Here is a 72,089-nt window from a genome sequence, read left to right on the forward strand (position 1 = left end):
AATATGAAACCGTTAGTCCCCGGCAACGGCGCCAAAATTTGATAGGCTTATCGCGTACCTAACAAAAATAACCTAACTATTCCTTCTAACTGTGTAGTAGGGCAAGTAAGGATCGAATCCCAAGAGACTATGGTTCATTCAATTAATCAGACTCAATTAATCACTAAGCACGTCACCAATCAATAATGGATGATAGTAATCAACTAATATATTAAATAACACAATTAACTAGAGGAAATATTAATCAATAAACTAAAGCATCCAAGATCAAGCATTACCACGATTATGATTGATAAACTAATAAATCTACCCCCAATATATAAATCAATTGACAAGAAGAAAAGCAATCCCTAATAATAATACCAAAGGTCTCTTCCAAGTTATCAATGGCTTCCCAAATTAACTATCAAGCCTACTTCCGTGGAATCAAGCGAATAAGGGACATTAAACACCATGCCTAGATTCCTAATTATTCAATCATCTACTTCCGTGATGATCTTCAAACCCTTAATTGGAATAACCTAATCCCGTTAATACCCAACTTCCGTTGCAATAAGAACAAAGGGATGATAACAATACTAATTATTCCTAATCTAGTATTGGCATAAACACAATCAATTAAGCATGTCAATTGGGATTATTATTGGGGAATTTAAAGTTTTAATTCATGCATCAATCATAATCGGGCTTAGCAAGATCCCGGATTAAGGAAACTACTCACACATCATAATAAAATCAAAATCAAGTTCAAAAACAAGAAACAGTAAAGAAAACATATTTAGAGAACAGTGAATATCAGAAAAGAGTGAAGTAAGATAAATACCAATTACTCCAATTGAAAGAACTCAAATTGTTGATGAACAATTGATTAATCTGGGATTAAAAGATTGAAATTGCTTAAAGGAAATAAAACTAGGGTTCTTGAGAGTTTTCTAGGGCTTAAGGAGAAAAACTAATGAAAAACTCACTTTAAAAGTTAATTACAAAAGGGTATTTATACCCTCAAAAGATAGAAATTCGGAAATAGCTGAAATCGCGCAATCTTGAACATCGCCCGGTCAGACCGGGCAAACCTCGCCCGATCGGGCGGAGGAAGGCTGCGTAAAATACGACAGTTTTCCTTCTTTGCCCGGTCAGACCGGGCGAACCTCGCCCGGTCGGGCGCGCGTAACACGTTTCCAGAATTGCATCTTCATAACTTGACTTCTTCATCGCCCGGTCTGACCGGGCGAAGCCTGCCCGATCGGGCGCGCGTTGCACCGTTCAGAATTGGGCTTCTTCCTGTGAACTCTTCATTGCCCGGTCTGCCCGGGCAAGCCATGCCCGGTCGGGCACTCCACATAAATTGCAGTTCTTGGCTATCAACTCTTCCGAATCTACTAAAAACACGTCCAATTGCCTAGAAACGCTTCATATTCCTGAAAAGCTTACTAAAACAATCGAATACACTAAAGAAGAGATTGTTAGCAAGAAATGGCTCCGTAGAGCTCAAAACCATATAAAATTACTAAGTAAAACCGGGGAAAACCATTGTATAAAACACGTATATCATCAACTAACATAGATTAAACAGGTTTAGGGTTAAATCTATTGATTGTATGTTAATCAGAAAGCGCACATGAATACGAGCAGAATAAAGTAGAGGCTTATTATTAGGGCAGGTTCAATCTCTTTTAGGTTGGATTTGTACCATTATCCCCGAACCCTTATTTGGTTCATGACCTTATGGAGTTGACGATCTCTTGGATCGTTAAGGGGTGTAACCTTCATCCTGTGAACGGTTTACAAGTTCCTTAAAAACTTGTTGGCGACTCTTTTGCTCTATTTTCTTCCCTTTTGGACGCCACTGTACTTTAGTGTATGATCACAGTGGGGTTCAAGCTAGTGGGATTTTAAAGGCTTGAAACTATTCCCTACACTATGTCATTTAAAAATCGTTTAACAAAATCAAACAAACCATACGATTCTAAAGTAGGGCGGTGTAATCACCGTGAAGGAATTACCTCGCGCCCGACTAGGTGTTCTAGCCGCTCCTTTTACTCCTGGCTAGCAATACGGATTGTTGGCCAGTACGGGAGTTGTAAATCTGGGTCATACTCCTCCCTCCAGCTAGAACTCCTACCGAAAATAGATCGAGCCCTCTTTGAAGCCATGGTAAAAATGGGTATTAAAATTTATTTGAATGGAATTCGACAATTTTGATATAGAAATGTAGAGGATGAAGAGAGGATTAATAATATGTAAAAAAATTTGGATTTGGGTGAGAAATGAAGAGAGAATCTTAGAGAGAAGGTAGAGAAAATTTGAGTTTTAGAGAGAGAAATTTATGGAGGAAGGAGATAGAAATGAGAAAAATGAAGAAAGAAGAAGAAGAAGTAGGTCGGGTGTGTCGCGCCCGGTCGGGTGGGTGCTCGCCCGATTGGGCGATCTGAATTTTTAATTTTGTTATGCTCTCGCGCCCGGTCGGGCGAGCTTCGCCCGATCGGGCGATCTAAATGCCCGATTTTCTTCAACTCTTGCGCCCGGTCGGGCGCCCTTCGCCCGATCGGGCGATCTGATGCTGAAAATTTTCGTCTCTTCTCGCGCGAAAACACTCGATTTTTAAACCCAGCTCTCGCGCCCGGTCGTGCGAGATTCGCCCGGTCGGGCCCGAGGCTAATTGACGAATTTGTTGCTTTCTTTTTTCTTTAATTTTTGGCTAACTATTTTCCTTCAAAACTGTACAAAAACTCATAAAACTCATTAAATTCCCACATCTCTCCTCTCATAAGGAAAAGAAAGAAAAACTAGTCTAAAAAGCATTAAAAATACGGGTTGCCTCCCGCAAAGCGCTGGTAGGACCCTTGGCCTAATGCTTGATCGGGCGGTTTCTCACCCTGTCGAGCGGTGTTTTGGCTATGACGCGGCTTCCTGACATGCCCTGTGGGACCCCGATTCACCTTATCTGGTGGATCCTCCTTGACTTGGATTGGGGGTCCTTCAATGCTATGCACTAAAGACCCTTCTTTGATTGAAGGTTGCTTCAAATTGTTATTGCATTTAACACTTGCAACTCGATATGGCAGAACACTTACCGTAGGCTCAATTTACACAACTTGCTTGATTGATTCCACCTTTTCGTCCTCAAAGCCAAGACCGACAATGTAGAGGGCTCTTTCTATTGCATCAACTTCCTTCTTCCATTTGTCTATCTCATCTGAAAAGGATGCAACACAAGATACCGCCTCCAAGGGATCTTTTTCAAGAGCTTGGGGCTTGTTAGAATAATTCTGAACCACATTAACGCTAAAGCATTTATCCTCTATCATGGGGCTTTTAGGGGTATTATTAAGATTAAAAACAATTTTATCGTCCACTTCTCACATCTGTAATTGCTCCTGCAGTGTTAAGGAATGGTCTACCCAAAATAATCGGGGTTTGCATATCCTCAGCCATATCAAGAACAACAAAATCAACAGGTATATAAAATTTACCTACTCTAACGGGAACATCCTCTAGAACACCTAAGGGGTATTTGAAAGAACGGTCGGTCATTTGTAGAGTAATATTAGTAGCTTTTAATTTACCCATATTCAACTTGGAACACACAGATAATGTCATAACACTAACGCTAGCACCCAAGTCACACAATGCATTATCAATCATTAGATTGCCTATATGACAAGGGATAGAAAAGCTACCCCGATCTTTTAATTTAGGTGGAGATTTATTTTGAAGTACGGCACTACACTCTGTAGTGAAAGCTAATGTATCTACCTCACTAATAGACCTTATTCTTGTCAATATTTCTTTCATAAATTTTGCATATGCAGGAATTTGTGTGATTAATTCAGTGAAGGGAACTGTTACCTTCAAATCTTTTACCATCTTCAGGAACTTACCAAACTGCTTATCCACATTTGTTTTCAGTTGACGATTGGGGAATGGAAGTTTAAAAATCGGCTTTGGAGCATTATTGATCCTATCTGGAGTGGCCACCTTCTATGGAGTCGTACCCTGCAATGTAGAATTAGATATATTAGTACTATGCTTTAGCCCTGCAGGGCTATTAGCTATATTGTCTGGTTTAATGGAATCAAGATTAGCATTATTTAATAAAACAGGTTCATCAACTCTGGGCATAGGGGGCCCTTCATAGTTTGAACCACTCTTTAGAGTAATTGCATAGGCTTGATCCGTAGGACTGATTGGCTGTGCCGGCAGAGCTCCCTGTTGGCGAGCTTGTAGAGTAGCGGAAAGTTGCGCAATTTGATTATCTACAATTTTATTATGTGCTAGAATTGAATCAATTTGCGCATCTCTACTCTCCATGTGCTTATGTATATTAACCAACATCGCTCTAATTTCCACCAAAGAAGGGTCGAAAGATGAGGAGGATTGTTGTGGTTGGTTTTTCTGGCCAGCATTGGGGTGGTAATATTTCTGCTATTGTTGTTGTGGCGCCTGTGGTTCTTGTGGTGGTGGATTTTGAACATTATTACTCCGGTAGGAAAGGTACGGATGATTTCGATACCCATGATTGTAGGTGTTGGAGTATGGGTTATTCTGCCTATAAGCTTGAAAGGCATTAACTTGCTCCACGGAAGTCCTACAGTCTTGTTCCCAATAAGCTATAATTCCACAATTTTCACAGAAAGCCTCATTAGCATTATTATTAATTGCAGAAACATTAGCTATATTAGCAGTGCTAAGATTATCTAATTTTTGGCAGATAGAGGTCAATTGAGCCTGCAAAAAGGATATAGAGTTAACACTATGCTTCCCCTTGTTAGCAAAGCCTCTAGGATTCCCATATTGGGAATTATGTATCGCCATATCTTCAATAACTTGACCTGCATCATCAACATTAAGATTCATAAACCTCCCACTAGCTGCAGAATCTAAAATTATTCTAGATGAATTTCCAATGCCATTGTAAAAGGCTTGGATTAACTGCCATTGTGCCAAATTATGATGGGGACATTCTCTTTGTAGGTCCTTGAACCTCTCCCAAGCCTCATATAAAGTTTCATCGGCTTCTTGGGAAAAGTTCTGAATTGCACTCCGTAGTACAGATGTTCTCTTTGCAGGATAGTACTTGTTATAAAAATTCAAAACAAGAGTTTCCCAGTCAGTTATACCAAGTGCAGTTCTATTTAATCCATTAAACCATAATTTGGCTTTTCCATTTAAAGAGAAAGGAAAGAGAATCTCCCTGATTTGATCTTGTGTGACCCCGACTTGCCTGATGGTATTACAATATTGACAATAGTCTGCAATGTGAAGATTTGGGTCTTCACCCTTAGCTCCACTAAATTGCTTCCTCTCTATCGTAGTTATAAATTGGGGTTCAATCTCAAATTGTACCCCATCAAGAGCCGGAGTGGGAGTGAGATGTGGAAAATCTGTAAGCTTTGGTTGTGAGTAATCACTAAGCTTCTTTGGAGTCGTCATCTTTGATTCTGGATCTGATGATACCTCTAAATCGCTAGAACCAGTTGGAGGATCTCGGTGATTATTATTATCACCAAAATCCGCCAGAATTTGCTTGTTGAAATTCTTCTGTCTATGAAAGGATCGTTCTATCTCAGGACCGAATGGGATGTACCCTAATCTGGAACACCTGGGCATAAACAAAAAAAACTAAAAGAAAATATGAGATTTGCCTCAAAGAACTAACGTTCTCTGAGACAAAAAGAAATAACTTAGACTACAAAAATAATTAGAAACAACAATAAAACCGTTTCCCCGGCAACGGCGCCAAATTTTGACAGGGTAAAGTCGTATCCCCTAATCAAAAGTAATTCCTAAATCCTCTAACTAATGTAGATAGGGAAGTAGGGTCGAATCCACAGAGAAACGAGACTTTCTATTCCTAATTAACTAATATAATCTAGATTTTGAAGTAACCAATATATTATAATTAAAAGGAACTAAACTACGAAGATTAAGAATAAGGAGAAAACAATGAATAAAAGGATCTAGGGCATAGGTTCACCAATAAATAATATTCCAGGGTAAAACATAATAATCAATCATCAATGCATACATTAATCAGATCATAAAGGGCTTTCGCTACGTATTACAATCACACAATTAATTTACCGGTATTAAATCTCATCTTTCGAATCTCGACTTAACCATTTATAAATTAACCTGCCTATTGAAACTAGACCTAAACATCAATTCTCATTTGTCGAATCTCGAATCAATATTGTTAAACTCATGCATAAAAGATCTGCGCAAATCTAGTCACAGAGCATTAAATCAATCAATAGGAAATTAATCTAGCATTGATAATTAACAACAATAAATTACCCCTTCATATTATTTATGGATCCCCACAAACCGTAGAAATAAAACTACTCACACATAATAAAAACTAAACTAATCAAAGCAATAAAACAAGACATGATCAAAGGAATAAAATAAAATAACTAAGATTAAGAAAAGAGAAATCGTTACCAAATAACTCTGGAATTTAGAATAGAGTTAAGAACAAAAGTATAAGAGAGAGAGAGAGAATTAATCTAAAAGCTAAGTAGAGAGAGAAAATCTAAGAAATAATTAAGAAAGAGTAAAAAGAAGGTAAAGAAAGGTACTAAACTCGTTTTACATAGAAGTATTTATACTCCGTAAGAATCCTAAACTAAAACAAACTTAAACGACGCTAATCGTCTCCTAACAATAACACGCGCCCGGTCGGGCGAGGCACCGCCCGATCGGGCGTGCCTTTTTCCTCTCAAGTACATTTCTCGCACCCGGCTGGGCGCGTCTTCGGGCGCCGACCTTTGCTTCCCTCACTCGGCCGGGCGCGCCTCCGGGCGCCAGCCTTTTTGGCCGGGCGGCTCTCTTGGGCCACTATTTGGACTACGATTGGGCTTCAATTCTTCGGGCCAATCTGGGTTTCCTCTTCGGGTCTTGAATACTCGGTCCAAATGCCCTAGTATCACATATACCGAGCCCTTAATCACCGGTTTGATGGCTCTAACCGGCCTTGGGCTATAAAAACTGGTTGTGCTTCTCCAATGCTTGTAGTTGCTCCATAATATCTCGGGAATATGCTCCAAAAGTGCAATTTCCTACAAAACTCAACCAAAACTACGAAAACACTAGAAAACACCAATTAGTAATAAAAGTGGCTCTAAAGAGCCAAAAAAACTACTAATTATGACCAAGGGACGGGGGTAAAATATTATATAAAATAGACACATCAGTATCTTCCCATTATTCCAAGGTTTAAGTCCTGTTCTCAATACCAAAAGACGCTAAAAACTTGAGGTGGCATGCAGAGGGAAGAAAGAAAAACAGAATGCTGAAGCATCCAGCTGACTCTCCATAGTGGAAGAACATTGATTTGAAGTTTGAGGAATTTGGTGATGAAGTCAGAAATTTAAGGCTTGGGTTGTGCACGGACGAGATGAATCCATTTGGCACTCTTAGTACCCAACACAGCACATGGCCGGTACTTTTAGTGATTTATAATTTGCCTCCTTGGCTGTGCATGAAACGTAAGTATGTAATGCTTTCATTGCTAATAACTGGTCCTAAGCAACCTGGAAACGACATAGATGTTTACCTTCACCGGTTATTGATGACTTGAGAAAGATGTGGGACGAAGGGGTTTCCGTTTTCGATGCTCATCAAAACGAGATGTTCACATTACGTGCAGCCCTTATGTGGACCATGATTGACTTCCCTGCATATGGCAACTTGTGTGGGTACAAGTTCAAAGGGAAAAAATCATGCCCCATATGTATTGATGACACATCAAGCGTATACCTTACTCATTCTCACAAAGATGTCTACCCACGGACTCGAAGGTTCCTTAGGCGTGATCACCCGTACCGTAGGCACAAAAAGGCTTTCGATGGAACCGTGGAAGAGGATATTGCGCCTAGACCATTAACTAGTGCTAAGATTTGTGCTCGGGTGAAAGGGATACGAACGGTGTTTGGAAAATCAGAAAAAACTGCGGTCTCATCTGCTCTGTTTAAGAAAGAATCAATCTTTTGGAAGCTTCCGTTTCACAAAACATGATGTTAGGCATTGTCTTGATGTGATGCATATAGAGAAGAATGTGTGTGATGCTCTTTTGGGAACGCTTATGAATATCCAAGGCAAAACAAAGGACGGAAAGGGTGCACGGTTAGATTTGAAAGAGATGGGGATTCGTCCATAATTGTGGCCTCAAGAAAAGGTTAGAAAGGGGAAGGAACCGAGAAAAGAAGATGAAAATGTTTCGAAAAAAGGGAAGGAGAAGAGAAATGGAAAGGGAAAGGCTAAAGATGCGTCAAAGAAGAAAGTTGAGGGTAAAGGGAAGGATGAAAAAAATTATTTACCCCCGGCTTGTTATACATTGTCAAGGGTAGAGAAACGTATGTTTTGTTCATGTCTGTACGGCATTAAGGTTCCATCAGGTTACTCATCTAACATGAAAAGATTTGTAACCTTAAATGGAGAATTGAAGCTGACAAGTATGAAATCCCATGATTGTCACATTATGATGCAAGTATTCCTACCGATTGCAATCTGTGGTATTCTACCAAAACACGTGAGGGAAGCGATTACAAGCCTTTGTTCGTTTTTCAATACAATTTGTAGCAAAGTTCTTAATCCTTGTACACTAGATGATTTGCAAGCAGATGTGGTTGTGACTTTGTGCAAATTTGAGATGTTTTTCCCACCCTCATTTTTTGACATAATAGTTCATCTGGTTCTTCATTTGGTGCGTGACATTAATTTGTGCGGTCCAGTGTTCATGAGGTGGTGCTACCCTTTTGAAAGACACATGGGTACATTACAAGATAAAGTACGGAACCGGGCCACCCTGAAGGAAGTATGATGCAAGGGAACGTGGGTGAGGAGATAGGTAACTTTGTGGCGGACTACATAGCCCTTGCTCAACCTATTGGTCTTCCTACTTCTCGACATGAAGGTAGACTTAATGGTCATGGCACAATTGGGTCGAAACGAATGTCACCATACCGAGATCAGTTCTTACAAGCACACCTTTATGTGTTGCATTATGTTTCAGATGTGCACCCATATTTAGACGAGCACATGGCTAGTTTGCGTGATAAATTTCCATCGAAAGGTGAAAGGGCACTTATGCAGTTCCATAATAAGAGGTTTGTTAATTGGTTTCGTGATCGATTAATGGGTGGATTGGATGATACTAATGTGACCGATACAGTGCGGTGGCTTGCGTACGGTCCTAGGGATGATGTCCGTTCATTTGAGGGATATGACATCAATGGGTACACTTTTTGGACCGAGGGTTGTGATTTGAAATCTTCCTCCACCCAAAACAGTGGTGTAACGCTTGTGGCATCGTCAAGGGAGTTTGCAAGTTCTAAGGATAAATCACCTGTCGATGCAGAGTTGTCATACTATGGTCGAATTCAAGAAATATGGGAGCTTGATTATTGTGACTTCACGGTTTCTCTTTTCAAGTGTAAGTGGGTTGATAATATCAGGCATAACGTCAAATATGAGGACTTTACTCTTGTTGATCTTGGCCACTTGAATGATAGTGCGGAACCATTTATCCTTGCATCTCAAGCTAAGCAAGTGTTCTACGTAACTGACCCAATGGATTCAAAATGGTCTATAGTTCTAGCTAGAAAAAAAAAGAATCCTATGCATTGGAGATGTTAAGGATGAGGAAGAATATGATGTGTTTGATGATTCAGCACCTTTCACTATTCCTAGACCTGTTTTACTAAATGACATAGACAACGAAGCAGGTTATATGCGATCATACCACAGCGAAGGAATTTCAGATTGAGGTAGTTTGCTTAAAAGTTAGTAATGGTTTCATTGCAAATATAGTTTAGTTATCATGTATATAGGAGCATAATTAGGCAAAAATGACCATAAAATAACATGTTTATAGTTTGAAATTGCCTAAGTGTACTCATTATCATGCATATATAAGGTTATAGGACCATAAGTAGGTGAAAATGGCTTAAATAGCTCCTACTTAAACCAACTCCTTTGTTTTGTGTATGAACTATCATGCATATACTTTAATATACACTAATATTGTTTTATGATTGATTTAACAAGTGCTTATATCTCATGGCGGACGATCATGACCCTCATTGTGTAGAGGACATTGACGATGATGAGTATGAGGACGAGGACGATGACGATGATGAGCCTTATGATGTGAATAAGGAGGATGACTTGGGTTAGCCAGAGGATCAGGCTCAAGATGAGTTCGAGCGTAGGCTTGAAGAATTTGAAATTTCAGCTGAACGTGCACCGGCTATTGAAAATACAGCACATGAGATTGTTGGTGAGGACCCGACTCCTGAAACTCATGGCCAAGGACAAGATCAAAACAACACAGGTGGTGGAGGGGGGGTAAAGGCACCGGCTCAAAGAAAAAGAAGGGGTCCAACGAGAAGTTTTAAGAAACCGGACGGTCCCATGGTCTTGGAGTATGACAACAACAGCCAACCTGGGCCCAAATGGCATCGACAATATGCTAATCAGGTTGGCAAGTGTGCGCGGAAAATCCCCATTACACTTGTAATGCGGCAAGTACCTTAGGGTTTGATTCAAACATTTTAGGATGATACAAGGGTAAGTGTGTTTTTGGCACATTTAGACAATTTAAGAAACCTTAACCTTATGGTTGTTACTAAATACAAACTAATAATCGATTTTAATTTGTGCTTGCAGAGGCTGTTTTCTATTCCTAATGATCCCGAGAAGAGAAGGGTGTTTGAATCTTTATTAGCGGAAAGATTCAGAGGCTGTAAGACCAACTTGACTAATGGGTGGATCTACAAGAAGAAGAAGAAATCAAATAAGAAGAAAGCTAAGGAGGATGACCTTCTCCCGTGGCAAATATGGCCGACCGTGTCAAAAGATGACTGGGAAGAGTTCGTTAGAATGAAGAATCAAAAGAAAGCCATTGTAAGTTTGTGTAAATCTGGTCTCAATTGAATAATAGCTTGACTCTTTTTGTAGCAATGATACTAACATTTTTAGTTTTGTAGGAACTTCAAGAGCAAAATAAAAAGAATGCAGAGATGAAGGAATACGTCCATCGTATGGGGCCTAAGACATTTGGTGAAAAGAGACCTGAGTGGGTCGATAAGGGTTTATACCCTAAATTGCTTCTAGTGGCATCGAAGGAACCCTCTAGTTCCACGATCACTACTTTGGTGAGTCGTGCTGGTGATTTCTTTTGTTCTCTCCATACGTTTGATAAGCAAACCGGAAAGTGGGTCATCAAGGGTCTGAAAACCAAAAAAATGGCAGATAAGCTTGTAAGTTACCTATATATGAACTATTGAATTTTAAGTCACTTTTGCATCTAAATCACTATACAAACAATTAACTATCTTACTGACCTCATTTTTTCTTTTGCTATAGCTTGAGCACACTCAACAGCTGGTGGAGGGCAAATTTGAACCAAGTGTGTAGAATGACCCTTTCACCATGGCTTTGGGAAGGCCATACCATCCAGGACGAGTAGTAGGTTTGGGAGGGTCATTGCTTGGATGGCAAAAGGTGATGGGTCCAGAATACACGAAATCGGGTAGATCTCGAGCCAGTGTTAACTCACCGGGGGAGTTGGATGCCAAGGTGGTATCAATTAAGGAACAAGTACGCAACGAGTTAGTAGGTGAATTCAATGCTTGGGCGAAGCAGATGAACTTACCGACTTTGCCGTTCCTCGCGAGTACCCCAGACGACTCATGTTCTCAACCAAAAGGACAAGGAGAAGGTGATAGACATGGAGGATATGAGATACGTGGTGAAGATGTGCCACCTAAGGTAAAATCAATTGGGTTATTAAAAGTTTTAAAATACTGAGTTAATTGAGATCTGAGGTGGCATGATTGATGTACTGTTGCAGGTTCCTACTCCTACACATGCGGACTCGAGGGAGCTTGATAATCCAACACCGCATGAATATCCAGAGTTACAGGTGATTTGTAACCCTCTACCTTAATAAATTTTGTTATATTATCTATGCTGTAGTAAAAGTCCTATTTAACTATCTTCTTTTTATATATACTTGTGTAGGAAGACACCTAGTGTGAACTTCTAGCCCCGAGGCATGCAAATAGTATGGCGTTGAGTTGGGTGGCGTATGATAGTGCCCAAGCGACGACCGGTGCTACAGAGGGGCCACATCATTTGGGATCGATTCGATGGTTGAGGGGTTCGAAGAAATCCCACTACCCGTACCGATAGAGGAGGTTGAGATAACAAAGCTTTGGCAAGCTATAGGTAGCTTCGTTGATTGGCCACGTGCATGGGTCAAGTTGATTAATAAGGAGGTAAATTATTTATTTCTCAATTTTTTTAGTGTTAAATAACCGTTAGGCACTCTGAAAATAAAACCGTCGAAATAGCACGACTCCCCGGCCCCCATCTCCGATGTCGAGGCAGCGGCAGCCTCGGCTGGTGCTCCCTGTGCTACTTCGGCCTCCGGAGGGGCTGCCCGGGCAGCTCAGACCTCGGGAGCCGCTGCCCGGGCAGCTCTGGACTCGGCAGCCGCTGTCGGGGCTGCACTGGCATGGGAATCACGCAGCCCCGGGAGCGACTGCAGTGGCTGAAGCAGCCCCGGGAGCGGCTGCAGTGGCTGAAGCAGCCCCGGCAGCCGGCTGCCTTGGCTGCTGCAGCCCAGGCAGTAGGCTCCGCGGCTGCTGCAGGCTCGGCAGCCTCTACAGGCGGCTGTCGGGGCTGCTGTGGCCTCGGTGCGAGCTGCCTTCGCTGTTCCGGCAGCGGGGGCGGCTCCCTCGGGTGTTCCAGTTTGGCGGAAGTTGCGTATTTTTTTCAAAAAAATTTTGAGCAATTTTTTTTTAAAAAAAAAAAAAAAAAACTCGGCGGAATGGCTTTTCGCATGCCTATATACTTCATTTCTCAACTTATGAACTTATTCTTTCTCAAACCATATCATAATTACATATTTATAAGTGATTGTGAGTTGAAATTACATAAAAGAAGCAAAGTTCTAAGTTTTTGGACCCATTTCATCAAAATAAAGCCATTTTGAGCCGAAATGGCTACTCATTTGCCTATTCTCTTCATTTCTCAACTTATAAACTTATTAATTCTCAAACCATCTCATAATTACATATTTATAAGTGGTTGTCAATTGTAATTACATAAAAGAAGCTAAGTTCTAAGGTTTTGGGTCCAATTCATCAAAATAAAGCCATTTTGAGCCAAAAAGGCTTCTCACTTGCCTATTTTCTTCATTTCTCAACTTATAAACTTATTCATTCTCAAACCATATCATAATTACATATGTATAAGTGATTGTGAGTTGAAATTGCATAAAAGAAGCAAAGTTCTAAGTTTTTTGGCCCATTTCATCAAAATAAAGCCATTTTGAGCCGAAATGGCTACTCACTTGCCTAATTTCTTCATTTCTCAACTTATAAACTTATTCATTTTCAAACAATCTCATAATTACATACTTATAAGTAGTTGTAAGTTGAAATTACATAAAAGAAGCTAAGTTCTAAGGTTTTGGGTCCAATTTCATCAAAATAAAGCCATTTCGAGCCAAAAAGGCTTCTCACTTGCCTATTTTCTTCATTTCTCAACTTATAAACTTATTCATTCTCAAACCATATAATAATGGAAAATTTGTAATTATTAATCCCAACTTTCGCCCATTTACTTTCATTAATCCCAACTATCGATTATTATTGAATTATCCCAACTTTGGGAGGCATTTTCTTTTATCAGGTCATGACCGGTCAATAAAAGTCAATGACCTATTATAACAGGTAACTTGACACGTTTCAATCCCTGATTGGTAAAAAAAAAAATTAAAATTACAAAAATTAAAAAAAAAAAAAAAAAAAAAAAAAAACAAAAACCCCAACCTCTCCCTTCCGTTCACCGGACCACCCTACCCTAACCCCCACCCTGACATCCCAGCCACCCTTTTACCACCGTGAAACATAAACCCGCACCCCTAACTCGTCAGCCACCGCCTTTGGGCCACCAAAACCAACCGATCAGCGAACCCTGACCCCCAAAACCACCAACCGCACCACCACGACCCCTAAAACAACTAGTTCACGCGAACTCGACCCCCATTACCACCAAGAGTGCGAATCCCAACCCCCATTACCACTATCAGGACGAATCCTAACCCCATTACCACCACCAGCGCAAACCTCGACCCCATAAACTAACAGTCGCGTGAATCTTGACCCCCAACATCACCAGCGGCGCAACCGTGGCCCTTGAAACCACCGTCCGCGGCAAACCTCAACCTCTAAACTTCCCTCCCCCACTCGCGAAAACCACCCAATGCCCCTTCCCCACCATGTTGTTAGGGTTTTCGTGAGTGGGGGAGGGAGATTGGTGGTTTTCGTGAGTGGATGAGGGAGATCGGGGTGAAGGGTGGAGATGCGTCTAGGAGGAGTTGCGGTGCTTCGGGGTCGTTTTCGGCGACGAGGGGTGAAAATGGTGGCTTAATTGGGGTTGTTGTCGGCGACGGGGGGTGAGGTTGCGGTGGTTTTCAGTGGGGTTAGGGAAGGAGATGGTGGTTTCCGGTGGTGGGGCTATGGTGCTGGTGGGTTTGTTTTTTTTAATTATTTTTTGTTTTTTTAAAAAAAAATTAACTAATGAAATTGTGACATGTGGCATGTAAGAAAAAAAAAATCACCTTTTAACTAAGTCACCGGTCATTTGACCTGATGAAAGAAAATGCCCCCCAAAGTTGGGATTATTCAATAATAATCGACAGTTGGGAATAATGAAAGTAAATGGGCGAAAGTTGGGATTAATAATTACAAATTTTCCTATAATAATTACATATTTATAAGTGATTGTCAGTTGAAATTACATAAAAGAAGCTAAGTTCTAAGGTTTTGGGTCCAATTCATCAAAATAAAGCCATTTTGCGCCAAAATGGCTTCTCATTTGCCTATTTTCTTCAATTCTCAATTTATAAACTTATTCATTATCAAACCATATCATAATTACATATTTATAAGTGATTGTGAGTTTAAATTACATAAAAGAAGCAAAGTTCTAAAGTTTTTGGGCCCATTTCATCAAAATAAAGCCATTTTGAGCCGAAGTAACTTATAATATGCGTATTTTCTTCATTTCTCAACTTATAAACTTATTTTTTCTCAAACTATTTCAGATTTCGCATGGAAGAAAAACTTTTCAGAGAAAGAGGGTGGACAAGCCTAAAAGCATTGATCAACCTAAGAAGAAGCTAAGTGAACAAAGGTCCAAGAGTGAACAAGCGTCAAAGTTGCACTCTTCGAAAGGTTCACCCATGCAACCTACACCACTAGTTGAAGACATTGTTCTTCAATCGCTCTCTGCAGACATGACCTTTCTTCACAACCGTGCTTGTCATTTGGTCGATCCCATGGAAGTTGCACTTCCTAAGGCAATGTTCCATTATGATGAGGATGCAGTTGCATGGATCAGCAAAGAATATGCGAGGGAATTTCTACGTGGTGCAAAGCTTAACATTTCCCTAATCCAAACATTCATGAGGTACTTCATTGCCCACATAATCTACACTTTTTTCAAGTTATTCAAATTTATGGTGATTATCCTACATGTGATTAATTATTCAATGTTCATGAACGCAGAGCACTACAGGAGCACTTAACTGATACTGATTCTCCTTGTAAAATTGGGTGGTTATGCCCCGAGCAGTTATCCACTACTAGAATCATAGGCAACCCCCATGAAGTGTTGTACTATGTTGTGCAAAGTATCAGGGAATCAGCGCGTGCGGGAGACAAGTTCATATTCGCCCCATGTTATAAAGAGTAAGTCTAACCATGTCAAATTCAATCGATTTGGCCTCATTATATGTTGACTCCTAAATATTAATTTTCTTGTCTATTGTGAACTTATGTAGGGAGCATTGGAGCCTCATGGTGATTTGTAATTCCAATAACATATATATATATATATATATATATATATATATATATATATATATATATATATATATATATATATATATATATATACATATATATATATGAATTCTTGTTTTTAATATTATTTTTGTATCTTATTATAATATTATTTTATAATAATAATATTATTAATTATTTTATTTAATATAACTTCTGGAATTACAAGTTATTATTATTGTTGGAAACAGGTTTTTTTAAAAAATATTATTGCACGAAAAATGGAAAAAAAAAATTGATACTAAAAAGGCACCGGTTAACCGGTGCCAAAACTAGCTTACACCAAAAAAAAATGGCGGTTAACAGTTAAAGGCATCGGTTAACCGGTGCCAAATTGGGTATAGGGCACGGTTTTGAATCGGTGCTAAAAAGGGGGGTATTTGGCACCCCCCCCCCACATAGAATGCGGTTCAAACTGGTGCCTTAGACCGGGTTTGAACCGTTGCCAAAGCCCATTTTTCACCTAGTGTTTCTTCCACCATTCTAGTAGTCAATACTCTTTCTTCCACCATTGTAGTGGTCAAATCTTTCTCTTCATCTCTATAATTTCTTAATTTTTGTCTAATTTTGCATAATTAATGGTGAATTGTGGGTGTGAAATTTAAAGAGAACTACATGGGCTCGTTAAAATCCAAAAAGAGAGTGGCTTGCAAATTCTACAACCACGAAATCGATCCTCTTGTCCCTCCTTTATGTAGAAAGGGGAGTTAAAAAAACAATTTTAATACTATTTACAACAATAATTTAATGAATTTACACTAACTTTAGATTAGTGTTGCTTGTGCACCAGAGGAAGGAGGGGGGGAGAGAGGGGGGGAGAAAGAGCTCAAATATGATTGAAGTGCAAAGCCTTCATGGAAGAAAGTAGAGAGAGAAGATATGGAATTTACTTTGGAGGAAAATAAGAGGGAAGATAGAAGGATGGAGTGCAAATATAAACCTACTTGAGTGTAAGTAGATAAAATAAGGGGTCAACGCCTGAAACCCTCAGTCTATGCCGGAAAAGCGAAAGGAGGTTTCATCTAACAAAAAAAGTGACCGTGAAGGTTTTTAAAACAAAAATCCTTTTAAAAGTTTTTTTCTTGCAAAATGAGGCATTTAAAAGGTTTTTTCTAACAAATTTTCCTTCAAAAAATAAAACATCATTTTTAAAACATCTTGAATATCAGTTAAAGTTTATAATCAACCATATTAAACATTTGAGATCAAACACTTAAAACATGTTTCACCGAAATATATTTTGCAATCATTTAAACATGGTTCGAAATCACTTAACATGTAAATCACGTTACATATAAAAGTCGATCACTTTTAAAAGATCTAGCCACGTGTACGTACCTTGATCCTTGCAAACAAGCACGAAGTTCCTAATTATGAACTTGAAATCCCTACAACAATAAACACAAAGTCCTAATCAAAAACTCTTCAACCCATAAACACTAGTACATAAAATGTAGACCCTTGACTTAGTTGTGCACGATCAATTAGATAAATCTTGTAATGCTTATACTTTCATAGTTCAAGAAACATTTTTAATATCAAGAGAGTTAATTATATTATTATTGACAATAATAATAATAATAATAATAATAATAAAAATATGTAGTAGTAGGAGTAGTACGTAGAGTAGTAGTAGTAGTAGCAAAACACCATCAATATAATGATAATAACACTCACTAGTAGAAAAACGTACATTTGTGTCGCCTTATTTGCGTCACTCATACAAAAGAACGAAGCAAATGTTTTTTTTTGGCATCCTTAAAAGTGATTTGCGTCGCACATTAACCAAGAAGCGATGCAAAAGTCAGATACATTTTAGCTTTCTGTTATTTGCGTCTCTCTTAATTAGTGAAACGACGCATATAATAATATTCTTTGCGTCGCTCATTTAGTGACAAGTGACGCAAATAAGTGATAGAATTAAAATGTGTCACTCCTTTAATTAATAAGCGACGCAAATAAGTAATGTGCAACATTAAACTTTGAGCTATTTGCGTCACATTTTATTAGTTGAGTGATGCAAATCACTCTTTTGCATTTAGGCTGGTTATTTCGGATTCCACTTGCTAGCTGCCTCCCTTTTACTAAAACAAAAAAAAACAGCGCTACTTCTATCTTCCAAGAACAGCGATTTCCTACAGCTAAACACCCAAAATTTCGAGCAAAAAAACCTCAGAAATTCGACCCATACACCCCAAGAAATTCGAGCAAAAATAACCCTGAAATTCAAGGAATTTCGACCCAAAAACCCCCAAAAAATCGACCCAAAACCCCAGGAAATCGACCTAAAAACCCCAGAAATTCGACCCAAAACCCCCATAAATTCGGCCAAAAAAAACCCCACAAATTCAACCCCCAAACCGCAATGTTGACAACACCCATAATAGGAAAAAATTCAGGTTTACAAACCCCCAATTTCGAGCAAAAAAACAAAAAAAAACCCTAAGAAACCCCAGGAATTTGAGCAAATTCGATTATGGGCAAATACGAGCAATTTCGAGCAAAAAAATCGAATTAATACCCCAGGAATTCGTTGAGTGAATTACTACCTTTATAATTGAATTTTTGAGTGAATTACTTGATTAATCTTGCCCCCCCCCCAAATCTGAGGATGGACGAGAAAATTACAGCCTTTATAATTGAAGTTCGATTAGTGTAGCAGTTCGACCAGTGTTCGCCCAAATCAACTGCATTTAGGCTCGACATTGTTGAATTTGTGAAGTCAATTTCATCTAAGGTAAGATTGCTTCTATTTATGTTCAATATTTTCATTTTCTCAAAAAAAAAAAAAATTTCACAGAATATTGGGTTAATATATGTAATTTTATTTGTAGATAGAATTAATTAGAAATTTTTTTATAGTGTGATTGAATATCGTTGGTTTAATATATGTAATTTTATTTGTAGATAGAATTAATTAGAAAATATTTTGTAGTATGATTGAATATTGTTGGTTTAATATATGTAATTTTATTTGTAGATAGAATTAATTAGAAAATATTTTATAGTATGATTGAATATTGTTGGTTTAATATATGTAATTTTATTTCTAGATAGAATTAATTAGAAAATATTTTATAGTATGATTGAATATTGTTGGTTTAATATATGTAATTTTATATGGCAGATTCTTAATTATGCGGAAGTGAATTCCACAAGTTGCTCGAGGTTCTGGTTGTGGACAAACGATTAAGGCGGTAGTACACATACGAGATTGTCTTCACTTGTGGTATATATATGAACCATTCTTTGTATTAACTTATTTTTTTGTGGTTGGTATAATGATTGTGAATTTTATGAGATTTTTAATTGTGATATAATTGATTGGAATTGCAATAATACTTTCATCATTGGCTTAGATACCCGTTCAGGGCTTACTCATTAGGAGTAAGTCTTGAATAGTCCCCGATTTGGGACTGTTCTTGAATGTTCTACCTCATTTAGGTGATAACTACTTGAACTGTTTTTGGGTCTAAGAATGTTCTATCTCATTACTTGAACTGTTTTTGAATAGCAATTTAATTCAACTTATATATATATTACATGTAGTGTCCTCAACAATTGGGTGGACGTGAGTGTGGCTACTACGTCAAGCGTTATATGTACGAAATACTTGAACATCATGATAGCAGTGAGGATCTTATTAAGGTATAAGTTGTCAAATATTTCATTTTTGTTTGATAAATACAATTTGATGTTAGCTACAATCTTGAATTAAAACTTTCCTCTTGTATATTTGTTGTGTTGATAGGATTTTTCAAGAACTACACCGTATACCGAGGAGGAGATAAATGAGATTCAAGATATTTGGGCAGAGTATTTTATATGTAATGTTGAACTTTAGATTTACACTTAGCGCATGTTGGACTCTTGTTTTGGATTATAGGCTTGACATGAATGATTTTGGTTAATTGGTGTTGGGATGATGAGTATTATGTCAATGATATTGAGATGTAAATTATTGGACAGGTTGTTAATATAATGTCGTCATTCCCAAATTTATGGGTAGGCCAAAATACAAAGGAGACTCTGCCGAAATTTACATTTGCATTAATTAATATTGCATTTTAATTTCAATTATTGGCGTTAGCATATGACTTTATACCACTACCAAGGAAAACAGGTACTACAAACATATACAAGCAATTATTATAATTATAAAAAAATTCACATCATTTGCGTCACTCATTAAACAAACAAGTGACGCAAATAAAGCAATTTTGTATTGTCTAGTAAGTCATTTGCGTCACTCCTATATAAACAAGTGACGCAAATTACAAACAACAAGTTGCTCAGAAAAGCTATTTGCGTCACTTGTTTATAAAGGAGCAACGCAAATAACTCTTATTTGCATCACTTGTTTATATAAAAGAGACGCAAATGACTCTTATTTGCATCGCGCCTAGGAGCGGCGCAAATGATTTAAAAGTCATTTGTGTCGTGAGCAGTTGTGTCGCTCATAGAAGCGACACAAATACACTATAAATGAGCGACGCAAATGAGCCTTTTTCTACTAGTGAGTACTTATAACACCATGAATAGTAGTAGTACTTATTTTAGTATGTAGTAGTAGTAGTAGTAGTAGTAGTAGTATTAGTAGTAGTAGTAATATGTATAGTGTAATTGTTTGATATGATTTAATCAAGATAATAATAACAATACTTTATAATGATAGATTATCATTAGTATGTATGTAATACTAGTAGTGTACAATAGTAGTAATATGACTCAAAATGAAGAACATCAACAACAACAACAATGTAGTATCAAAACAAGGTTGGAAGCTTAGATAATCAAGCAAGGAGGAAGGTGGAGGAACTACCTATGGGTGGTAGCGGCGGCAGTTGTAGGAGGGCTGCAGCAAAGTGGTCGGAGTGGTGGTGGTCGTGGAGTTCACGGCCAAAGAGGAAGAAAGAGGAATTAAAGGAAGAATTAGAAAGGAGAAGATGGAAGACGAAGAGAGTAATTTGGGGAAGATGAATATGGGAAGTGTGACTTATTTTCATGGATATTTATAGCCTCAATTAGGCACTATTTCAGCTGTCTCCATTAATGGAAGAATAAGTGGGAACCTCGGTTCCATTTTTGCCGACATGAAGAGGTTCTAAAAGCAAGAAAACGAGTTTCTGTTCAGCAGCCATAACTTTTGATCTATAGTATCAAACAACAATCACACCGTTGAAATTGAAGATTGGGATGTTCCAAACAAGCTGTCAAAATTTCAACAAAATCGGACCACGGATGGATCTTGATCAGAGGTGTTTTCCGAGACTGTTCAAGTTTGGGACGAAAATAAAGATGAATGGTGTATGAGGGAGCTACGTGGAGCAATTTGTGTGGAAGTTAAGAGTTGATTTTAGCAAATAGGATATTAAATACTTTTGGAACTTTGTAGTATGACTCAGGAACAAAATATTTGGCTCGGGAACAAAGAGCTTAAGGTAGAAAATCCGGTTTTCGGGCACGATAACTTTAACTTGATTAGTATAATTAAACTTATTATAAAACGTAATTATAAAATTGTCATTTGTATATAATAAACTATTTTGTACAATAACGTAATATTTGAAATATCTCGAATTCAAATTAGTAAACGGGTTTAAAATACGGGGTATTACACTATCTCACGACTATCTCTCTCCTCCCCTCATTTGTACGCCCGGCCACCCTTGGTGGCACATATGGTGGTTCGTGGTGGTTCATGGTGGTTCGTTGCTCGCTCTTCTCCGTAGAAGGTCAATTGAAGGGTTCAATTGCAACTAACTAGCATTAGTGGAGGTCTTAATCTGTGCCCGTGGACCAAGTAGAGGAATCACGCTTGGGGTTCTTTATCTTCAATTGTTCTTGCTCGATCGCACGTGTAATCACGCTTCAAATGTACGATTATATGTTCTTTATGAGTTATGCATTAGATCTTGGGATTAGGTACTGTATGAATATGATTCATGTTTATTTCCGCTGCGTAGTACCTATAATCTCCTACAGTAGATAGGTAATTGTGTTGTCTATATTCATCCATTTCATGAACCATATATATATATGCATCATGTAAACAATGTAACCTAAATGGACAATGAAGAGTCCATTTGTGAAGAGTTACAATGTGAACTAAAGGCATATGGAGGTTACAAATGAAGTTACAAAGACACTTAAGATAGTCATAATAAAAAGATAGTTACAAGCTATAATGGGCATACATTATTATTTGTAACAATTTTTTATTTATAAAAAAGGTCACTAGATAAGCCTTTTTTGTTTGTTTTTTTTGTTTGTTTTTTTTTTTCTTTTTTTTTTTTAATCCTTACGACTTGTTTATAAACCATTTATACCTAGATAATGACCAGTTAGGCCAAGGCCTTGTTTTCTTCACTTTTGGATGTTGTTGTGATCGTGTTAAGCTACATTATTGATTTTTCCAGAGAAAAAAGATATAGATTTAGAAATTTCAACAATCGGCACACCTTTAATGCTGGTAAGGCCGTCCATGGTATTCAATCTCCAGTATATCGACCTATAAGATCCCTGAGATCAACCTGCTAGTTGGTTGGTTTGGTTATCATTTACTATTGAAGGGAGTTAGTTTTCTACGAGAGTCACTTATTTTTAGGTTTCGTTGGGAGATATGACATTCTCATTACTCCATAAAATATAAGTTGGTCGTACATTGTTGTTAGTTTTGTTTGGCGTCTTCCCAGGCTTGCTTTATAACTTGATACTCAGTGGAGGCTTGTTCGAGTTTGTCGCCTTAGAAGTAGGGGGAGCCGAAATGCCTCCCCAGGTCAAATCCCAGCCGCACACCACCTTGATTTCATTGCTAAGTACAAATTCATATCACTTTATGAACCAATTTTACCTAAAATCTTCCGAAATAGTAATGCAATTCAGGTTAGATATACTATCTTCGTGAAATGTTTTCTGCAACTTTGGAGGACTTTACGGTTTACGATGCAAAATTTGATAATGTGATTAATGTATTCTAGGGGTATGTAGTTAAGGTGGAAAGAGAATGTTTGGATAATTAATCAACCACTCACTGCCACCACCAAGACCAGTCAACAGTCTAACACCGCCTTCACCAACACCACAACCGCCTTCACCAACACCACCGCCGCCTTCAACGCCGACTTCACCACCAACACTACCAACCCACGAAACCAACTCCACTACCAACCCCACGAAACCACCACCACTACCAAGCCTCATGTAACCACCACCACTACCAACCCCCACAAAACCACCACGAAAATCAAAACCCACCCACGAAAATCAAATCCCACCCACGACAACTAAAACCCATAAAATCCAGCCCACGACAATCAAAACCCATAAAATCCCACCCCACGAAAAACAAAACCCAGAAAATCCAACCCACCATTCTCACGAAACCCCCCATAGAGAGAGAAAGAAGATCTAAAAAAGATGAAGAGAGATAATGATATTGAAAGAGCAGAGAGAAAATATGGGGGAATGATGATGTAGGTGAATGATGATGTAGGTGAATGTAGATGGTTTGGGTTTCTTGAGTTGAAGATGAAGAGTTGATGAATTAGATTGGGAGAGAAATTAGTAATTAATTAAATCTGATTATAGTAATTGTGTTTTAATTTTTTTTAATGAGGGTAAAATTGACATTTAACTAGTATTTTTTTACTTCAAAAAAAAAAGAAAAAATTTTAATTGCACATAATACTTAGCGGACAAAAATAATAAAAGTTACAAAAACCATTTAACGAAGACCTAAATAACTTTCACCCCTTAAACCCAATTTTAAAAAGCGAGGTACTTGCAAAAACCAAAACGGAAAGAGCACCAATCTAGTAATTCGAGCTAATACCAAAGAGCCCATCCTTGTCGGAAGCATAGAACAAGAAGAAGAATGAAAAAGGATTCGATTTTAAACCCTTTTCTGGGTCAGTGAACTAAACAGCAAAAGTTGCATATACTCAACTTCCAACTCAAACCAAATCTTTTTCTTTTTTTTTTTTTTTTTTTAGTACTTTCCCTTAAAAAAAAACAGAAATTGCTATTGCTTCTTCAGTATATTCAAACACGTCATTCTTCTTCTTCTTTTCTCTCTCCTTTTCATAATTAAACGCTAAAAACCTAAATTTAATTCTTAAAACCTAAATTGAAAGAGGGGTTTTTGTTTGATTTCATGATTTTAGAAATTATTTGGTGAAATGGGTAAATGGGATCGACGCTATTATGCTCGACCAAGGCGCCGTTATTATCAAGATTATCAATGGTCTCCTCCCAGAGATGAACCTTGCCCTGACCCTGAAACTGGTATCTTTCTCTCCTTCCTTTTTTTTTTGATTTTTTTCGAAAGATTTCTTGAATTTTCTTGAGATTTACGACCAATTTTGAACTGGGTTTATTGGGTTTTTTGAATTTTTGAATTTGATTTGAAATTTTCTATCTTTATGCTAATAATTGGTTTTATGGGGGAAATATAATGAAGGAAATAATTTGGGACATTTGGAAAGAGGAAAATGGGGTAAATAATTTGAGATGGATGGAGTGTGACGATTACGGGTAAAGGATGTAATGGGACATCATATTAGTAGGGGTATGAAGTAGAATGCTATTGGATTGGATGATTGTTATTTTTTAAATTGATTCAAATGAGCTGTGATTGGATGTGAATTTTAGGAATTTGCCAACATTGTGTAATTTATTTGAGATTGGTTGAAAAAAATATATAAATGTAGGGCGATTATCATTGGGCAATTATAGCTTCAACATTTTCTTGGAATTGGCAGGATTGATTTGTGTACTTGTGTAGTGTTGTGATAAACCCTTAAATCAGCGTCCTATAGTGTTTAAGTAGGTTGATTTGTTATTGGTGATTTTGAAATTGGCTCTATGAGAACGTGTAGAAATGGAAAGATTGTGTTTGCTCATATTTTACTTTGTCTTGGACATCGGTTTTCTATGTTTTTTTGTTGGTTGAATGATGGCATTCGTTTAACTTGCTAAACTTGTCCTAATAGATAACCGGTCGGTATGTTTTCTATCACTTTCTGTTCACATTCAAAACTCTAGTTGTTGAGCAGTTGTGTTCTTGTGAAGAATTCAAGGAGTTGCGTTCTTGTGATAGAAAAAAAAGGGAGTAATGAGAGTTAAAGCCGGGGGGATGAAATTTCATCCGGATGTTGAGTATAGACAAGATTTTCGAAAACTATAAATTTGTGGATCCAATGTATACAATATTATAATTTTTTTATATTGGTAGAATGGGGAAAAAGATTAATTAGTTTTATGGTCCAACAACGTTAGAGAAATCTTGGAGTTGATATTCCCACATATGATAGTGCCAAAATTCAGATCAGCCTTTAGATATTAACCGATTTAGCAGATGATAAATACCTAAATGGTACATCTTGTTCAATTTAGATTTTTGCCTTTGTTTAGTTAGTTCATTTATCATAGTGCTTGTTCATCATGTTGATTAGTTGTATACTTCTATACTGATGTTGTGATCAGGTTTCCGGATATATTTTGGCCTTGATTTTTAATGTGTAATCAATTTATTAAGTACGCCTCTAAATGAACATCATATTAATTATTTTATATATAGCATTAATCTGAATTAAGGTATTAATTTCTTTGAAAGCATATCGGATGAGATCATCCTGTCAGTGTATTTTCTGTTTCCTGATCTTTGACTTGCTAATATTTTTAAAGGCTAATGTACTGGACTAGAAAATTAATCACTCAAAAAAAAAAAAAAAAAAAAAAAGAAAGAAAAAAAAAAAAAAACCAAGGGTGTTATACTTCCATATTTTGACTTGCTTTTATCTAAATTGTGTGTTTCCTTAACCTCAGTTGCTGCTTATATGGGTGCCGGTCTTGAACTTATATTAACATTGCTTATGTCTGTTGAGACCTTAAAATGAGAATAAGTTAAGGTTGTTTTGTTATGTATTGGCTGTTCAGTTATGTGTAATTTATTATTTGTGACATGAGTTATGGACTGTTGTTTTACCAAATTATTCCTTATAATTCGGTTTTAAAATTGCTCTGCAATGACACATTTTAATTCTTGTACTAAGATTAACCCATATCTAAATCACTGTAGATGTCGAACACCCTTTATCTCTACACAATATATCAAGATAATTTTTTTAAAACTACAATTTATTTAGGCTAAAATTATAAAGAATATTCCGGAACTCTTGAAGTACAATGTGAATGTGAACCCTTTGTTCTTTCAATTCATGCTGTGGTGGCCGTAAACTGCATGATAACACCTGCAAGATGCTTTTTTCCTTGACATCACAACAGTCACAGTGATTTTGATTGTAATTTTTTTTCAGTGATCAAGAGTGATTGTGTCAAAGACTTTACGAACTTAAGGAGGGATTTAGGACAGTGAGACAAGATATTTCCCATTAGGTTACCTTATGCATGTATGTGCATGTTTCCATTGTTGTTTCTGTGTAGATTTTACTTACTCATTCCGGTGTATATTTGTCTCATCTGGAATCTTCCATCTGAATAGAAAAACAAGGCAAATGTTGGGGGGGAGTCAGATAAGATATTTCCCATTAGGTTGTGCATGTTTCCATTGTTGTTTCTGTGTAGATATTACTTACTCATTCCGGTTTATATTTGTCCCATCTGGAATCTTCCATCTGAATAGAAAAACAAGGCAAATGTTGGGGGGGGGGGAGTGAGAGGGTGGATGAAGTTATTACTTTTATTAAATTCGTTGAATTTATTCAAATTATCTTGGATATTGCATGTATATGTCGCTTAACCTTTCTATATGTCAGAGGTTTGGCAGGATAATGTGCCGATGTGGGAAAAAAAGTTTTGCTATATGGTGGGACGGATGCCATGGAAGAAAGTATTGAGTACGAAAAACTTTATGAATCTCCTTAGTAATAGTAATGTGCTTAGCTGGGATGATTCTGCTGGTGAGGAGGCTTTTAATACTGCCAAAAAACGCTTTTGGGAAGAGATGAATGGCCTTTCATGTGAAACTGAACTCCCTAATCCAGATATGTACATTGATGAAATAGATTGGAACCCCTATATAGAACCAGATTTAATTAGGGAGGCAGATAAAGCATACTTCAATCCAGATGATAAATATTACTTACCTTCTGCTACTAGGTCAAAAGAACATAGTGGATGGCCTGTTGATGCCAATGATCATTGTGAACATGCTTATGTACAGAGTTGCACAGAGAAAAATAAAGGATCAGGCTGGGGCCAGTGGGATAATTCTGGTAATGTTGCTAGCACTGCGAATAAAGATGATGATCCTTCGGTGAGCCGTCAAATACATGATAATGGAGCTGTCAAGGATAAACCTACTGGTCGGAATCAGTGGGATAGCTCTGTTAGTCAGACAAGCAAGTTGAATACTGATAATGATCCTTGGGAAAGCCATTGCACTCGGGGGAATGAAGCTGTTAAAGATAATACTTGGGGAGGTGAATGGAATAAACCCTCGGGTTTCCAACCAAATAAACATCCTGATGTGTCTAACAATTGGGGTGCCAATGGTAATTCATGGAGAAAAGAAAGCTCTGGATGGCAAGATCAGGGAGCAAGTTCGAGGAGCTGGAATCAAGAGACAGGAAAGGTACCCTATTCCAGCTATTGGAGTGATAGAAATAGAAATAAACCTCAAGAATACAGCTCTTATCGGGGTAATAGAATGCAAAATGGTAGGAGCAACCAGTGGGGGCAGAAACCCAGCGACAAGTATAATTGGGGGCCGAAAGATTCCATTAATATCCATCGAGGCCAAGGACAGTTAAATGCAGGTTGCCGTAAAAGAGAAGGTCCTGATTACTATGTCGCCAACAACAAGGGCCCAAAGTTACAGGGGGATGGCCAATCATCTTGTCACTGGAATGGAAGTAACAATAGGAGGGGAAGTTTTGGAGGCTACTGATCTTAATTGGGCTTGTCTTAATTCTGGGTTCATTTCTAGTTCATTTTGTAACTAGCTCATTATATAATAGTAGGTCGATAGTATATATCTGGTTCTGGTGAATTAGTCATTCTATCCATGGATGGAGCGATGATGGGGCTTTAACTGAGCTTGTGACACCCTTTTTAAATGTGGTGTTTCTGTGATCTTGTATGCCATCCACATATTTTGGCATTTAGTTTAGAAGTAATGTGGAGTATGTAGTTTTAGATGAGGTGTTCTAGCATCACTGTGAATTTTTTTATATGAAGCCATGAAAGGCATCGTTGTTGCAACCAAACTGTACAAATTATCAGGAGATTTAAAATTTTTTTGGGCTATTGCTTTTCATCTCTTCACCAATTTCAGATCTGTTGTCAATTGCGCTTTAATTGTAGATTTGTGTGAAGTCATTTCTTTAGAATGTGCAGAGTATGTAGCCAATGTAATCCGACTAATCACTGTAAAATTGGAAGCATTGCATACGAGCACGTGCAGGTGGACGTGGTAACTGGTAAGCATGGTGCATTGTGTCTACTATCTACATAAGTCTTCTCTGGTGAATGACCATGACCATTACTTTCGCTTTGTTGCTTCCGATTTGCAATGCTCGTTCTGCCTCTCGAGTTAGTATTTTTTCCTATGGAGTATAATAGCACTTATTCAGTTTATTTGTAAAATATCTTTGGCAGCTTCTATGCTATTACTAGCTTATTTTTGCACATATTTATGGAAGGTTTTATATCAGGCTGCAGGTTCAGACCATGAAGTGCAGTATACTCTTACTACGTAATTTGTTGGCTCAGCTAAAAATGGCGGTGTGATCTGGTTTTGCCATTATATTGTTGACATATCTGAGGGGACGATTAACATCTTTTAAGCCCCTTAGATTTGGTGCATAAGTGGGAAGTCTCCAAGCGGTTTGCTACGAATTTTGAAGCTTGGCCAATTATCTCATACTCGATAAAATGCACAATTTTTTTTTTAAGTTAATGTAGGTTGCAATGTGTTACTCGTAGACAACAATGCTTAGTAGCAAATTAAAAAAGGGTGATCGATCATAAAGGATACATATTATTCTTCCTAATTGTGTACTCAAAGGAAACGATTTAAACACAACTAAAGCGGTATAGTGGAAATTCCTAGAAATCCGGACATTAGTTTTTGGATTATACGTCATCCCCTTCCTAATTTAGTACTCAAAGGAAACATTTTAAACATAACATGGTGTAGTGAAAAATCCTTAACATGTGGAATTTTGATGGCATTGGAAGAGCGTATGATTTATGTTGCTACTATATTGAGAATTCTAAGGGTCTGTTCTATTCAGCTTACTTTCAGTTCAGTTCAATTCAACTCCAATAAGTTCAATTCAGTTCTTAATTTTCTTTTCTCATAAAATATTCAGTTCAGTTCTAATAAGTTCAGTTTAGTCAATCAGAACAAACCTTTAGTTTTGAACTTATTAGGAAGGGTGCAAATGTCATGTGATCAATTTTCCATAAAACTAATGAGGTGCGTTTAATTGAGTTGATAACTAAGAGATTATCACCTTAATTGCGATGGTCTTTATCTTGTGCTAGAAAAATGCATTTATTGTGGCCTATGCCATGAAAATCTCTTGTAATGCTAAGATTGAAGATGTGTGCTTTAACTAGTAGTCCATTGCTACCTTTGATGATGATTTATGCTGCTATCGTATTGAGAAGTATGAGAACCAAACCATTAATATTAATTTGGTAGAAATTGGCATTATAATGTTTGATAAAGAATGAGGAGGTGGAGGGATCTCTTACATTAAACAAAGTACCAAATCAATGACTCGTGGCCCAACATATAAAGGGATAGAATTTATCCACGAGATAGGGAGATTATTAGATTTATTGGTTTGTACCATTTCAATTAAAGAAATAACTGACGGGAGAGCATTTCTATACTAAAGATCTGTGGAGCAAATGCCTTGCAAAATGATAAAATTGACGAAATAAAGAGAATTGTACCAAGTTGTTTTAATCATGAGGAAGCCTTAGTTTATAAATGGTAAATAAATCGATAATTTTGTCCAATTAGTATGTCATTTTTGTTAATAAATAAACAATAGTGGGACTCATATGTTGTTTATTGGAGATAAATTTGTACTTCGTATTTTCTCTTTAGTCATACCATACATGAAATGTATTTAAAACAATCCTTTCAGCTAGCTCTCATAAGTCATAATCAAGGAAGTCATGTTCATATTCATATTTAGGCAACAATACCTCCTTATGTCCACCTCAGTAGCAAAATTTGAGACATTCAACAAAAATATTAAATATGGAATTCCAAATTACTGACTCATTTGTCAGCACAACACAAGGATTGTTCACAAGTCACTGTTGAGCCCAGGTCACCCACCTTTACGGGTTGTATACACACTCCACTCCACATTAGTATGATATTGTCCGCTTTAGACCTAGCTGCATAAATTTGTTTTTGGACATCTTTCCAAAAAGCCTCATACTATTTTGTTGGAGTATGCACTTACTTATAAGGAAGTCATCTCTTTCTTATTTCTTCCATGTGGAACTTGGGATGAACTACACTAACAGCCACAACCATTGCAAGGTAAAAAAAATCACAATCACAAAAAAGTACAAACATTAAATAAAAGAATGAGTAATCTCTCATTCACAAGAAAAGGAAAATACACATTGATCACCATCTACATGATCACTAGATAAGTCCTAGATCACATAAATAAAGAAAGAGTACTCGATCTCATTCATTTTCCAATGAAAGGGAAACATTAATACTCGAGCTACTTGGTCAAGGGTTACTTTTTTTTTTATCCATGGTCAAGGATTACTTGAGGGGTTCGATCAGGGGTTAGTTAATACTCGGTCATGGGTTACTTAAGAGGTTACTCGGTCGAGAGTTAATCGAGGGATTACTCAGTCATGAGTTATTCGGTTAGGGTTTATTTGAGGGGTTTGGTCATTGGTTAATTGAGGGGTACTCGATCAGGTTCTACTCGAGGGCCATGGTTACTCGATCAGGGGTGACTCAAGGGGTTACTCGGTCATGAAATACTTGAGCTAATCTGTCAGGATTTAATTTAGGGGTTGCTTAAGGGGTTTTGTTAGGGGTTACTCAGTTATGGGTTACTTCAGGGGTTCAGATAGGGGTTACTCGGTCATGGGCTACTCGAGGGGTTATTCGGTCAGGGGTTACTCAATCAGGGATTACTCGAGTTACTTGGTTAGGGATTAACTCGAGGGTTCGGTCAGGGGTTACGAGTTACTCGGTTAGGGATTATTTAAGGTGTTACTCGGTCAGAAGTAAGCAAGTAACTCAAGTAATATAACCCCTAACCGAGTAACTCGAGTAACCCGCCACACAATGTTACCAACCACAAAGGAAAAATCTCCCATTTAAAAATGAGTTGGCCAGTGACGCAAGTAGAAATGAGTGCAAAAATATGACTTAATGTGGGTATGGATTATTAGTTCATTGAGTTGAATTATTTTTTAAATCTTTCCATACAATTTAAGAATAAAAAAAGGTTGTTTTCAAGAAGTACTTCGTATATCATTATTTTGAGGGTTAAAAATATATGATTAAGACATATTTATAAGTAAATTCATAATTACTCAATAAATCATTTTATTTTAAAAGTTTATGAAATGAATATGACTATCAAGATTTGTAAGCCGTGTATCGCACTGGTGCTATACTAGTTATGAGAAGTATTTAATGAATCTCAGTAATCAATTAAGTCCCTTGTTCTTTTCATCTTATGTTCACTTATTTTAGGAAAAATTGTTTCACACAAGTTTTTATTAGGGTTGGTAAGCTCTAAATAGTTCAAGAAAATAAGTTATAATAAAGGCATGTTCACATTTAATGAACCGAACTGAACTAAACAGATTGGAGTTAAACTGAACTAAACTAAAGTAAACTGAGCTAAAATGAATATTTTATGAGAGGGAAATTAGGAGTCGAACTGAACTGATTGGAGCTGACTGAATTGAACTGATTGAAGCTGAGCTGAAATGAACTGAACTGATTAGAGCTGAACTGAACTGAACTGATTGGAGCTGAGCTGAACTGAACTGAAATTAGGTAAATGTGAACAGGCCATAAGATAAGATAGGATTAAATAAGTAAAATTCAAGTTTCCCTCCGCTTAAAAAAAGAAGAAGAAGAAGAAGTTTGTATCTGTTATGATAATATCTAAATACGGATGACTATTATCCCATGTACAATCTAGAATATTCTAGAGTTGGGTATTTGGTCTTATCCATTGATGGATCCCTAGGTAATGTACACTATATATATCCCGTACTAGATGGAATATGAAATACAACGTAACAATCTTCCCTAATCTCTCTATATTTTCTCTTCCATATTTAACACGTTATTAGCACCATTGCTAGTCAACTGAGTAGGATTACCAAACATTTATCTAGAATCCCATATTATTATTATCATGTAAGTATGATCGCAGCCCATAACAATTATATTTTAACATTTATCTACTTTTGCATGCTTATTTATTGGAATATCAACATATATAACGAATACAGAGCATGATATATAATATAACTTAAGGTTCCATTCTTATTTTTCTCCATGCTAACGTTATCATCTTCTATTTCGTTCTTATTTATGCATGATTTGTATCAGGTTTATTTATGCATGATTATAACGTTAAGTACATATTTTGGATACTATTTATATATACTTATTTTTAAGGAAATTTTAGAAAATAACACCACAAAAAAACCCAAATTTTGATTATAACACCACAACAATTTTTTTTTCATTATAACACCACATAAAAATCCTAAAATTTGATTTCACCACCACTTAACAGATTCGTAGATGAAATCCGTTAGTGGAGCCCATAACAGACACGTGTCAATAACTTATTGGTTTTAAAAAAATTATAATAAAAAAAGAAAAATAAAAAATAAAAAACCCTAAACAACATAACCCAGCCCACTACACCACCGGTAGCACCTCTGCACCTGTACGTCCCCCGCCACCAACAGCCTAACACCAGCCGTCGGCACCCCTGCCCCACCTAAACCAGCGAAACCCTCTCTTCCCCCTCCCCAAAAACCACCGTAGCTTCACCTTACCTCACAGCTCCAACAACACCAAGTCGAATTCGCACTTCCCAGCCACCAAAATAGCTACTAGCGGTTGAAATCGGCTACTTTAGGGTCGATTTTGACCACTTCGGCCCTAAACCGGCCGATTTCAACTAGAAGTGGTTGTTTTTAGTGGTAGCTAGGGTAAGGGGAGTTGCGGGCTAGGTTAATTGGTGCGTCTGGTGGACGATAGGATTTTCGGGGTTGGTTAAGAAGGATGGGGGTGAACGCCAGTGGTGGGCTTGGTGGCTAGGCTGGGGTTGGGTACAGTGTGGTGCGTCTATGTTCAGGTGGTCGGCTTGGGGGATTTCGTCAGTCGAGAGTGGTCGTATGGGGAAGCCGGCAGTGGGGGTTAGGGTGACGGTGGTGGGGCTAGGGGGAATCGGCGACGGTGGTGAAGGTGGTGGCTGGGTTAGGGTTTTTGGGTTTTAATTTTTTTTTTTATAATTTGTTCATTTTTTAAATCCAGTATATTATTGCCACGTGTATAATGTGGGGTCCATTAACAGTTTTTTGGATGGCGTTAGTAATAGGTGGTGAAATAAAAAATTCGAGGTTTTTTGTGGTGTTATTACAAAAGTTTTTTTTGTTGTGGTGTTATAATCAAAATTTGGGTTTTTTTGTGGTGTTATTTTCTAAAATTTCCTATTTTTAATATTATTTTGTATAGTGAAAAATGTCGAATCTTGCCAAACTTGAATTTGTGGCCCTTGATATTACCGGAAAGAATTATTTATCATGGGTGTTAGATGCTAAAATACACCTAAGCTAGATGCTAAAGGGCTTGGTGAAACAATCAAAGAGGCTAATAAGGCAACACCTCAAGAAAAGGCTAAAGCCATGCTTTTTCTTCGCCATCACCTCCATGAAGGGCTCAAAAATGAATATTTAACTGTGAAAGACCCACAAATCCTTTGGAGTAATCTAAAGGAAAGGTATGACTACCAAAAAACAGTGATACTCCCTAGAGCTCGTTATGAATGGTTGAATTTGAGATTGCAAGATTTTAAATCTGTTAGTGAATATAACTCAGCTATGTTTAAAATAACTTCTCAATTGAAATTATGTGGAGAAAATATTACTAATGCAAAAATGCTTGAAAAGACATACTCCACTTTCCATGCTAATAATATTGTCCTGCAGACACAATATAGAGAAAAAGGTTTTAAAAAATATTCTGAATTAATATCTTGTCTTCTTGTGGCTGAGCAAAATAACGAGCTGTTAATAAAAAATCATGAATCACGTCCTACTGGCTCTACTCCATTACCTGAAGCGAATGTGACAACCCATAACGGGAAAGAAACTAAAAACAGAGACCATTCCAGCAGTAGTGGTCGAGGTAGAGGTCGCGGTCGTGGCCAATGGCGCTGCCGGGGTCGTGGACGTGGATATGGTAGAGGTCATGGAGGTCATTTCACAAACCCACATTCCCACCAGAAGTGGGAACGTAGGGATGATAAAGAGAAAAGTGATACCAATATACGTTACCGTTGTGGAGGAAAAGGTCATTGGTGTCGGGTTTGTAGAACTCCAAAGCATCTTATTGAACTTTACCAAGAATCATTGAAGAAAAGAAAGAAAGTTGAGGCAAACCTTGTTTTTGAAGATGGTGAAGGTGATTTTGATTTTGGCAATACCAATCAATTTGATGTTGCTGATTTTCTTACTTCCCCGAAAGGGAATAATTTTGATTTTGGCAGTACAACTCATTTAGAAGTTGTTGATTTCTTCACTGCCCCAGAAGGGAATAATTAAAATTATATTGTTTTGTGTCAGTTTTAAGTATTAGACTTATGTTTGCTTGTTCTAGCGTTTTACTACATTTTATTTCTTTCGTTGCAATAAGGACTTTTGCTTTATAAATTTATGAACTATTTGAGTGTTTTTATTGATTTATTTATTTTATCATATTTATTTTTATGCTTAATATTTTGACAAGTATTTTATTTCATGAAGAACATGGATATTACTCAAGTTCAATTTGCTATGAATGGTGAAGAATTATGTCTTGCTGATAGTGCAACTACTCACACAATACTTAAAAGTAAAAAATATTTCTCTCATTTGATGATGAAAAGGATTAATGTGAGTACCATATCGGGTAGTACAAATATCATTGAGGGCTCCGGAAGAGCCACTAAAAAATTGCCTTGGGGAACTGAAATTAAAATAATTGATGCTTTATACTCCCCATTGTCTCAAAGAAATTTATTAAGTTTTAAAGATATTCACAACAATGGTTATCATATTGAGACAATCAATGAAGAAAATAATGAATTCCTTCAAATCACAAATATAACTCAAGGCTCAAAACATGTTTTGGAGAAACTACCTACATTCTCCAGTGGTTTATACTACACAAAAATCAATGCTATTGAAGCTCATGCTATAGTAAACCAGAAGTTTACTGATAATTTTGTTGTTTGGCATGACAGGTTAGGCCATCCCGGTTCAATAATGATGCGAAAAATAATTATGAATTCATGTGGACATTCTTTGAAGAGCCAGCAGATTCTTCATAATAACTTTTCATGTGCTGCTTGCTCAGAAGGCAAGTTGATTATTCGTCCTTCACCAGCTAAAATTAATTTTAAATCAATTAGTTTTCTAGAACGTATACAAGGAGATATTTGTGGGCCCATACATCCCCCATGTGGACCATTTAGATATTTTATGGTTTTAATTGATGCATCAACTAGATGGTCACATGTGTCTTTGTTATCAACTCGTAACCTGGCGTTTGTGAGATTACTTGCCCAATTGATTAAGTTACAGGCACATTTTCCAGATACTCCCATTAAGACTATTCGGCTTGACAATGCTGGTGAATTTACATCTCAAGCTTTTAATGATTATTGCATGTCCATTGGGATAAATGTTGAGCATCCTGTAGCACATGTTCATACACAAAACGGTCTGGCAGAGTCATTAATAAAACATATTCGGTTAATTGCTAGACCATTGCTTATGAAATCCAATCTCCCAATTTCTGCTTGGGGACATGCTATATTACATGTAGCAACACTAATTCGCATTAGGCCAACAAGTTATCACAAGTTCTCCCCATTACAATTGGTTTATGGTCAGGAACCAAATATTTCCCATCTAAGAATTTTTGGATGTGCGGTTTATGTTCCAATAGCTCCACCACAACGCACTAAGATGGGTCCTCAAAGGAGGTTAGGGATATATGTTGGGTTTGAATCCCCTTCAATAATTAAATATCTTGAGCCTACAACAGGGGATTTATTTACGGCTCGTTTTGCAGATTGTCATTTTAACGAGTCACTTTTCCCAACATTAGGGGGAGAAAAGAGAGAGCTGGAAAAGGAAATTAAATGTAATGAATTATCATTATCCTATCTTGATCCTCGAACTAAATTATGTGAACTGGAAGTTCAAAAGACAATTCATTTACAAAGTTTAGTGAATCAATTGCCAGACTCGTTTGCTGACCCAAAAAGGGTGACCAAGTCACATATTCCAGCTGTAAATGCTCCATTTAAAATAGATGTCCCGGAAGGGAAAAATAAATTTGCTAATGAGTCTAAACCACGTCAGAAATGTGGAAGACCAATAGGTTCCAAAGATAAGAATCCTCGGAAAAGAAAAGGAGCATTGGTTGATGGTCAAATTGAAGAAACAATTTCCGAAGGATCTCCATGGAAGAAATTTCAGGTACCTGATAATGAAGAAATTTAAACAAATTATATCATGTCTGGAATTACATGGAATCGAAATCAAATCGACGTCGATGATGTTTTTGCATGCAATGTAGCATTAGATGTTATGGATAATAATGAGGATCATGAACCAAAATCCATTGAAGAATGTAGACAAAGAAATGATTGGCCAAAATGGAAAGAAGAAATTGAAGCAGAACTAAAATCTCTTGGAAAAAGAGAAGTATTCGGACCTGTAGTCCGTACACCTAAAGGTGTAAAGCCAGTGGGATTTAAATGGGTCTTTGTGCGAAAGAGAAATGAAAAGGGTGAAGTTGTAAGATATAAGGCACGCTTAGTTGCACAAGGATTCTCACAAAGACCTGGTATTGATTATGAGGAGACATATTCTCCTGTGGTGGATGCAACTACTTTTAGATTTTTGATTAGTCTGGCAATAAGAGAAGGACTTGACTTACGTTTGATGGATGTAGTCACAGCTTATTTATATGGCCCACTGGATAATGACATTTACATGAAGCTCCCAGAAGGATTCAAGCTGCCGGAAGCAGCAAAATCTAGTTCTCGAGAACATTTATGTATTAAATTGAACAAATCTCTTTATGGATTGAAACAATCTGGGCGTATGTGGTATAACCGTCTAAGTGAGTATTTGTTGAAAGAAGGTTATAAGAATGATCCTATTAGCCCATGTATTTTTATAAAGAGATTTGGATTAGGATTTGTTATAATTGCAGTGTATGTTGATGATTTGAATATCATTGGAACTCCTGAAGAGATTTCAGTGACTGTCAATTATTTGAAGAAAGAGTTCGAAATGAAAGATCTAGGAAAGACAAAATTCTGCTTGGGGTTACAAATAGAGCACCTGGAGAATGGAATCCTTGTGCATCAATCAACATACATAGAAAAGGTTCTTAAAAGATTTTCTTTGGATACAGCACATCCATTGAGCAGCCCTATGGTTGTAAGATCACTTGAAGTAGAGAAAGATCCATTCCGACCTCGGGAAAATGATGAAGAAATTCTTGGTCCTGAAGTACCGTATCTTAGTGCAATTGGAGCACTAATGTACCTTGCAAGTCATACACGACCTCATATATCATTTTCAGTTAATTTATTAGCAAGGTTTAGTTCATGTCCAACCCGAAGGCATTGGAATGGGATTAAACATTTACTTCGTTATCTTCAAGGTACGAAGGATATGAGTTTATTTTCCCCAAAGTTGTCCAAAGAAAATTTGATTGGCTTTGCAGATGCAGGTTATTTATCTGATCCTCATAATGGTCGGTCACAAACTGGATATGTGTTCACATATGGTGGTACTGTCATTTCTTGGTGTTCCATGAAACAAACCATTGCAGCTACTTCTTCCAATCATTATGAGATTTTAGCAATTCACGAGGCTCGTCGTGAATGTGTATGGTTAAGGTTGGTAGTTCAACATATAAAAGAAGTTTGTGGTTTATCATCTGGGAAAGAGGCACCAACAACTTTATACGAGGATAACGCTGCTTGTATTGCTCAACTTAAGAAAGGATACATCAAAGGCGACAGAACAAAGCACATCTTACCTTTTTTTTTTTTTGAGGGAACAAAGCACATCTTACCCAAATTTTTCTTCACTCATGATCTTCAGAAGAATGGAGATATAAATGTATTGCAGATTCGTTCAAGTGAGAATTTAGCAGACTTATTTACTAAGGCTCTTCCGACAACAACATTAAAATAGTTAGCTTACGGCATTGGATTGCGTTGTCTTAAAGATCTCAAGTGATGTAGTCATGAGGGGGAGTTAATGCGCGCTGCACTCTTTTTTCCTTAACCATGGTTTTTTTCTCACTGGGTTTTCCTGGTAAGGTTTTTAACGAGGCAGCATCTTATGCGCATTATAGTGTATTATTTTGTATGGGTTTTATAGTAAATGTTAGTTATTGTTTTATTCAATATATAGTCATCCAAGGGGGAGTGTTATGATAATATCTAAATATGGATGACTATTATCCCATGTACAATCTAGAATATTCTAGAGTTGGGTATTTGGTCTTATCCATTGATGGATCCCTAGGTAATGTACATTATATATATCCCGTACTAGATGGAATATGAAATACAACATAACAATCTTCCCTCATCTCTCTATATTTTCTCTTCCATATTTAACAGTAACCTTTGACAAAAAAAAAGTACTTAGACGGATACCCAAGGATGTTTATATTTCACATGAAATGCCTTTATGTGAACAAATTGTTCACTTTTTTTTTTTGAAAAAATTACCAAAATTGGTTCCAGCGAGTGGGTTTTTGCTATCAATCGAATGAATGGATTTATGCCATCAATTATTAACTAACGAGATTAGACCTGTGCGATGCACGAATTGATAAAATTATTAGAATGAAATAAATTATTTCTATTTATTATTTCCCCGTACATACTTATAAATTAGATCATAAAAAACATATCTTTCATCATAAATTACTAAGTAACAAAATTCAAAAAAAATGAAAGCTAATTTGATCTAACCAAACCATATGCATACAAATTTATACATCTAAGAGTTCGAAATACAGATTAAAAATACACGTAACTTAAATAAATTGGAGCGATGTAATAAAAAAAAATAAGCACCTTGAAAGTATTGCGTAACAATGGTAACATTTAACGACAACATTAGTTCATTTTTGTATAACAACATACATATTATTATTACAATACATGACTTCATAGCTAGGTTGTTTGCACAATCCTTAGTTTACACACACAAATAACAGTAAAACCTTAAAATAATTTTTTAAAAAAATGTCGTAGTTACTAAAAATGTTTTAGCTCAACATTAATTTTATTTATTCCAAACAAAAAAAATTATTTATTTATTTATTGACACAGTCAAAGATTAAAATAAAAACAATCAATTTCTAAAAAACAAAACCAAAAATATTTATGACATCATAAGTGCGTTGGGCGGGAAATTTTTTTATGAGAGAGTGACACGTATACAATTTGAGGAGAGGATGATGTCAGCAATTTTCCGTTTTAGTAATTGTTAATAGATTTTATTTATGGTTTTTAAAAACCTTATTGGAAAAAATTACCCATTATCTTATCTAAACTTTTCAAAACTTATTTCATAAAATTTAAATTTATCAGCCCTATTGCCCCTATATAATCTTTTTAAGTTTATTATATTGACCCTTACTATCTATCTATACTATATATCAATTATTCAATACTATATACTAAAGTAATCACCAAGAATATTCTAGAATTACACATGTCATGTTTACCTTAAAAAATTTCCCGCCAAATTTTTTTTAATTTATTTTATTATTTTCCTTAGAAAATAAAAAGATAATTGATGAAAAAATACGACCATTTTTAAAAAAAAATAAAAAAATATATACAACCTAAATAATAGAACAATAACAACAAATATATATAAATAAAATATTAAAAATGTACACAATCTATAAACAAATATAAACTTATAATAATATATAAATACAATTTTTTTCCTATGAATATCCGAGCGTTGCTCGGGCAAAGAACTAGTTATATACTAAAATAATCACCAAAGTTATCCCTTAATTACACGTGTTGCATCCACAATAAAAATTTTCCCGCCCAAAATTTTTTACTTTTTTTCTTTAAAAAATAATATGATAAAAAATGTAATGAATAAAACTTATAATAATTTATTAAAATATTTAAAATAATGTAACTAAGAAGAGAATTTTAAGTAGGGTAGACATTAATGAATTCAAATTTCATAAAAAAAATAAAAATTATTATATATAAATCACTTCATTTAAACTAACTCTATTTTAACTGACTTTTATTATTTTTAAGTCTTATAAATTATGTACCCGTACATTTGCACGGATAAAAAACTAGTATGTTGTCTAAAATAATCAGAAATCTAAAATAATTGGAATATTAAAGCTAAAATAAGTGGATAAAAAAATGAGCATAATATGGCCTAAGCTTGAAAGTTACTGAAGTTCTAGTTTTTGTTAAGTGTTAAGCCATGAAGGGGATAAATATTATATATTATTGTGACACATATGATACTAAGTATGCTAATTTTGGATAGATTTTTTAAGATAAAATTGTTGTACAGAGTTCTATTATCGATATACTTCTAATATTTCATATGTGCAAAATTAGTCATAACTTTTGATAAATATCTTATAACTCGATTCTATTTCCATCATAAAATTTGTTTGAAAAATTTCTGTAAAATAAAATGTATTTATAATATATTTAATTTATTTTTTAAAATAATAGAAAATTGATAAAAAAAAAAGATTTAATTTGAAAATATAATTTTAGTTTTGTAAAATTACTTTCAGTTCTATTAAAATACTTTCAGTTCAGTTTAGTTCAGCTTCATTCAGTTCAGTTCAGCTCTTAATTTCTTTCTCTTATAAAATATTCATTTCAGTTCAGTTCACTTCAGTTCAGCTGAGTTCAGTCTATGAGAACAAGCCCTAAGTTAATAATAACATAGATTTCTATTTACAAACAAAACTACAAAAACTACACTATTATATAAATAAGCGATACGATATCGTAAGTCTATATATGACCGTAAAAAGTTTATCCAAAAATTTTATTTAACAATCCGGGCATAGTCGGGGCACAAAGCTTAGTTTCGTAATAAAACTATAAATTGTGTGGATTCACATTTCTGTATTTTTTCTTTTTAACAAAATGATCACAACATTGGTTCAATAGACGTTAATAAATTAAATAAGGAATTGAAGTTTGTACACATTTTTTTTTTAACCAGTAAGAGGTTGCATTACGCAAGCTTGTAGAAAAATTTAGAGAAATCAAGTACTAGCTTTGCTTGATTTCTTCTTGCTTGATCTGATTCGAAAGCTTCGTTCTAGAATACATACAATCTGCCAATACATTGATGATCAAATACAATACTATGGGTATATCACCCCAAGTATTGTTTTTGCAGGTCTTTATTTAATTTTATATATTATTTAGTGGAAATGTGAAACATATAATTAAATTTACATGTAATGAATTAACTTTATAGATGATTTTAATATTAACGTTTTATAAAAAATAAAAAAGTTAAATGTGTTTTGTAAAAAATAAAAAAGTTAAATGGTCATGGTTTGTGTTATTGTATACTGCAAGGAGAATGCAATGCCCTAATAAAATTTATTAATTTCTATATATACTTCATACGTTAAATGTTAATTGCAACAAAGGAATATTTTATATCTCACAAATAATACCCCTTTGTTGCAATTAAGGGCCTGTTCACATTTACTGAAGTGAGCTGAACTGATTGGAGCTGAACTGAACTGAACTGATTGGAGCTGAGCTGAACTGAACTGAAATGAATATTTTATGAGAGAGGCATATTAAGAGCTGAACTGAATTGAAATGAACTAATTGGAGCTGAATTGAACTGAACTGATTAGAGCCGAACTGAACTGAAATTAAGTAAATGTAAACAAACCCTAATATTTAACAGAGGAAGTATAAAAAAAAAAAAAAAATCTATCCCTACATAATGGCTACATTTTTAAAAGTTTGAGAAATCTCTTCTAAATAGTTTACAAATTTATATGTCTACGGTTTCCTCCCTATTGGATTCATCTGATTATGCAGTGTGTATCTACGGTTTCTTACCAGGTGTTGGTTAATGGGTCACCTACAGAGGTTTTTCGTCCTCAACATGGTCTACGTCAAGGAGATCCGCTATCTCCATATCTGTTTGTGTTATGCATGGAGGTTCTTTCAGCTATGCTGCGTAAGGCAGAATCAAAAGGCCTTTTTCAGGGTATTAAAATTGCTAGGGGGGCTCCTACCATTTCACACTTGTTCTTTGCCGATGACTCCTTGATATTTTTCCAGGTTTCTCCTCCGGCTTGTGAACAAGTGTTGCAGGGGCTCTCTAATTTTTGTGATATTTCAGGTCAAATGCTTAATTTGCAAAAGTCGTTTGTCAAGTTTAGTCCTAATACTCATGAGGATTACCGAGCTTATCTGTCTGGTTGTTTGAAAATGCGCTCTGAATTTAGATTGGGATCTTTTTTAGGCCTTCCTGTTGATTTAGGTCGTAGTAAATGCTCTGAGTTTGGTTTTATCTTGGACAAGGTGGCCAAACGTCTACAAGCCTTTACAGTTCTCCGGCTTTCGTCGGCAGCTAAGCTTGTTATTATTAACTCAGTGCGCATTGCCTCCTTTAATCACATCCTGTCTGTTTTCAAAATTCCTGATTCTATATGTTCCAGAATGGATAATTTGTTAGCCAGGTTCCAGTGGAAATCTTCTTCTTCTAATCGAGGGTTGGCTCTTCGGTCTTCGTCGTTGCTCCATCTTCTGAAGGGTTTAGGAGGATTGGGAATTGGTAGTATTTCCCCTTTTAATTCTTCCCTGTTGGCGAAGCAGAGTTGGCGAATTATTTAGTGCCCTCAGCTGTTGGTTTCTCGGCTTCTGTCGGCGAAGTATCCGGCTCTTCGTTCTACTGATTTGTTCTTGGCTTCTCGTCCCTCCTGGGGTTGTAGGGGTCTTATTTCAGGGATGTCCTTGCTGTCGAAGGGTTTGTGTTGGAAGGTTGGTTCGGGTTCTCGAGTTCGTATTTTGGAGGATTCTTGGGTTCCGGGGGGACCAGTTCATTTTAAGGATCTTTTGTCTGACTCTTGTGTCTTCTTTACTTGATCCGCGTTCTTGCGCGTGGGATGCTACTATTATTCATGGGTTGTTTGATTCTAGCTCTGCTGCTAGAATTCTTTCGTTGGATCGACCTGTGCGTTTAATGGATGATTTTGTTTACTGGAAGTTTGCCAGGGATGGTGTTTTTACAACGAAATCTGCGTAAGCCCTTCTTTGTGAGCCTGGGGTCAGGTTAGGTAATCCATCTCAAATCTGTCAAGCATGGTGGAGGAAGTTTTGGGCTTTACCAATTCTTCCTAGGTGGAAAATATTTGGATGGAAATTTCTATACGACGCGCTTCCTTTGGCGTCTATTCTCAATTCTCGAGGTCTCCCTGTTGATCCAGTTTGTGCCTTTTGTCATATGGATGTGGAATCTGTGTCTCATACATTCAGAGATTGTCCTGCTATCTGTACTATTTGGCTGTCTGGAGCGTTGGACATCCAATGGGATCTTATGCAGTTTCCTCCATTTAGTATTTGGTTCTCGAGAACAATTTCTTTCTTTTCGTATTCGAGAAATTGGAAGGGTATTGCTTCGTTATTTGCTCTCCTTTGGGCGATTTGGATTTCTCGGAATCATTTGAGGTTAAGGAAAGCTGTTTGGTCGCCTGGGTCAATTGTTGGTCTGGCGTCATATTGGGTTCTTCGTAATATGCATGCTCTAGATTGGAAGCGGCTTGTGAGGTCCTTCGTTCGATTAGTTTGGAGGCCAAGCAGGATGTCAAGTGGTTGTGTTTGCGGGGGTTACCTTATATTTCTCCAACGACATGTTTGATTGTAGACGGGGCCTGGGATTGTTCTACTAACAGGGCGGGTGCAGGATGGGTAGTCCGTGATCTTGATTCTTCTGAGGTCTTAGGAGGTGGTTGTCGGGCTTTTATGGCTAGTTCAGCGTTGCAGTCTGAGCTTCAGGCTTGTATATGGGGTTTGGAGTTTGCGATTCGTAAAGGTTTTTTGAAAATCCGGATTTATACAGATTGTGTTGCCCTCCTTGCTCTTCTTCCTCCTTCTGGTTCAATGGAGATCTCTGCTTGGTGGCTCATTCAGGAGTTGCGGGCTTCTGTTCAGTCTTTTTTAGTTTGTCAGGTTCAAAAGGTTCCTCGTTTGTGGGTCAATCCTGCTCACTGGTTGACTGGTTGTGCCCGACGTCGTCAGTTGTTGTATTTTCTGTTTTAGTTTTTTTTGGGTTGACAATTGTTTTTGGTTGTTGTTCCTTTTATTTGATAGCTCTTTTGTCAAAAAAAAAATTATATGTCTAAAAAAATAAGTTTACTTATTTGCCCCTAAATAAAAGTTTGAGAAACTATTTCCTTTTGTCTTGTAGTGAACCTTAAAATAAATTGCAACTTCAATTAAGACTAAATTGATCAATTTTATTTTCAAATGTATTCATTCCATTATATTCAAAGGTCCATATACTACTTCCATCCCAAAATTACATTTCTATTTCTATCATTTATTCCTCACATAATAGAGAGAAGTAGGAATGTAATTTAAGGACGAAGGGAGTATCTTTTATTATCTCTATTTTTGTGGGATTCTTTGTTTAGTTTAATAGTCAATTAGTAGTATGCTTTAAATATATCAAATATATACATTTCTAGAAATTGATATTTTGTGTTGCTTCCTTACTAAATCTAAAATAACTCTATTAATGTTTCAAACATTACACAATTACACAATATTTAACACATTTATTGCCTTTATGCAAATAGTTTTAATAACATACCATACAAGCAGTAGACATTACACATTAGGGTTGTGACTGATTGTAATTAATTACAAAGGACTAGCCACATCACATGATTGCGTGCATCAAAATCCTTAGTAATAAGAAAAATATTACGAGACACACTAATGGAGGAGAAAAAAAAACAATATAAAATATAAAGAACGCATATTTTATCAACAGAAAAACAATATAAAACGGAGGGAGTACATATTTGACGGTATTGCATGAGATTTGAGAGTAACAACTAGTGGTAACTGGTAAGTCATGAACCGGGTCCCTTGAACACCTGTCTTCCATCTTGACATAAAGAAAATTATAGAGAGTATCTTGTTTTCTTCTGATCTCCAACATTCTCTCACACCTTGCATGTTCATAGTTCCCCACTTCCCAATCAATAATACATCCATCTGGTTTTTTGATGAGAATATAAAGCTGCTTTTCTTGGATTTTTTAACCTCAAGGGCCATCAACATGATATATATATTGAGTGTCCATTACCAAAATACTGCACACAACCTTTCTTTCTTTGAAAATTGTAGTTATGATATAACTATCTTTTTATTGCTACATTTGAACTTTTGTATCTTACTATTTATATATATAGTGGAGTATTAACTTTTGTAAAGTATATAATGATTGTTATTGTTGCAATGCTGCATACAAAGATTTAAAATATATTTTCTCCGTTCTTTTTTACTTGATCCGTTTTAACTTTTACACTATTTATCACCCCTCTAGCCCTTCTTTGACCTTCTTTTGTGAATAATGTGTAAGGAAACATATTGATGTTGAATCTTTTTGAATTCGTCTCTATAAGTACTATCATAATATATAACTAATATATTTTTTTACTTATGGAAAATTAAACATATTAACCGCTAAATTAAAGTTTTACATTGACAAGTGTGATTACAGAAATAGGTCAAGTAAAAAAGAACAAAAGAAGTATATAACTGAATGGTCGATAAAACACAATTTGAACTTTGACACTAAAATTGACATATTAGTATTCACTGCAATAGATTAATGTATTAATTCTCTGTTTCCATATTATGCAAAATTGCTACTCCATAAATTTTTACCCTATAAAGACACCTTCCTCCATTTCATTTTAATTGCAACAGTTTGATTTTCATGTTTATCGATGCATAAATACGATAATTATCATCAATTATGATTAAGTAAGAATTATAAAAAAAAATAAAATTAATGTTGTGTTATAAAAATAGGCATCAAGCTAAGACATTAAATCTAACAAGATATCACTTAGTGCTTTACATATTAATCACTAAAGAATCAGTAAAGATAGTCAGATAGATATGTGTGAATAATATAATAATGGCAAATATCAAACTGCTGCAAATAAACATGTCCTGTGTATCACATTGACATATTTGGATGTTGTATGTTGATGCTAAAGGATTTTCAAAGCATAGTCTTATCGCGAACCAAAAAATGTTTAGTCATATCGATCAAGAATTCAAGAGGCCATATCAACCTTTCATTTTCTATCAAATTGTACCCTAACAATAACTTAAGGCTACCTTTGATTCCTAGATTATGCCCACCTAATATGGCTTCAAAATTCAAGCTTCTAACCAACAAAGTCTAGGAGAAAAACGTTAGTTATAATTGAATGCATGAGATCGAGTTTAGTAAAAACGTAGCATGTGATATCTAATAAATTAGTAATTTATGAATGTGTTGCGACAAAATTAGAAAGTGATAGTTGCAGACTTTGTAACAAAGAAGGGCTAGATTTATTAATATTTAATACACATTTTAAAATAGGTTAATCAATATTGGATGATGGTATTATAGAGTTTGGCATGTGACCCACTTTGAAGATTATTATCATTATTATTGATAATGTAATGTTGCAAGATTTGCATCTCTTTGATTCCAACCAATTAAACAAGACAACAAGATATTTCATAATTAGAGAACTTATTAAATAGTAAATATTAAATGAGTTTAACCTTAATTACGAAGTTATAGGTTGTGTTAGTGTAATTTATATATAAAAAGCAACGTTCAAATTTGACTTCTTACTACGGTATACTATAACACAATAAAATAAGTATAATGTCCCTCAAAAAAAAAAAAAAAGTATAATGAATGGAGGAGACGTAAGGTAACGAAACCCACAAACAAAGTCTAAAGTGAGGTTTTATTCTTTACTTATTTCTATCACTATAATACATTAATACTTACAATTTTACGATAGAAAAAATTTATAAATATTATATATTTGAAAAATACATATTAATACAAATCTAATAAGCAAGACATTATTTAGGGTCTGTTCGCATTTACTGAACCGAGCTAAACCGAATTGAATTGAACTTATTGGAGCTGAACTGAACTTAACTTAGCTGAATAGAGCTGAAATAATTAGTTTATGATGAGAGAAGAAAATTAGAAGCTGAACTGAATTGAACTTAACTGATTGGAGCTGAATTGAAATAAACTAAATTAAAATTAAGCATAAATAAACATGCCCTTAATATATATTTGTATGAATTAGTGTAATAAGGTTAAGATTTAGTCAATTCAAACAATAAAATTAGATTAGATAAGATAAAATAAGTTTAGATTAAATTAAAAAAATAGATTTAGATAATCCAGCTAAACAAAATATGGTGAACTAAATATAGCCTAATTCCTCCATCTCATAAAATTTCCCCAATTTCAATTTTAATTTTAATTTGTCGCTTATAATATGCCCATACCTATCTTTTGATTAAATTGATACTTACAATCTCTTTATTCTTTATATCCTACCCTACATGTTGAAACAAAACTACTCACCAACTAAATGCAACCCTTGAATTTGATACTCTCCTAAACTACTTAACCAACTATTTAACTCCATGTTTTAGGGAAAGAAGCTGTACAAGTATTTTTCTGTATATTATTAAACAAAAAACATAAATAACTATACCTTGAGAGGAAAGTGCCATAATTACCATTACCATCGGTTCTGAGTTTCTGACACTCTTGTTCATATGGGGCATATTGATACTGATAGTGGAATAGTGCTAGTATTATCACTACTTTCTGTTTTATTTACCTTCGGCACAATTTGACTTTTTACATTATTTATATATTCTATTAATTATTAATGAGCAAATATGACAAATATATTCGTATTAATTAATTTAAAATAGAGGGAATGAAGGATTACATGTTTTTTTTGGTGTTCTACCTAGTTCACCCTTTGAGCTAATTCAGATTCGGGAATCATATCTGGGTGGTTAGGTTCCAATTCCCTCCCAATTGTTGTTGCGGGAGATCGAACACGGGTCATCCCTACCAAGTGTAGTCTCAATCACCACTACACCAACAACCAATTGGTAATGAAGGATTACTTGTAATTGAGTCTACTTTTTAAGTATCATTCCAGTTACTTAAAGTCTTAAACCAACTAAAATAGATCACGTAAAATTCCTCATCAAATTCTAAATCACACAAATTCCATCCATATACTGATACTTATATACTTATATTGTTATAAACTAATCGAGCTAATAATAAAAAATGGTCTTAGTCAATATTTAAGTATCTGTCTTAGAGACAGGTGAGACTACATGTGTTGATATATCCGAGTGATTGAATTAGTATAGATCACGTAAAATTCCTCATCAAATTCTAAATCACACAAGTTCATTTCTCATACAATGTCTAAGAAGAGAAGTTGGTTGGGTTTGATTAAAAGGCTTTTATTCCCTGAAACACAACATCAACAAAAGGTAATGAATTCTACATTCTTTTATTCTTTTTATTTAATTAATTATTTTTCAAAATAAATCCCTCCAAATTTGATGTCCAGTTTTAGTTATTTTCATGACTTTATGTATTGATAAATTTTCATTTTTATCTTTATTTATTGTTTGGATTTATAAAAAAAAATGAACAAAGATCAAGAGAAGAAAATGGTTATTTGGAAGATTAAAAAGGACAAAAACATTGCCTTCAGTATCAACTCCAACACAATCAAAATCTACACAAATAACAGAGCATCAAACAGAGGAAAAACAGAGTAAATTTGAAGATGAAGTTAGCAAAGACGGTTTCGAAGGCGAAAACGAGCTGCCAAAAGGCTCTGAGATTATCACAAATGATGAAGAAATCACTCAATCGAATAATGAGAAAGAAATTCATCTTCAAACTTTAGCTGCAATCAAGATTCAAACTGTTTATCGCGGTTACTTGGTAACTACTCTAAACTCTCTTTTTTCTCTTTTTTACTAGCATTCTATAGAAGAAATCTAGTGTTTGTTATAAACCCGGATCCTCCAGTGTTTACGGTGTTCTAATCCGAAGACGACACTGGAAAATTTTGTGGTATGTTTTTACTAGCATTCGATAGAAGAAATATAGTGTTTGTTATAAGTTATAACCCCCAATCCTCCAGAGTTTACGGTGTTCTAATCTGAAGACGAGACTGGAAAATTTTATAGTATGTTTTGACCATTTGGTTTATGTTCTCATTTGATGTATGACTAATTGGCATAGGCAAGGAAAGCATTGAGGGCAATGAAGGGGTTTGTGAGGCTTCAAGCGATAATTCGAGGGCGAGCCGTGAGACGGCAAGCTATGACTACATTGAAGTGCTTACAATCCATAGCAAAGATCCAATCTGAGGTTTGTGCTAAAAGATGTCAACTGATTCGAGTTAAGGACGACGGAGATGTGCATTTGCAAGATCATAGTCACGAGAACCCAAAGGTAAAATTTCTAGTTTTCTAAGATTTAACTTATTAGTTAAATTGACTTTCGAACCTACTTTGTAGATGATTGTGATTAGTGTAAGGTTGTTATTCCTTTGCTAGCTAGCATAGTTGCGTGTACGTATGTAGGGAGCACATGGGCCAAATTGGTCACGTACCATAGTTAAAAGACCTGTAAGGAGTATTAAAAAGAATAATTACTTAATAACTAATCAATTAATGATGTATTTGTATGCTTTTAGTAAGCAATCTAACTATTAGTTTAGGTAGATTGAAGTTTGTTCATTCCTAACAAGCTAATTAACATGACTAACTCAACCAATAATTGTAGTGTCATAATTCATGGTACTACTACCAAATGCCTATTGCAACTACTGCCGTCAGAGGCGGGGTTATAAATGCTAACACTGAAAGTGGTCAGGTACAATTTTGTTAAATTGGATCAAACCAATTTTTTGAGGAAAAGTATGTTACTAAATTAAAAAACCGGGGCCCTTTTATAGTAGTTTCACTCAGGGGTCTCTGTGTAGTCGACCACCATGTACATGCTCAGAACCACCCCTAATTGCCGCTATTAATCCTAGATGGGGTTAGTGCGAGTGAGCATTTCGCGGTACTATATGATGGGTTATGGTGGTGCATTTGTAGGTGGTGCTTACGGTGGTCATGATAGTATTAGGAATAGATGGCGGTGCCTTTTTGTCATACTAATAATACCCTAATTTTAAAATCAGGTTATAGAATAAGATGCCCAAATTAATAGTAGAAAAATAGAAATTCTGATCTTGCTAAAGTCAAACCGAAAGAAATATGGGGACCAAAGAAGTAGTAGTCAAGAAATTTATGCAACAACGTTATATTACATTTCTTTCCAAAAGCATAGCTTTAGCTATTACAACCCTGACTTCTATTTCTTCTTTTTTCGGGAAGATAAAAATATTATTATATCAAGTATATTGGGGACCAAATGAATTGCATATTTGATAATATTTCATTTTGGCATTGTATTTATTCAATATCTATCCAATTTAGTAGTTCATAAATTTTGTTTTGTTATACAACAAAAGTTGTCAAAAATGACTTGTAAACAAATGATATAAGTTTGAACTTTGAAGTATCACAATATTAACGTTTGATTTTAACTTTGTCATTTGTCTCTTGATTGCGATATGTAATTTGAATTAGTCATTCACAACTGAGAACTAATTAAGGAATGAATATGTTTAATTCGGTCCCAAATTTATGCTATCCTCACTAATCCGGTTTCCTAGTGTTGGATGACTAGTGAGATCAATTGGGATTGATAGACGTTTCTCTAAAGGAACCTATGGGCACACGAAATTGACATTCTAATTCGTTGTTTCCTTGGTATCACACAGTCTTAGTCCTTAAGCTCCCCTTGTTCTAAATAAAGCATTTCGAAAGTGGAGATTGTGTAGGATCAATTGGTTTAATAGTCCTTAAGCTTCCCCTTGTGCTAAATGAATGCAGTTTGAAAGAGGAGATTTGTGTAGGATCAATTGGTATTTTGACGTTTTTTTATTTTTTATTTTTTAATTTTTATAATGATCTCTCTATTAATATTGGCTTCGAATATGTACATGATTTAACTAGCTTGTAATATGACTAATAAATGGTGTGACAAACAATGCAGATACAATTATGTAGGCTGAGAAGGTTGGATGATGAACTTATGACAAAAGAAGAGGAAATTGACATCATACTTAGAAAGAAAGAGGCTATTTTGAGAAGCAAGAAGATCAAAGCATACTCATTTAATCACAGGGTACTAGTCATATTAAACTTCGAATTATTTTTGTTTAACTTATACTGTATTTAAGTATTTTTTCCTGAAGAAAGTTGTTTTCTGCAGCATTCTGCAGATGCTGTACTAGATGGCAATTCTCAAGGCCGGCTTAGGTACTGGCTAGAGCAGTATGTCGGAGATGAAATATCGAAAAGAGAAGAAAAAATCAGAGGTAAGTTGAGGAACTTAGATGACCTGAATAACTTGGACATTACATCCACCCCTCGAAAATCATTCCCTAAGCATAAGAAACAGAATTCCTATGGTGAAGACATCATACATTCTAGTTCTCCTATTAATCTTCCAACTTATATGGCTGCAACGGAATCTGCCAAGGCAAGAACACGATCAACAAGCTCCCCGAGGCTAAGGCCTTTACATTTTGAGGCTTATTCAGACAGTGATTCACCTTACAAGCATAAATTATTCTCACCAATGTCGTCGATGAATAGTGAGGCAACTAGTAGTGGGTTTAGCAAGGTTAGTAACAGGTGTAATTATTCTTCTTCTCATCAGAAATCTCCGAGCTTTAAAGGGGTCTCTGGTCCTGTAAGATCAAACAAGAACTTGAAGTAAATATGTTAATTAGTTTAGATTCACAAGGATGGTTGATAATAAGATTTAATTTGGCTTATTTATTATTTTGGGTGACTTTCTTTTGAACAAATTGTACATGTTATTTTGTGTTCATTTTGTGTATTGGATCATTAGTCTTACTATAAACCGTGATTTGAGAAGAAAGCTTGTAAGTTGATCAAGTGGTTAGTTTTATTTGACCTGAATAGGTTGTAACACCCCGACTACCAAAGATAGCTATCAGATGCACATCCAGGATTGACAAATGCCCCAACAAAATAACACAATTAAGCTTTTATTGACTATTCTAAACCAAACACGCTTAATTATGGCGTATCTTAATATGCGGATAGAGGTGGTTATTGTACAGGGTAGCCCAATGATAATAGAGTCAGGGCCAAGCTTATAGGGCTTTTAATGAACATGACTATTATTGGACTGGGCCCTTATTGGGTGGGGTCAATATAGGGCCAACATGTTTTTCCAATTTAGCTGATAAAGAAAATACATAATGTAAAAATAATTATATAGATTAATTTGTATTCATATGTATTTAATAATGGCTTTGTCCAATATTTATTTTAATTGATATTTTGTAGGCCCGCCCATTATCGACCCGCGACCCGCATTGTCCCGACCCTATATTGACCCTATAAAATGTGACCCTCTTTGACCCTGACCCGCAACCGACCCGCACCGACCCTGACCCGACCCGCCCAATAACCAGGTCTATATGCGGAGTATGAGCTACTTACAAGATATATGTAACTTGTTAATATGAAAACAAGGGGTATCACATATGTTGTATCACAAATCATGTGTGGCTCATGAGCTATAATAAGTAGCTAAGAATTTGTCAAAGTGCATTCATTCAAGAAAATCTTCTATTTAAAATTATTCACAACAAGATTGAAGCTTTAGGGTCTGTTCACATTTACTTAATTTCAATTCAGTTTAGTTTAGTTCAGTCCAGCTCCAATCAGTTCAGTTCAGCTCTAATCAGTTCAGTTCAGCTCCTAATTTTCCTCTCTCATAAAATATTCATTTCAGCTCAATTCAGTTCAGTTCAGCTCAAATCAGTTCAGTTCATTTCAGTAAATGTGAACAAACCCTTAGATTGGGAGTTTTATAATAATGTGATATTTGAAACGCGTTTTGTATGATTTTCAACATTTATCATTTGCAAAGTTGTTAAACTAATATTTTGTAAGCCTTATATATTGTAAATGTTGTATGATTTTAAATTAGATAGAATTTTAAGGCAGGTTGAATCACAAAGCATTTTCAATTCATTGTAAATTCATTGTAACAACAAATTTGTTTCAAAAGTATTGGTGCAATTTTGATTAATGAGGGTGTTATTGAAAGTAAGTTTAAATTTTAATTGGTATTTATCCCTCGTGGCTCATTTGCACCCAAAAAATAAAAAATACATGTCTAAACACTCTCCTATAAAGATATGATCAATTAGGTTGGGTTGGAGTAATTGGAAATGGCAAACCACACCAAATTCAATTATGTTCCAAAAATATTAGAGTTGGGCCTTTGTTGAACAAAGCCCATATGAGCTCTGTTGGAAATTGAGCACCAAATTCAATAGCCTATGAGGACTTCCACCTTAATTAGTTGACCAAATTAGAAGGAGAGATCTATTAGCTATTACAAGTACTCTCTATGTTTTTATTTTAAGTGTCTAGTTTAGATTGGGTGCATATGTTAATGTGAAAGTTTAATGTATAATATCTTTAATTTACAAAAATTACAAATTAAATAATATTTTATCTTAATATTATGTGTTGATGGAGGTGATTTTAACAAATCTTACATAACTATATTTTTCGTATGTATAAATCATAAATATTTTGTCCATATAGTATATGAATAGTACGTAAAGTCAAAATAAGGCAATAATTTGTTGTTTCAAAATAATAATATGACTTTTTATTTTTTAGAAAGGAGTGTTCAAACCACTAATCTAATAAAAATAACTATGTATGTGAAATTAATAGTTAAAGGCCTGATATACCTATATACAATGTATAACTTTATATCAAAACATATAATAGAAGTAGTAGACATGTTGATTGGTGGTTTAAAAATTTCTACCAAAACACTCATCCCATAGTTTTGTAGATAAAATACTTGGAAGAGAAAGTTTAATTAATTAGATGTGACATGATTCGTGAAATGTAAAAAAAAAAAAAAAAAAAAAATGATGATTATGAATATGTAAAATAGTTTACATTCATGAATCCTTAGAAATGGTCATAATCATTTTAAAATGTATAGCATTTTTAATAGTCATAATCATTTTACATGTATAGTTTCAAAGTCTCATTTTTGTATAATTGTTTTATCATGCATGATAGAAAAAATTGATTGAAGCTCAAAATATGAGCATTAAAAATTGCTAAGGAACAAAGGATGATTTATTAGCTAGGGTGACAAGATATACGTTATTCTAAAAAAAAAAAATTTCTTCTTCATATTTTTCATATATGTATAGGCAAAGTTTAGCCAAGTAATGCATTTGGAATATACACTTAATATACACTTAAGCATGTTTTCGGGACCAAAATGGGAGTCTTCATTAGAAATAAATTATTGTGCGTGCGTAGTTAAACTAATAATTATAAAATTTAGTAATTGCTATTACTAGAGTATAAACAATCAGACATATAGATTTTAACCATAAATTTAACATTTTGAAGAATGCTTTTAAAAAACCAATTGATAGGAATGAAGGTCATGAACTTGTTCCTTTGATAATAACCGTTATTAAAACTAATTACATTTATATTCCATTTATTACTCCACATTACAATTCAAAAGCTCTTGTATAAAAGTGAGTCAAAGAAACAAGAAAAGATGGTGGTCACCATTCAAAGACTAGTAGAAGAAGCAACTTTGGACACTAAAACAATTTTTGTCCACCACTATATTGTCTACATATACATACATCTTTTATTCTTTGAAGCTATGATGGTGCTCTCGACCTTGATACGTTGTCATTGGATATCAACCTAACCATTAACCAACCTTAGCTTTTCTCATGCTAATGGATTCATATAAGCGTTACAAGCATCTTTTTAAGTCAACCAATTAAAATAATCCATGCTCATCGTTAAGTTAACATCAAAATAATGTGTATCTATTAAATTATATATCTATGTATGAACATGTTCTAGAAACTTTGTCTCAACTATTTAAAATTATCTATGATTTTGAGCTAAAATATGATTATATATATTGTAGTTATATATTTTAGTGCATTACTTTTAATGCATTACTAAAAAAAAAAAAAAAAAGGATAGCTATAAAGATGGTTAATTTGTCCGAATTTTATAATTATTTTGTTGATTTTACATATATAATTTGAGAATCTAAATTCACATGTTTTTCTGTATGAGTGGTCATACAGCCAAAAATATAATGAACATATAGGCAGGTAACAGCTGAGTATATACTCGAAGACCTCCATACGTCCACGTGACACTTGCTTGCGAACCTATAAAAATACATAAAGTCTGAAACTACTACACAGTAGTACAGTACAAGGTGTATTACTTAATTTTAGATATACTCAAGTGCATGTAAGAATTTTAATCTAGAAAACACCAATAACAAATTCAAGTAAATTTACTATAGATCTATAAAAATTAAGATTTTTAATTTGTGTCAAATGATTAAAAAGGGAGCGGAATAAAATTTTGTCTAGCAACTGTACAAGATAAGTCGTGTACATTTTGTGGTGGAATTGACTTCAAAAGCGATGCTCCTGCACTAAGTAATTTAAAAACTAAGTAATTTAAAAAATAAATAAAAGGGTCAATCTTCAGCAGATTTGACGATACAACCAAGTTCACAAGCTTTAATTAGGGGTGTCAAAAATTTACCGGACCCAAAAGATTTACTAAAACCGAACTATTTTCGAACTGGTTGGACCTGAGGATCTTTTATCCGGATCAATATGAATCAACCCGAAGTTAACTTGAAATCGACTTTGTCCGGTAATTTACTATTCAAACCCAACCTGGTATCAATTGATAGATTATTTATCCAAAATCAGTAAAACGCGATAATTTAAGATATGAATTCGATCTAATCCAAAATAAAATCTACCCGAAACCAATTATACTTGAAAAATATCTCATTTTACCCAACCTTTATTTATCTGACTCGGAATTACCCACGACCCAATTAAACTGGGAACTATTATGGTAAATGAAATAAACAGAATTGTGATCAATTATCTTATAAGATCATAAAATAAAATGTGACGATCACTGCAAAATAGAGGGTATAAATTCACTAATAATCTCAAAATTTAAACAAAATGATTTGAACTAAGATTTAGCTAATAATAAAAATACCGTAACCAACATCAAATTTTAAATGAAACTAAATTGATTTAAAATGAGATTTAACCAATAAAATTCGAAATGATCTGATCAAAAGTATATTTAATTCATTTTGATCCAATAAATCTGACTAAATCCAAATTCGAGCTCACTGGAACTCGATATGGCTTGACCTAAAGTTGACAGACCCAAATTCGATATGTACCCAATCATACTCAAACCCAATTTTGACCCGAATATAATTAAGCTTAATCCGACTTGATTTGATATGTTAGAATTAGTTGACCCATTATTACTTGACCCACACATCCGGACCCTTTGTGGGTCAACACAAACAACCTAACTCCATCTAGATACCTAATTCGACATGCATTATATATATATTCAACCCATTTATACTGTAATGAAACTATCTCTATAATTTGGTTTTACACGTTATTTCCACGTTGGAAATTAATAGAATGACGTAATATTTCTATACTTTGTATTAGATTATATGCAATGTAAATTGTCATGGAGTGATGAATTAGGGCTTTTAGGGAAAGAGTTAATTTTGCAAAGTAGGTGTCTCCGTGTCTGGGTGAGTGGGTATACTTGGCAAACAAGCCCTTTATAAATGTTTTAATTGGGTCATATTTTACAAAACTAGAATGTACTCGTGGCAGACATTAAATATGGTTTAAAAGAAAATAATTGATATGAAAATTAAAAAAAAAATTATGTCCCTCAAAAGGAGAAAAAAAATATGAAGAATATAGAGATTTCATTATAAAATATAGTCAAACGGCACTTACATATAATTCCTAAGAAATCGAGAATTCCAACACAAATACATAACTCCTTAAAATTGAATATGTTGTAGATTTGATCAACAATCGTCTTGATAAAGAAAACTTCATCTGAATAATACAACCTGTGAGTTCGCACTGATTCGTATTGAAATCCACTGATGCGTAGTCGTTTGAGTGAAAATACTCATGTAGTCCTCTGGATTTTTGTAGAGATTATGAAACCCTAGTTCTTCAATTCTCGCTATACGAACATAAAAGAAAATAAAGTCAAGAGAAAAATCATCATCTCAAGGATGAAATATATTTATTGAAAGCAAATAAAGGTTTTTGGGGCTTACCACCGGTAACAGTAAGGACGGTCAGTGGAAGCCTCTACAAAGATTCACAACTGAAACCAAGAGGAAAAGAAATAAATGGTAGTGATGGAGAGAAAAGGGAGAAGGACAACCTTCAAAAATATTGAAAAAAGCCTAACAATGGAGGGTAGGTAAAGAAACCCTATCTAGGGAGAAACCCTAGAGGGAACAAAACAAACCCTTCCAAGGAGAAAACCTAGAGGAAACTTTTATCGAATTTGAAAGTTATACTTATTTAGACTTCATATAGTTTTCAATGTGCGTTATAAGCATTATTTTATACATTCCATAATAACTTTAATGTAAACTATGCATTCATAAAAATTATTGAAAATTTAATACTATGAAAGTTTATGTTAATATACAATTAACAACATTTTATGTGATAATATATGTTAGTATAAACTTATGGTCAAAGTTAGCACATAAAAAGTGCAAAAAAGCCAAAATTTTTCAATTATTCTAAGATACAGATCTATCCGTCTAAATTTAATACAAGTGTGTGTGTTTTTAGGTTATTAAAATTTCGATTAATATTGGGAAATTTAGAAATAAATAGGATTTATTTTTTACTTGGATCTGTAGGGCCCATTGGATTTAGATTTGAAATCCCAATTCCTATACCCAACTAACGGATCTCGATCGAATCTGAATTCAACTAATTAGAAAAATGAATTTGGATCTGAGATATAAAAAGTTTGTCCAAATTCGCACTATTATCATACCTTCTTGGAATGTGTATCCCACATTCAAGAAACAAGAAAGTTTTGTCCAATTTATAAAGTTAAGACAAGTGACTACTTCCCCTCATTGTCATATCTCATATGGTTTTGAAATGAAACCTACTAAGACTTACAAAAGTAGACTCTTATGACTGGACGATTTAGCCCTGTTTAACAGTTTATTTACATTTTCGTAATAAATTGTTGACTTATTTAATAAAATGTCAATTGATTTGCAATTTTTTTTTTATTAATCTAACCAGTAAAATTGGGTTTGCTTGGAAGCATGAGGCAAAAAAGCAGTGACACGAATAGCTTGGAAGTGCGATGGGGAACAAGATAAGAACGATCTTTGTTCTTGGGCGTTTTAATTTGCTAATTAACAAGATTAAATACAGTACAAATTGATTTGATCGATAAATAAAACCAAATAAAGATTTTAATTAAGCATCCTAAGATCAGCTCTTGTCACCTTTTAACTCCTCTAATTTGTCTTTTACTTAAGCCATTTATTCTCGTCTTCCAATAGAAAATAACTAGACCAATTTGATTCTTTTACATGTCTTTGTATTATGTCTAATCTATGCCTACCAAGTGGCATTCCAAAATTATTATGCATGATTCATTATTTGAATAGTTTATAATTATGCATAATTAATTATGATTAGTATATATTGATGGAATAGAATGAAAACAACATTGCATCTGAATTAATTTTTGGTAATTAAGGACTCTTATATGGAGGCAGTATATATTCTCATAGCTAACATCAAAGTCAATATATAGGGCCTGTTTTGATTTTCTAAACTAAGTTCGTTGGACTGAAATGAACTAAATTGAGCTGAGCTGAATTGAACTAAAATGAACATTTTATGAGAGAAGGAAATTAGGAACTGAATTGAACTGAAATTAAGCTGAAGACAACAGACCCATAATACCCTTTTGTTACAACTATAAAGAAACGGAGGCAAATATTGCATCCTTATCATAGCGATTTCAAATTAAAGTCTTATTATTTTATATTAATCCATGATTTGGTGTTGTTACCCATTTCAATCTTATTATTTTTCACAGAATTGAAGATTATGATTAAATCAAGGTCATCTCTAATGGCATATTCAAGAATTGGTATAATTGAAGTCATTTCAATCCAACAATTGTGTATTGCAATGTCATACACTCATAGCATGTCCTCCATAGCATGATTATAGACTTGTTTCACATGTCTCATGCATGTTATAAAATAATACTACTACCTTCGATTTTTATTACTCCATACTTGCAACTTTGGAATATTTTATATCTTACAAATGTTGGAAATAGGTAATGCAAACGGATGCTCGCGCCCGATCGGGCGGAGGTGGCCAAGGAAAATAGGAGAACGCTCGCGCCCGATCGGGCGGCCCTCGCCCGACCGGGTGACGGACTCGAGTTTTTGACGAGCCCGATCGGGCAGCTTCACCCGATGGCTCGCCCGGGATAGGTTTTCTAGATCTCCCGACTGGGCGGTGTTCGCCCGATCGGGCGCGACACCAGGTCTAGAGAAACTTAATCTCGCGCCCGATCGGGCGGCTGCTTGCCCGATTGAGCCCGCCTTTTTCCTAGGTCGGTTCGCTTTGCGTGTTTCCTTTTTCCGGGACTCATATAAATACGAGTCTTGCCTCTTCATAAGATTCATTTATTTTTTCTAGCCGAAAACACAAACCTACCATTTGAGATCTGAACAGTTCTTGAGCAATTCCACTCTTCGAATTCGGGTGCACGGTTACGGAGAGAGTTGCGTTAAACTTGGGGGGCGTGCGTCACTAGAAAACTTGTACCGGTGGTGGCGTATTTCGCTTCTAAGGCAGTGGATTTTGTTCCACGGCGCGACTGTGAGTTTGGGATCTTCAATCCAGGAAAGTTCTAATCTTTTGTTTGTTATTGATTTCAACAGTTATTTTACCAACAACAAATAATACCCCAAAGTTACAACTAATAAAAATCGAAAGTAGTATATGAATGTATTCACGGGGAGCTAAAGAACAATCAACTTCTCTCTTATATATTGTAGATATGTGCTTAGTGCATGCATTCTTATTTTTCATGCATCAAGAATTTAATATCATGTTCACATTTTAGAATATAATTCCTTTTTGTTTCAACAATTTATACTTCCCATATGGTATAGATTATTTTAATTTTCTATGATGATACCAAAAAAATAACATTAGCACATTGAAGATAATGATAGTTTTCAAAGTCTTTTTTTCAACAGATTCTCCTTTACTTTGAGCAAAACACTTAATGTATCGCCTTTAAAGTAATAAAGTTCTTAATTGCGAAGTAGAATATCTAAATAATCAATGACCAAGTGTCCAACATCTACAAGTTAATTAATTTGTTGCTTGGTTATGATATTAGTGGTCAATCTTCCATGCGAAATTTAGATTCCAAAGAACTTGGACAAACTTGATATTGATGATATTATCGTCCTCAATATACGGAGTATAATTTTCTTCCTTTATATCGTGTTTTAATGTTGAATGACACCTTTGTGAAAAGATGTTGCTTACACAACCAATAATGAATACATGTTAGCAACATTGTCCAAGTTGTCTTGAATGATGATTCTCATTGCCACTTTCACAAATCAACTTGTTGAAATGTTTGACAAATAATACATAGGAGATGCCTTTATAAGGCACTAGACTAGATAAAGGAGATTCAATATTAATTTTGAATAATCATCATATTAACTCTTATATGAATTTATTTATTTTAAAATAATGTTTAAATCATTCTCTAAAAATCCACTAGAAAAAATACCACAACAACGACAACTTATTAACTCTTATATTTGAATTTATTCAGCTTGAAATAAGTTAAACAAAATCCGATTTATGTAGAAGCAACAAGTAATGACTAAATTTGGAATAGAAGTGTTGCATTGAACATGAGCAGAGTTATTACATAATGCAAAATTAAAGAATCATTTGGTATTGTCTAGTTGTTGGGACTTAAAGCTTCAAATCAAATTAATTAATAATTAAAATTTGCCAATATTTTTTTTTCAAAGTGTCCTATCTTACACAAGAAAAAAGGGCCACAAATGGGTACGTTTCACCCCATCCTAGCACTCTATTAAAACTAGCCCATTTGATCTTCACATGTCCCATGGACCCATTTTTGTACCTCCTCGATTGCTCTTTCTCATCAAACCCAACATCTATTCACTATCTCTATTTTCCTTCTCATCATATCTTTTGATTAGATTTGTCCACTCAATGTCCAACACCTACAACAATTCAATGCCATTTATATGATTTTATTCCATGCAAATTAATTAACAACATTGGTAGTTTTGGCACTATATATACAAACTACACGAGATTGAGGTGGTGAAATAGCGGTATTAAGTATTGACCATATCATTCAACTTTGATCTCACATTGTGAACTGGGAGCCTGAAAATCAAGTTGAGACTCATTTGAGGAATTTCCTTTATCTTTGAGCCTGAAAATCAAGTTGGGACTCATTTGAGGAATATCCTTTATCTTTCATGCAAAGTATACTAAAAATCTTATGTTATTACTATTAAAAGAGAACGGAGACATATATGTTGGGTTTGAGCCGGCCAAGTTTTGAGTTAAGAACATGTTGCATTTACCTTTGTTGAATCGGGTGGATGAGTTTAGATCATATTATTATTGTCATTCTAATTGCAAGTTTGAGGTGCAATTTTCAAATACCCTATATCACAATGTGGGGTTTAAATATATAGATTTAAAAGTAGTTTTGACAATGGTTAGCTCATTCTATTGTTGACAACTAACCTCAACTGCTTTTATTTTTGGACCATTTCCAGTTTAATAATAAAAAGGTATAGTACAAAAAAAGGGGCAAAAGGTTTGAATTTGTGGTCTTATGGAGTTGAAATGAATCATATGATGAAATGAGCCAATCTTAGAAAAGGTATAACCGTAAAATCTTGGTTGATTCTTTATTATAGTATGTTTGAACAATATGAACACTATTTCCACACTACTTCACGATAAAGGATACCAGTTATTCACTCTTTTCACAAATAATCTTCCTATATTCCTTTTTAGAATGTGCACGAAAAACATTTTCATTGTTCAAATTGGAAAATGTTCTCACTCATACTATCACGGTGTCACCCATCCTATTAAATTCTTTAATATACGCGTACACGAGGAAGATTATTTGAGAACAGAAGGATACGTCGTACATCATAAATGATCCCACTAAGGAGAAAAGGATGGCCTTTGTGCTGGATACTGTTGGGAAAAAGTGTTTGATAACAGATTTGGTGAATATCTTTATTTTGTTGTGGCCTGTTTCCTCTTAATAAAATTGTAAATTGCACATTCCATAGCATCTTACACTAAAATCTATCAACATAAAAAGAGAGAAAATCTTATAAACTTATTTTAATAAAAAATAAATAAAACTCTTTCCACCAATGTAGTTGGCAGTCTCCATACGGTAAGAAAGAAAGTGAAGTTGACTGAGGCACCCAACATCACCTTTAAATTCCCTTCATTTTCTTGGAATCTCTTACCCTAAAATCTTGCTATAAAACAAACACCTTTCATCTTCGTGTTCATCTTGCAATCTCTAAACATCCAAAATTTGTAAATTTTCGATATACGAGTCGTGAAAAACACAATAAAATGAAGCCTTACCTTACTAATTCTAGTAGTTTTTACCTTAAGAAATGCTTCATGATCTTGTTCATAAGCACTACTATGGCCACTCCTCTTCTACCCTTAGAAATTCTTCCACTCGAGGGTCGACTTAGCTTCGAGGAGATAAGCCATGCAGCCCGCGATTTTGGCAACAGATATCAGTTCCACCCTTTGGCAGTTCTACACCCAAAGTCAGTTCCTGATATAGCCAAAACCATAAAACATGTTTGGAAAATGGGACAGAGTTCTGACCTTACAGTAGCAGCAAGAGGCTGTGGCCATTCGCTTCAAGGCCAATCCCAAGCCCACCAAGGTATCGTGATCGATATGGGATCGATTCGAGTTCATCATCCAATACAAGTAGTCCGAAATGGAGGTGTCCAGCCTTATGTTGATGTTTCAGGAGGTGAACTCTGGATTAACATCCTGCATGAGACTCTGAAACATGGGCTAACACCAAAATCTTGGACAGATTATCTTCATCTTTCAGTTGGAGGTACTTTGTCCAATGCTGGTGTTAGTGGACAGGCTTTTCGACACGGTCCACAGATCAGCAATGTCCACCAACTTCAGGTTGTTACAGGTGTGTTTAAATCCCAAAATCAATCAAAATCAACATGATTATTATTTTTTTTATCTTTCATTTTTCTTTTTCTATCTTTAGGAAAAGTAAAGTATACACTTGTAAGATAAACATTGGCAAACACATAAGATAATTTGTTTGAACTTTGTCCTACATAATTATGCTGTTATCTGAAATTAGACTTTAAAAAGTTATTAATCACACCTGGCCTCTTGTTGCAGCTTGATCCTTCTTATCCTGAAATAGAAATACGCGATAAGCCCCCACTATTATTAGTAATAATTATGCTCATACTAGAGCTTATTGGAAGATGACTTAATGCAGGTAAAGGAGAAGTAGTGAACTGTTCCAAGAATCAAAATGCAGAACTCTTTCATAGTGTTCTTGGAGGACTTGGACAATTTGGCATCATCACTCGAGCTAGAATTTCTCTCGAACCTGCCCCTAATAAGGTATATACCTCATCTTCTATCTAACATTGTGATTTAAGGGTAACATGGGAAAGTTCAAAGTTTAACTTACTAAATTTGGAAAGTGGCACAGTATTTTCTAGGATGGCCTAAAATTCGAACAGGAGGAAGAAGTTTTTAATGTACGAAGAACAAAATCTTTCTCAATCCCCTTTATATATCTAGCTAGCTAACTAACAGAAGATCTGCTTATGCAGGTGAAATGGATCAGAGTTCTGTATTCAGACTTCGACACATTCGTCAGAGAGCAAGAACAGCTCATAGCAGCAAAGGAAACATTTGATTACATTGAAGGTTTCGTCATAATAAACAGAACAGGTCTTCTAAATAACTGGAGAACATCATTCAATCCACAAGATCCAGTTCAAGCTAGTCAATTCAGTTCAGATGGGAAAACACTTTACTGCTTAGAAATGGCGAAATATTTTAATCATGAGGAAGCTGATCTTGCAGAGCAGGTAAAACAAACCAATCAATTTGAAGTACTATAGTATTACTAATAACATAGATCACATGACTTAACTAATTCTTCAATATTTTTAACTGTGTTATCTCTTACTGCAGGAAACCAAGCTCTTGCTTTCGCAACTAAGCTACATCTCATCCACTCTATTTATAGCAGAAGTCTCATACATCGACTTCTTAGATCGAGTTCATGTATCTGAGATCAAACTGCGATCAAAGGGGTTGTGGGAAGTGCCACACCCATGGCTCAACCTCTTAATCCCCAAGAGCAGCATCCACAGATTCGCAGGCCAAGTGTTCGGAAACATTCTTAAGGACACAAGCAATGGTCCCATTCTTATATATCCAGTCAATAAATCCAGGTACTACACTACAACATACTAAATAATTTCTTCAACATTCAAGTGATTAACAAATAAAAACTACATGACTCAAAATAAGTGCATGATTGCGATTTTTATTTTTTATTAGGCGGGACAACAGAACTTCAGTTGTTATTCCAGAAGAGGATATCTTTTACTTGGTGGCATTTCTATCCTCAGCAGTACCTTCTTCGACAGGAAGTGACGGCTTAGACCATATCTTGAGTCAGAACAAAAGGATTCTAGATTTCTGCGAATCAGGGCGACTAGGTGTCAAGCAGTATCTGCCCCACTACAGCACACAGGAAGAGTGGAAAGAACACTTTGGTCCAAGATGGGAAATCTTCAAACAAAGAAAATCTACTTATGATCCTTTGGCCATTCTTGCACCAGGACACAGAATTTTTCAGAAGTCTATACCATTCTCATGACACATATCAATAAAGCTACAATATCGCCAAAATCTTTATAAAAGCAAGATTTGGAAGAATGAACAGAGATGTTGTAGAAAGAAAACATGCTTACTAATTAAAAACTAAAAAGCATTATAATTGAGTATTATTGTTTTGTCACCTCAGAAAACTGTAATTATGAGAGTGACAGTACAGTTGATTAGTGGTTTAAAGCTTAAACATCCCTTTCAAGGATATGTTAATGTATGTAGCCACAATATACATTAAAAGGGGCTTAGGAATTAGGAATCTATATAGTATGATGCATACAGTATGATTAAACCAAGCTATTTATTTGACTTCATGCAATGTTGTATTACTACTTGTATACATTGTTGATACTTTTAATAAATGTACATATTGAAGTTATGAAACATATATTCTATCATTAAAACGGTACATAGACTATCAGCATTCAGCAAGCTATGTTACTTGGGCTCAGGTCCTCGTGTTGAACACAGATACATGTAACTGCTGAACTCTAACTATTTCAACTGTCAATTGTCAATACCCAATAACCAACTTTGGGTAGAATTTAAGTATTGATCGGGTAATCAAGTATAAGTCAATTCAACAAGTCTAGTTATACTTGATGGGAGTCTGATATGATGACTCGTCGTATGAAAAAAGTTAGAAGACTCCTTTTATGCTTTAATTCATGGAACTTCCACAGTTCCTTGGACCTATCTTTATAAAGTTCTTTTTAGGTAATTGTTCTTTCGCATCATTCCCTTGGAAACTTACAGGATGAAGCAACTCAAAGTAAAAGCTGGTTCAACAAAACTACCTTTAGCATTTAAAAAATCATCCTAAAGGAGGTTATTAAGTGAAAAATTAATTAAAAGCAGGACAGAACAAAAAAAGTTCAGGGAGTTGCAGATAGACTTGCATACAGTACCTTAAATAGGTGCAATCGTAAGTAACTTTTTTTTTTATCCCAAACGGAGTATACTTTACCCGTCGAATAGTTACATTCTGCAGTTTCTTGTACTACAGAGCTGAGAGACTGCGAAAACATTCATTGTTCATATCAGAAAATATGAGCACAGCTCAAACTCAAGCCAAGTAACATTTGAAATAGAAGCCAATTCACTATCTTGATAACAAAATTGAGAAAGTCTAGGATGATAAGGGTAAAACAATGAGCCATAATGCATTGCAATTTCAAAAATAAATGCAAAAAACATGAAGATGGAATGAGTCATAATCAACAAGTTCAGACATTAAAAATAAGAGCTTCAACGACAACTGTCAAACACAAAATTGAATGTTATATTACTAAGACATTGAGGTCAAAACTCAAAAGTGATCCAAATTTGTATTGGTTTGAGAAGCAATATGGAATCATAGGTTTTATAGCAATAAGACATAACTCTCAAACTAGTTAAAATGTGACCTTTTCTTGTTCATGTAATCATGTTACTATAAACAAAGTCTAGAAATAATTTTGGTGATTCATGATACTAGAATAATTGAGGCAGTTGATCATGCTCTAGAAATAAACTGCAATTATAATCAAGTAATCACAGCAGTAGTTAATATTATTAAAAACAAACTCCAGTAATTAGTGTGTTCATGTTACTGAAGCCAGACTACACAAGTATATTAGAACACGGAAACATATCTAAAAAAAGAATAATTGAAGCAACAAAATGGAGCTGTAATATTAGCCATTTATGTACACATCCCAAACAGTTGAGCTACATTATTTGTTAAAGATGTGGCAAGTTGAATGCGACTCAAAGCTTAGGATGAATAAGGTCATGATTTTGGACACCTTCATACGATTATTGTTTGACCCACCTAATAAGATGCTCTGGTAAACCTATATTCATCCAATAAAGTAGAGATCCAGTGCCTAAGTGTATAAGGACCTTTGCTTTAGAATCTAAGGAAAGGTTGCAAATGGTCTATCTGACAATCCAGTGAATGTCACTCATACTGCGTAAGTGCCTAACAGAAGGAGGAAAGATATTGAATAAGGAGACGCGGCAAGAAACATATGGCAAATTATATTTGTGAAAGATATATTAGATTGGAATTGTAGAGAAACTCTTAAGAATAACAAAAGCACAAAGCATGAACTAGATGTTCTTATCATCCTGTAAGAAAATGTCTAGAATTCATCTGATGTGTCAAGATATTCATGCTGCTTAAGTGAGGAACAAAAGAACAAGAGTAAAAATGTCAGAGAATAATAATCAGTTTGAACTTTGAATGCTAACTAGCCTAATTGGAAGTGGCATCAAATTATGTAAAAAAAATGTAAGCAATATATTAGACCATAAATTGATATGTTTATGGGAAGACACAGTAATTGTCACTTCTTTGCATGACAATGGCATATTCTGTTTAGTAAACCTTATCCCAATATGCCAACAAGTTTTTCTTTCTCAAAAGAATAAATAAAGGAGAATGTACGACATTCTTCATTATCGGAGAGGTACAAATATGGTAACTATTAAACATGATAAACACTTGTTGGAGGGAGCTAGAGGCATATATTGGTTGTACAATAGATATAGCACAGGCCATTGGAATCAAATTCGATTCAGCTCAAATTTGATATGTGATGAGTCATTCAGTTCGATTTTTAGTCTATTTAGACATATTTATTCATGTAAACTCATGTACTTATGAGAAACTCTTAAGTTTGTCTTCAAAGTCATCAAAACAATTAGCCACATTAGTCTAAGGTCGAGTGAACAACTCCAACTCAGGTCATGAACTTTCGGATACAATTTAGGTTTGGGTTATGCAATCAAATTCAAATACGATTCAGTAAAGCCGAGTCTAAAGGAGAACAAACAAAAAAGGGTTCTGAGAAATTAACATGTTTCTAATTCTATGATACAGCTATGTTATTTGGACACTCTATTAGGCCCAAGAAAAACGAGAGTAAAGCTGCATATTGTTGTTAAATGTACAGTGCATTAACTGCTTGTGAGTTTATCTCTTATTCCTGACATCAATCTGCTTATTCAAGAAGATAGTACAAATAGATCAAAGTAGACTGTTGATCCACTAGCACCAAAGAATAAAACAGTTGATAAAAAAAAAAAAAAAGTGTTAAATGACCCTACTTTTATTATTTTATATATGGCGTGTATCCTTCAAGTTTAGATTAAAGAACAAATTCTCTTCACTTATGTTAATAACCATCTATGTATGTATATTTAATCAAAGTCATATCATAATTTATTCCTTAAACTTTCTGAAATTACATGATTTTGGATTAGTGAATCATAAATTCCATAAAAAAAATCCATTTATCATCAAATCACCCAAATTTTTCTTGACCAACCCAATTTATAATATGTATCTTTATCCAACAGCTCAAAACATAGAAAAAGTGATCTACTACATACTTATTTCATACATTATACTCATAGATCTAAAATAGGTTTGATTGCCTCGGCTGGATTCGAAAATTCCACAGGCCTAAATATGATCAACTCTAGCATTGCATTACTTATACTCTTTCCCACAAACCCCCAATTCGGTAAAGAATTAATCCAAATTCCCTCGTAACTGCAAAATTCGTCAAACCCTATATTTTAAATTTATTCCCATAAACATCTATATGACTATATAATACCAAATCTTCAACTATAAGCAAATTCATCTCACATTCTCATGTTACTTAAGACAATAATATCTAGCTTAGACAAATTCTATCATACACCCAGATGTTTGTTGGTGTTTAGTTCTGGGTGGTTAGATTTCAGTCCCCTCTTAATTGTTGGTGCGGGATTCGAACACGGGTCCTCCCTACCAAGTATAGTCTCAATCACCACTGCACCAACGTCAATTGGTTATAAATCTATAACATATCATCAAATGTGACATCAAAACATCACACTATGACACAAGGCCAAAATCATAATCTAACATAAATATTAACATGTACTCCAGGAAAAACTTGTATTGAAACATTTTAGACAAGAAATACACAAGATTTAAAGGATTATAATTTACAAAAATTGGCCATTAAATCCTTTCGGAAAACAGTTTATTAGCATACATTTTCATGCAATTGGCCACAATTACAATAATAATTTGATTTTTACTGATTTCTTTTGTTTGGAATTTAACCAGAGGATCATAGATTATTTGAAGTTTTTCATCATTGGGTATAAACTATAAAATGCGTAGTCCAACTAAACGGATCTTAAAAAATACTACTCGGCCCATCAAAGGTGTCGTGAAGAAAAAACTCAATTCAGGCCCATTTTATTACAAGTACATTTTTTTTAAAGGAAGAATTGTAAATAAGGGTAATGTTATATACGTTAGGGCTATATATAAGCATTTAATACACTCTTGAAAATAATATAAAATTAGGAATTCATGATAAAAACACGCGTAAGTCAGTGTTAATATTTTTATGATTTCCTAACTTTACACAATTTTCTAGTGCGTATTTAATGCTTATATGTAGCCCTAAGGGCTATGTATAACATTTTCCTTGAAAAAAAAAACGAGTCAAAGGTTGTATTATTATTTGCAAGGAAAATGTTATACAGAGCCCTTAGGGCTACATATAAGCATTAAATACGTTAATATTACTACAACCTTTCGATTATACATTAATATTACCAACCGATTTTTAGGGGACGTCGGGGTAACAGGGGTGGGTCGACGGCGATGGGTGATATGGACGGTGATCGATCGATTTTTAGGGGAGAGGGGAGTTGCGTGAAGGCGAGAGGGAGAGGGAATGGTGGCAAGATGGTGGTTAAGGTGGTGGTAGGTTTTTTTTTAATAATAATAATATAAATAGTAATTATTTTTATTTTATATATTTTAAAATTTAAAAAATTTTAATAAATTTTTAAAAATCAAATTAAATTGACAAACCAATAAAACAACAACACTTGGCATGTAACTTGTAAAAACATGTTACCAACCGGTTTCTGCCTGTTAAAAATAAGCACCCTCTAAAGGTTATAATATTAATGTATAATCGAAAGGTGGTATTATTAAAAAAGAACCGGTCAAAGGTTGTACAACGCGTTTCTGGTGCGGCTGGTCGCACGGTGCGACAAGGTGTCATATCAGTAACCCTTCTAGTAACCCCTCAAGTAACCCCACTTAAGTAACCCCTCTAGTAACCCCCCAGACAAAGTAACCCCTGACTGACTTAGTAACCCCTGACCAAGTAACCCCTGACTGACTTGGTAACCCCTAGTAACCCCCGAGCTAGTACCCCAATTAAGTAACCCCTGACCGACCTAGTAACCCCTAACTTAGTAACCCCAAGTAACCCCTAACCTTGTAACCCCTAACCGACCTAGTAACCCCTAACCTTGTAACCCCAAGTAACCCCTAACCGGCCTAGTAACCCTTAGTAACCCCCTACCTAGTAACCCCTAACCGACCTAGTAACCCCAACCTAGTAACTCCTAACCAACCTAGTAACCCGTGACCAACCTAGTAACCATTAACCCACACCCAAACCCACCGCAACCACCACCAACACCAACCTTTCTCAACTGTCGTCCTCAAAACCTTAAACTCCATTACACCACCACCAACTCCCATACCACTAACAACCATTTAAATTGTTAAAAAAAAAAAATCGAACAAATACCTCAAAATAAATATTGGCTTCGAATTTCACTTGAAATATGGCTAAAAAGGCCAAATTCAGCCACCAAAAATCTAAATCTAGAGTTTTCATGGCTGAATTTGGCCTTAAAACCTCTAGCTTGTTTTTCGGCGATGAAGTACGAGGAGCTTCCTTACCCCCTACCACCGCTGCTCCATTTAACTTGTTTAATTTGAGTGGGCTAACTAGAGAAGATGAAAATAGGGGAGAGAAAGAGGAGAGATAGAAGAGAGTTCTTAAAAAGAGTGTATTTAGGTGGGAAGAAAAAAACAGGAAAGAGAATGAGAGATAGAGAAGAGAGAGAGAAAAAAAAATTATATTGCGGTTGGCCGTACGGTGCGGCTAGCCGCATATGAAATTTTGTAAAGGTTGTATTATTAGTTGTAATTATCCCTTTTTTAAAAAGATTGATTCATAATAATAAATCATACGATATCTATAAAGAGATTAAAATCTAATAAACCAATGATAATTGAATCAAATAAAAATATCCTTTCAGCATAGCTACGATCGTTGTTGCGAATCATACATTCTTTCTACTCTCTTTCATATCGCTATAATTTACAACCTTCTTCGACTAGGGGGTCTATCGACTTGATGTAGCCGTGAAGAAAAATTTCCATCTGATTCATCTAATTGTAATCGAATGACTAACCTCTTCTTCGATCCCGTACAAATGTTAACTCATGAATTGAAACAACTTGCACCATACTAAACTCAAAAAACAAAAACAAAAACAAAGTTAGAACAAAGCCCACCAAAGAGGCACTTACTACATTCAAACCCACTATATGGGTACTTACTACCTTCAAAGATTGCATATTTATTGAATTTAATAACAAAAACGTAAAGAAACTTAAGGGAAAGGGTCAAAAATAGCCAAATTTCCGGAGAAATTTGACTATTTTCGGCCTATGAAACGGTCTATTTTGTTACATTTGTAGACTTGTAGTAACTAAAAATTTCAGAACATCTCGGATTCGGATTACGAAATCAGTACAAGAATTTCTTTCTTACAAAATT

General features: G+C 35.0%; 4 protein-coding genes across 4 annotated transcripts; all 4 read left to right on the plus strand.

Moving 5' to 3' along the window:
- The first annotated feature begins 23,141 nt into the window (after positions 1-23,141).
- Positions 23,142-28,208, plus strand: LOC110716598 (bifunctional endo-1,4-beta-xylanase XylA-like). The gene is made up of 2 exons (XM_021895233.1): positions 23,142-24,206; positions 26,699-28,208. The coding sequence occupies exons 1-2, from the start codon at positions 24,101-24,103 to the stop codon at positions 27,829-27,831; spliced, it is 1,239 nt and encodes a 412-aa protein (XP_021750925.1). The 5' UTR covers positions 23,142-24,100; the 3' UTR covers positions 27,832-28,208.
- A 5,616-nt stretch (positions 28,209-33,824) lies between these two features.
- On the plus strand, positions 33,825-34,742 carry LOC110716911. The gene has a single exon (XM_021895565.1). The coding sequence runs from the start codon at positions 33,825-33,827 to the stop codon at positions 34,740-34,742; it is 918 nt and encodes a 305-aa protein (XP_021751257.1).
- A 13,784-nt stretch (positions 34,743-48,526) lies between these two features.
- On the plus strand, positions 48,527-52,363 carry LOC110716607 (protein IQ-DOMAIN 14-like). The gene is made up of 5 exons (XM_021895242.1): positions 48,527-48,838; positions 49,008-49,301; positions 49,605-49,817; positions 51,474-51,605; positions 51,693-52,363. Exons 1-5 carry the CDS (start codon positions 48,767-48,769, stop codon positions 52,200-52,202), a joined length of 1,221 nt encoding a protein of 406 aa, XP_021750934.1. The 5' UTR covers positions 48,527-48,766; the 3' UTR covers positions 52,203-52,363.
- Positions 52,364-62,815: 10,452 nt separating this feature from the next.
- On the plus strand, positions 62,816-65,829 carry LOC110716608 (cytokinin dehydrogenase 6-like). The gene is made up of 5 exons (XM_021895257.1): positions 62,816-63,706; positions 64,031-64,158; positions 64,374-64,634; positions 64,741-65,003; positions 65,113-65,829. Exons 1-5 carry the CDS (start codon positions 63,109-63,111, stop codon positions 65,432-65,434), a joined length of 1,572 nt encoding a protein of 523 aa, XP_021750949.1. The 5' UTR covers positions 62,816-63,108; the 3' UTR covers positions 65,435-65,829.
- Positions 65,830-72,089: the final 6,260 nt, after the last annotated feature.

Source organism: Chenopodium quinoa, unplaced genomic scaffold, assembly GCF_001683475.1.
Source record: "Chenopodium quinoa cultivar QQ74 unplaced genomic scaffold, ASM168347v1, whole genome shotgun sequence".
Lineage (NCBI taxonomy): Eukaryota > Viridiplantae > Streptophyta > Magnoliopsida > Caryophyllales > Amaranthaceae > Chenopodium > Chenopodium quinoa.

Excerpts from the sequence above, each read along its gene's own strand:
- LOC110716608 (XM_021895257.1), top strand. The coding sequence starts at position 63,109 with ATGAAGCCTTACCTTACTAATTCTAGTAGTTTTTACCTTAAGAAATGC. Across the intron at positions 64,159-64,373 it reads TCGAACCTGCCCCTAATAAG|GTGAAATGGATCAGAGTTCT; the intron begins GTATATACCTCA and ends CTGCTTATGCAG. Across the intron at positions 64,635-64,740 it reads AAGCTGATCTTGCAGAGCAG|GAAACCAAGCTCTTGCTTTC; the intron begins GTAAAACAAACC and ends CTCTTACTGCAG.
- LOC110716911 (XM_021895565.1), top strand. The coding sequence starts at position 33,825 with ATGCTTTTTCTTCGCCATCACCTCCATGAAGGGCTCAAAAATGAATAT.
- LOC110716598 (XM_021895233.1), top strand. The coding sequence starts at position 24,101 with ATGGGTAAATGGGATCGACGCTATTATGCTCGACCAAGGCGCCGTTAT. Across the intron at positions 24,207-26,698 it reads TTGCCCTGACCCTGAAACTG|AGGTTTGGCAGGATAATGTG; the intron begins GTATCTTTCTCT and ends TCTATATGTCAG.
- LOC110716607 (XM_021895242.1), top strand. The coding sequence starts at position 48,767 with ATGTCTAAGAAGAGAAGTTGGTTGGGTTTGATTAAAAGGCTTTTATTC. Across the intron at positions 49,302-49,604 it reads CTGTTTATCGCGGTTACTTG|GCAAGGAAAGCATTGAGGGC; the intron begins GTAACTACTCTA and ends TAATTGGCATAG. Across the intron at positions 51,606-51,692 it reads CATACTCATTTAATCACAGG|CATTCTGCAGATGCTGTACT; the intron begins GTACTAGTCATA and ends TGTTTTCTGCAG.